Source organism: Berghia stephanieae, chromosome 1 (assembly GCF_034508935.2).
Source record: "Berghia stephanieae isolate SIO BIC M18660-M18661 chromosome 1, UCSD_Bste_1.3, whole genome shotgun sequence".
Classification (NCBI taxonomy): Eukaryota; Metazoa; Mollusca; class Gastropoda; order Nudibranchia; family Aeolidiidae; genus Berghia; species Berghia stephanieae.
This window is the reverse complement of record NC_088360.1, coordinates 4,113,291-4,185,379: the sequence shown is the minus strand read 5'-3', so window position 1 is coordinate 4,185,379 and position 72,089 is coordinate 4,113,291. Positions and strand designations below refer to the sequence as shown.

The 72,089-nt window shown below is 35.2% G+C and overlaps 3 protein-coding genes across 3 annotated transcripts in view; 1 reads left to right on the top strand and 2 right to left on the bottom strand.

The window, feature by feature from the left end:
- LOC144966330 (uncharacterized) overlaps positions 1-380 on the bottom strand; it is a 165,680-nt gene extending 165,300 nt beyond the window's left edge. Inside the window, exon 1 of the mRNA XM_078902643.1 lies at positions 1-380. This exon is cut by the window's left edge and continues 15 nt beyond it. The gene's annotated coding sequence lies outside the window, so the exon portion shown is untranslated.
- A 14,267-nt stretch (positions 381-14,647) lies between these two features.
- On the bottom strand, positions 14,648-48,185 carry LOC144966326 (dihydroxyacetone phosphate acyltransferase-like). Its single transcript, XM_078902630.1, has 15 exons — positions 47,958-48,185; positions 33,192-33,388; positions 31,051-31,227; positions 28,758-28,887; positions 27,401-27,604; positions 25,991-26,142; positions 23,856-23,986; positions 23,007-23,227; positions 21,620-21,763; positions 20,797-20,910; positions 19,441-19,520; positions 17,910-18,050; positions 17,149-17,360; positions 15,906-15,967; positions 14,648-15,249 (listed from the first exon to the last, which is right to left on the bottom strand). Exons 1-15 carry the CDS (start codon positions 47,992-47,994, stop codon positions 15,167-15,169), a joined length of 2,085 nt encoding a protein of 694 aa, XP_078758756.1. The 5' UTR covers positions 47,995-48,185; the 3' UTR covers positions 14,648-15,166.
- A 5,852-nt stretch (positions 48,186-54,037) lies between these two features.
- On the top strand, positions 54,038-70,516 carry LOC144966325 (large ribosomal subunit protein mL49-like). The gene is made up of 4 exons (XM_078902613.1): positions 54,038-54,358; positions 63,339-63,534; positions 63,990-64,126; positions 65,642-70,516. The coding sequence occupies exons 1-4, from the start codon at positions 54,236-54,238 to the stop codon at positions 65,789-65,791; spliced, it is 606 nt and encodes a 201-aa protein (XP_078758739.1). The 5' UTR covers positions 54,038-54,235; the 3' UTR covers positions 65,792-70,516.
- The last annotated feature ends 1,573 nt before the right edge of the window (positions 70,517-72,089 follow it).

Genomic DNA, 72,089 nt, shown 5'->3' with positions numbered 1-72,089 from the left:
TATCCGTGGCGGAAGCAAAATGATCTATATATAGCATCTCTTTTGAACTGAAAATTCTTGAAATTTGAATGATTATCTTATTAATGTTATTTCCTGTCCTATGTATTGGATTCTATCCTCTCAATATCTCTAGTAATGAATCGAAATATTCTGACCACACAAGATGCCATATTTAATCGACTTTTATTAAATAAACACCACGTAAAACAACAGACAAGAGAATAAGACCACGGTTGTCAAGAGAGTCAATAAATTCACAACCTCATTTAATTCAAACTTAAAACTGGACAGACCCACACGCGCACACACATACACACACACTTGACCCATTGTTCGTATCAAATTATCAAAAGCCCCGCGACGCGTCCTCATAAAGCGACAGCGGGGGCGACACAGAGTTCAACCTATTTTTAGAATCGGTAGTTGCAAGGGGAATTCCCTCAGCAGATCGATGGGTTCGGTTATTGTTGTAATGGACCATATCTTTGCGTTGGTTCGAGATTATTTCCAATACAACAATGAGAACATAACAATTCGGGTTATCAGACCTGCAAATAAGAACACGTTGATCTGAATCTTGGACGGTCAATAATAGATGTAATAAAATTTGTATAAATCTATTAGGCCGACATATTTATTAATATCGTGCCTATGAAAAATAGATAACTATTAGAGAATATTACATTTCACCGCATTCTCTCTTTTTATTACATAATATATATTTATTCAAACATTTAAATGTTTTTAGCCAAGGAAAAGGTACAGCTCTCTCTCTCTCTCTAACACACACACACACACACACACACACATAATATGTTGCTGTGAGTGTGAAAAATACGCTCCTATCATATCCCAATGAAATGAACTGGGAGATATCCAATTATTGTCATTTAAAAATAAACAACATGAAGTGCTGGGCTAGTTTCTTGCCCTACTACTCTATAAATCCTTGTTACAAAGAAATAAAACGACGTTGGGCACGACCAGTGACAAGATAGGTGACAATCAAAGCATAACGCAGTTATGCCATACTCTGAAAAACAAAAAAACAAAACGCGTATTTAAAAATTTTGCCAGAAAACTCGTCCCTCAAACCATCCATTACATCAATCATAAATACATCCATACTGACTGGCGAAGTTCCATCGTGCTTTAAAAGTGCCCTCGTCAAACCACTTCTAAAGAAACCATCACTGGACCACAATATATTAAACAATTATCGTCCTGTATCAAATTTACCTTTTTTGTCAAAACTTTTGGAGAAGGTAGTTCTTACACAATTAACATCTCATCTTAAGAACAACAGTTTGGAACAACCCTTTCAGTCAGCCTACAAACATCAACACAGTACTGAAACGGCGCTTCTTAAAATCTTTAATGACTTGTTATGTAATGCTGATGCTAACAATATCAATGCATTATGCCTTTTAGATCTTTCAGCTGCCTTTGACACCATTGACCATGACATTTTGTTAAGAAGACTAGAAAATACGTTCGGCATAAAAGGAATTGCCCTTAAATGGTTTACATCATATTTACAGGATCGATGGCAGACTGTCGTGGTGAATGGTGTTCAGTCAGAACAAGTTTTACTAAATTTTGGAGTGCCACAAGGCTCTGTTCTTGGCCCTGTCCTTTTTACTGTATATATGCAGCCCCTTTCTAGTGTGATATCCAGATTCAATCTGAGTTATCATTTTTATGCAGATGATACGCAAATATATGATTCAGCACCCCTTAGTAATTTACAGTTCTTAATACAACGAATTACGAGCTGTTTTAATGAGATTAAATCTTGGATGTACCACAATAAGTTAAAATTAAATGATAGTAAAACTGAGATTTTAATGTGTGGAAGACCGAGTATCCTTAAACAGGCAAATAAATCACTAATTACTCTCGGAAATAGCACAATAGAATTTTCAAATAAAGCAAAAAACCTTGGCGTCATCATTGATAAAGATCTTTCCATGACAAGCCACGTGAATAACACCATACAATCTATGTACATAGAAATGAAAAAAATAAGCAAAATTCGTAATTTAATACCGAAGCATATAACAGAACTTTTAATTAATTCCTTGGTTTTATCTAAATTGGACTATTGTAACTCCCTTTGGGCAAATTTAACTAAAGACAAAATTAGCAAACTTCAGGTTGCTCAAAATAACGCAGCCAGGCTCATTGTACGCAATAACAAAAAATACCCGTCAGCAACTCTTCTTCTCCGTGAGTTACATTGGCTTCCTGTTGAAAAAAGAGTTGCCTATAAGATTTGTACTGTTGTCTACAAATCCCTAAGCACGAACAGTCCCTCCTATATTAAAGACCTTCTAAACATATATGTCCCCAATAGAAACTTGAGGTCAAGCAATGACCAATCAATCCTTGTCAAACCTAAGCCATTGCGTAAAATAGGTGAACAGTCTTTTCAATTTTCGGCCCCCCATTTTTGGAACTCTCTCCCGTCACACGTGAGATGCTCGGATTCGTTGACAACGTTCAAATCTCGCTTAAAGTTTTATCTTTTTACGTCATAATGTTGCAATATTATTTTCATATTTTGTTGTTGTTAAATTGAATTCGTATCACGTTTCCTTCACACTTGTCTCACTGTAATATGTTTTGTTTTATATCACTGTAAAGCGCTTGGAGCCTGTGACAACGGGGTAAAGCGCTATATAAATGCCATTTATTATTATTATTATTATTCAAATAACAATGATTAAAAAGAAGTCCCAGGTTTGAGATACAATGTCAAGATGTGGATCATTTTAATCAATATTTGAAGGACGACTTTTCTGGCCAACATTTTAAAAACGTGTTGTTTTTTCTCTCCAGAATGAGGCAGTATTGCCTCAGCGCCACAGTCTGACCCCGCGGTTTTTTGCAAAAAATATTTCAAAATTTTGCAAAGAAAATGAAAAATTTTGCAGAAGAAAATTAGTAAATTTGCAAAAATTTTGCAGGTTTCTAAATAGAGTATCACACCTAACTAACTACATGCAACTCATGTAATAAAATATCCCCGAGGAATTACGCACTTTCAAACTCAAAATTATGGGACAAAAATGACAAATTTTGCCAGAAAATTTCAAAATAGATAGGCACAAAGTTGGGAAAACAAAATTACAGTAAAAAATTGCTGCCAATGAAATTGTTATAATATAGAAAAATCAAAGCTTTCAGGGTTGGCTGGCTCAAACTTCTCTTTCGATCAATTAAAATCATATTGTAAAAAGACAAACTCATTTCAACATCAGCAGAGAAGAATTTGTCAAAAATTTGCAAAACGTGCAGATTTTGCGGTTGCAATGCAAATCAGAAAAGTTTCCCTAATTTGCGACAGCAAGCAGTGCAAAAAAAAAAAAAAAAACCGCGGGGCCAGCGCTTTAGATCCTCTTTTGAGTTTTTATCACACGATAATTTAATAAACCAATTTTCCCATGTCAACATAATAAAATATTTTGTTAGCTTTGTTAAAAACTGTGTTCGTTTTGTACGAATTGCTACTTTACTTCAACAGACATGGGGGTCCCGATAGTTCAGTTGGTAGAGCACTGGCTTCACACGCAAAGGGACAAAGATCAATCCCGGATGCAGTCGAGATTATTTTAAAATACACCCCCCCCCCCTACCTGTCCATCCAGCAGTGAATGAATGGGTAGCTGAGTCTGTTAGATTTGGCGGAAAGTACTTTGCGATAGACTAGCGTCTATCCAAAGGATGGCAAGCAATTGCTATTGTCTGTTTGACGCTATAGAAACCTGGATAAACTCTGGCTCCACGGGCCTATTGGCTCTGAAGAACTACCTTCAACACAGTCAGCGAATCAATTAATTTGTTACCCGTCGAGTCAGTCTGGTGTTATGTCGGGAGGAATTAAATGAGGAAAATTATGTTAGAGGCCAAGATGATCAGAATTTGTAAAAATGAAATTTCTTGAGCTAAAGAATTTTTATTTTAATTGAGCATTTATAAAGAGAAACATCCATTAAACGTGCTCAAAGATATTTACAAGGGGGTCCGTAGCCAACAATATCCACTCAAGGCGCTTTAAATAAAAAATTAAAATTCCCTTTATTCATCCCAAAGGGGGAATTTGTCTCTAGGGTCTAATCCAATGGAAGACTGAAATAACCCAGGGGTCGGCCGCAGTACAGCGCTGCAAAAGAGGTCTCTCGCCTAAAGCAAGACTTAACATGTTGGACGAGACATGACATCTGTTTGGCGATATAACATTTCTTTTCTGAGACAGAGACAAAGCTGATACTCATTTTTTACCCTTAATTCAGGTGAGATAATGTGAGTAAAGAGCCTTTTGCAAGCACTCAACTATGCCCAGCTCAGAGTGGGACTAGAGCCCTGGACATTCCGGTCTGAAGGCCAGTGTCATACCACAAGACCACATAACCGTACTCACTCTCCTCAAACGAGGACCTTAATTTTGACTAATATCCCTGGGGTGAGGCGAAGTGGCCGAGTGCTAAAGACATTGCACTGTGACCCGGAAGGTCCCGGGTTCGAGCCCGCTTCAGGCACTTTCGTATTTTTCCCCTTGTGCAAGATTACTAACCCACAATTTGCTTACTTGGACAACATGAGTGATGATTTATCTATAGTCCTTCGTGGAATGCCTAGGCGACGGTACCTTATGATGTCGTGGTGGAAGGACATCATTTTATATCTTGTTTAAAAAATGCCATAGCATAAGCTTAAAATTCAATTCAAGCATAAAATCTTCTCCCATTTTATACTGTTTTGTGACAATTGGTCACATTCCGGGGGAGAGGAAAAAAAAAAGGGGCGGGGGGGGGGGTGGTGTTGTAGTTTCCCATCACCGTAAAATTTACTGTCAGAGAAAAGTTATGAACCGACACTCGAGTTGGGTCTAGGCGTAGGGCGTTTTTTTTTTATTAATGCCAATTTGTACAAGCAGACGTTGTTAGTTGGATGGTGTCAAGAGTTGAAGGGATGAGGAATTTGGAGAGTATTTGAGTATAGAATGATATCTTTCGCAGTCTGAAAAAAAAACAACATGTATTTTAAAATTTTGGCCAGGCAACTCATCCTTCAAATATACAAAGATTAAAATGACCCTCATCTTGTCAAAAACTCTCAAACCTGAGACTTCCGCGAAGTCTCAGGTTTGAGAGCGTTTGCCAAGATTAGGGTCATTTTATTCGATCGAAATTTGAAGGACGAGTTTTCTGGCCAAATTTTTTTAAAAAGGTGTATTTTCAGAGTAGATAAAATGCGGGTGGTTTTTAGCACCTTCTGTGAGTTGAAGGCTGAGACAGTAAATGTCTTTGATATACCAGGAGTGGAATGAGGAGTTGGTCCATTTCATGGCAATCTACAAAGCTCTCAATCGCAACTCTCAAACTGATACTCTGTCGCACATTGACAAAACGCTTTTTCAAAAATTCAATTCGGCCAAAATAAAACAAAACAAAAAAACAAGAAGATTAACAAGCAAAAAACAAAACAAAAAAGCAACAAAAAACCCACCAAAAAAACAAAAAATAACCAAACAACAGCACGAACAATTAACAAGTCCCAATATAAGCAAAAGAAAATATGGAAAAACAAAAACAATACCAAAGACAACAATACCAAAGAGAAAATAAGAAAAGAAAGAAACAAACAACAACAAAAACGCTCATATTTCTTGCAAGACTTGTCTTTTTAAAATATGGATTTGATGGCGATTGCGACACCTGTAGATCATTTCAGCGCCAATAAAACGGAGATAATAGAGGAAAGCCGACGTGCACTTATTTACAGGCCTGATAACTCAATTCCTTATGGGCTCATTGTTGTAATGGAAATCTAAAAAAAAAAAATGACGCAAATTATTGTCTATTACAACAATGTTAAACTAGACCCATAACCCGGATGTCAGACCTGCATATAAGTATACACGTCGAGGAAAGATGGAGGACTGAAGTTAAAAGCACCAAAGACAAAACAAAAAAAAACAAAAAAAAAACAAGACACATGGAACGTGTAGAAATGAGGACCACACGATACGACAAGAGATCCGCCAATGGCACAAGTACCTCAGGTACTCATCCAGGCACACGCACAAGCACAGCCTTATCCAGGCACAAGCAAAGAATCAGGAATTGTATCTTTAAAGAGAGAGTGTGAGAGAGAGAGAGAGAGAGAGAGAGAGAGAGAGAGAGAGAGAGAGAGAGAGAGAGAGAGAGAGAGAGAGAGAGAGAGAGAGAGAGAGAGAGAGAGAGAGAGAGAGAGAGAAGTAACAGAACAGTCAAAAGATTTTGATCAAGTTAATATTAACGATGGCAATAATCATCATCATCATCATCGCCATCATCATCAATACTTTAATTATTATCATCATCATTCTCCTCCTCCTTCTTCTTCTTCTTTTCATATGATATCATAATCATGAATGGCTACATGGGTTAAAAGACCTTTAAATACCCTGTTGTTTTTGCAAATATTATAATTAAAAACAAACAAAAGAAAAGATCAAATTGGTCTTCATTTTTTCTTCTTCTTAATGAATAGGCGGGGGAAAGGGGGGGGGGGGGTCACACATTTAACACAGAGGCATTATCATTAAAAGAATTTATTAAAAAGAGAAAAAAAACAGATGAAAATGGAAATACATATAGCTAAAACAAGAACATGTGTGTGTGTGTGTGTGTGTGTGTGTGTGTGTGTGTATGTGTGGAGTATTACAATGTCATGGGTCTATGATCGTGGTTAAAACAAGAAAATCTTTGTTTTGTTTTTAAGGGTTTTACGGCCCTTGCAACACATTATTGTTGTTTGTTGTTTGTTGCTTTAGGTCTCTTCCAACACAATTGAGGTTATATGAGAGACCGCTGAAACAAAAAAACAAGCAATCTAACAAAAATAGTACAAATGTCAATCAAAAGCATAACCTAAAGATATCATAAGCTAAATTATAAATAACCAAGAACAAACAGGCAGAAGATTTACAGAAAAAAAAATATCCCCTGTCAAAAATACAATCACAAACCAAAGAAGCAGGATAGGCTAGTAAAGAGAAGAAGAAACGACATCACTATTGCAACACATTAAGGTTATATCAGCGCAAGTAAAAAGGAAGAAAATGGGATAGTAAAAAGTTCTAGAATTACAATTAAAGCACCCAAGAAAATGTAAGACAAAGGGGAATTTGTTCAAATAGGAAACAGATGTGGATTCCAAGAGCACACTATCAAAGTACTTAGCTTGAGATCACCTAAAAGTCTCATCCAGACACAAGCACAGGCCCCAACTAAGAGAGATACACTCAAATGTTTACAAATAATAAATAACAATACAGTGCATAACAGAGAGATGATTTACAAGGAAAAAGTATCATCTCCCAAAACTCACTAAACATTTGACTGTTTCCACCCAGCCAGGATATCCGGCCAGGGCCAGGACAAACCAAGTAATCTCATTCCAAGACAAAGACAGAAAGCACGTTGGAAAACGGATATAGGGGGATAGAAGACACAGTAAGTGCCTCCCTGCCCACTATGGGAGGTCAGGAACCCCACCCAGAAGAAAATCTTTACGTCAATAAATCAAATCAATCAACGTAATAATAAATTAAAATCGAAGTAATAAGATTCTCAAATAAAACAACTTTAAAATCTATTTTTGTTTGTTTGTTGCTTTAGGTCTCTTCCAACACAATTGAGGTTATATGAGAGACCGCTGAAACAAAAAACAAGCAACCTAACAAAAATAGTACAAATGTCAATCAAAATCATAACCTAAAGATATCATAAGCTAAATTATAAATGACCAAGAACAAACAGGCAGAGGATTTACAGAAAAAAAATATCCCCTGTCAAAAATACAATCACAAACCAAAGAAGCAGGACAGGCTAGTAAAGAGAAGAAGAAACGACATCACTATCGGATCGTATACCCATGCGAACATCATAGGTATATGATTCAAGGGTGATGCTCCCATCCAACCACCCGCTTAAAATCTATCACAATAAGGTGAAACATTAAATTAGAGATAAGAAGATTGAACACAGAGACAGACAAATGTTATGTGAACCTTAGCAATGTTGCAGATTATGACTTGAATAAAAATAGAAGTGAGGGTACAATCTGGACACAACTAACTCTGCTCAATGAAAACTTTGTTTAAACCGAATCAACACTTGACTAATATCGAAAACACTCAAAGATTATCAATGATTATTCGATAAAAGCTCAAATTCAACATTTCTGCTAGTCAGTCAAAGAGTTTTCGTTGTATCCAGGGTTGCACTGAATTATATTGGAAATAAACATTGAAAAAAAACCCTTGAGGCATTAGTTGGTAATTCCGTTTACAAGATTTTTACTATGTAATGATAGCTTTACAATTCCATATTGAAATGGAAGACAAGTTGAATAAAGATAAAGAAATAAAGACAGAAAGATGGGACAGACGAAGAAACATTTATACAGATAAGGAGATAAACGGGTAGAACAGACATTAAGGCAGACAAGCAAACGAATCATTTTTAAAACTCAACATTTAAAAATCTTTAAATTGTCATATTATGAATGAGAAAAAAAAATGAATTTAGTGTTTTTTAACAAACAAAAACAAACAGGTATAATAGAATGCGATGATATGTATTCCTTCTTCTGTATAATGTCCACCTCACGGCACCGAAAATCGTGCTGAAACTGAACATTTAGCAAAAAGCCCAGGTTTCTGTGATCTAGCCTGAACGAGGGTACCACTTATTGCTGATTACAAGAGATAAAGCTGTCACTGGGTAATTAATTACCGCTGAAGAATTTAGTAAGGGGAGATCACTGAGTAGGAAAATTTTTCATAAAACAAGCATTTTAAAATTTTTCTGTGACTAAATTTTCAAATTATGATTATGAGTCAGGTTTTGTTCAGTTTATTTAAAGATCCATCTTTCTTCTTTAAAACTGTTTGTAAATGAAGCAATTTCAACCAGAAATAAATTATTATGGTATGAAATAAAAAGGCACCAAAAATTTATTTTTTTTACCAAAAGTACATTGAATAAAATATTAATTGTATTAAAATGTCACCGTACAGATTTTATAGTTTTAATTTTTTTTACGTTGTTATGTGATAGTTAACATGTTCTATTTTATCATTGTTTTTTTTTGTTTTGTTTTTAAGGGTTTTATGGCGCTTGCAACACATTTAGGTTATATCAGCGCCAATAAAAAGGAAGAAAATGGTATAGTAAAAAGTTCTAGAATTACAATTAAAGCACCCAAGAAAAAGTAAGACAAAGGGGAGCTGAGAACAAATAGGGATCAGATGTAGATTCCAAGAGCATACCACCAATGTACTTAGTTTGAAATCACCTACAAGTCTCATCCAGACACAAGCACAAAATCCAACAAAGAGGAACACACTCAAATGCTTACATTATACATTCAAAATAAAAATAATAATACATAACAGAGAGATGATTTACACGGAAAAAAATATCATCTCCCAAAACAATAACTATGCATTTGACTGTTTCCCTCCCAGCTAGGATCCCGCCAGTGCCAGGACAAAACCAAGTAATCTCATTCCAAGACAAAGACAGAAAGCATGTCGGAAGACAGATATAACGGGATAGAAGACAGTGTGTACCTCCCTGCCCACTATGGGAGGTCAGGATCCCCACCCAGAAAACAGAATTGCAATGGTTATTGAGTTATGGTCATTTGAAGTGAAATCGGCTAAAATCCTTGAAAGCGAAAGAAATGTTATGTTACTGAGTTACTGACAAAGTTAATAATTCTAATTATGTCTTTATATTGTTATGTGTAATCCGTATCAATCTTTTATAACCATAAATATCCTTAAGCCAATATTTATCACAGGTTCTCTATTATTTAAAGGACACTAACAATTGCTTCTTAATCTTTAGATAGGACTGTAGTATATATCCCAAGTAATACCTGATCAAACAATACCAGCTATCAAATCCTGCTCTTTGGATAAAAGAATTTTTAAAAAACCAACTTTACTGCATCTGCGACAAATATCGGTATTTATATTTGTAAGCTTAGTGCTCTGTCTTCATCCAAGTTAATAATAGTCTAATCCCACATCGATAGTTCCACTCTTTGTCCTGTTGACATTTTTCTGAACTATATGCATTACCGGTGATGTGGAGATTATTTCTGGCCCAAACCCTCAAACCCTGCACCACCGATAAGACTAGTGTCCGATCTAGAGGGTAGCGAGTGATTTCTATCGCAATTCTACAGAAACAAGGATTAACTCCGCCTCATGGACCTAGTGGCTCTTAATGACTACTATTTGTCAATGTTAATCAAAAAGAAACTCGAATCTCTCGGGTGCTAAAGTAATATATGGAAAGAATGTCAAATGTAAAACGCTTTTCAAAGACAAGCATTGTATCATAATGACCGACACTAACACGAGGGATGATTTTTAAAAGAAAGTAAAAGATTATATATAACAGCAATCTTTATTATGCTTGGTGGATTATGCGATAGACTCTAGAAACCGTGCATCAGTAAATGGTTTATTTATAATTAAATAAACATTGAATGTTCACTACAGCCAAAACTGCAATATCTGATGACATTGCTGATTGAAAGCATTATGAAGTCAGTCATGCCACTATACTTTGCACTGTGTTAAGAGTATTAAAAAGCAACTCTCTTAACAAACTATTTTGGATTCAATGATCATTTACTACTGATATGAGATAACACTACACTCCGCTATACTTAGCCTACTTGCAATGATAGGTTCGTGAAGTATGGGTATTACTCAACTTTACAAGCATGTAACTTGGCTTTAGTGACTTAACTGTTCAAGAAATTAATTGCACTATAATCTGCATTCTCTTGTCTTTCTTTTAAGCCAAAAATATATTTACTGTACGGTGACATTATTTAAATACTTCACTTAACAAAACCCAAATTTTTATGGTCTTTTTACAATTTTTATGTCAAAAAATTGTCTATGGTTTAACGGTCAATGACGCAAATGATGGTTATGAGTTTGGTAACATAATAAAACTTGATTTTATCTCAGTTTTGTTCACATCTAAAAAAGTTCTTTAACAAAACACAATCTCAAAGTGTGCGTGATTAAAGACATCAATAAAATTGGCACATCGCTGAAAAAAATGGACAGTCAAAAGTGCTCGTACAGGTAGCACAATGAGGTCAATCAGGGGTCAGATAGTCCTCGAGGGTGGAGATTTAATGACTTTTGGATTTTCAGCTAAATGTTCGTTCGTTCGGTGCCGTGACCTTCATTCAAGAAGATCATGGGCAAGTATACAAGACATTGTGAGTAAATATTTGCGATAAAATAAATACCTAATAAAATAAATGCTTTCAATATGTAATGTCATCATTCTTCCATGTAAAACAAAAATATGTTGAATATGTCGCAGCAAAAGACACTGACATGGAAACCATCAAAGGAAATAATAAAGAATAATTTATATGTAAAGAATAATTTATATGGGGCAATAAGGTAACGACAGGGCACAAACCTTAACCCTGCATCATTCGTCTGCTGAATTTAAAAAAGACCAACCCCCCTCCCAAAAAAAAAATAAAATCAACAACAAACAAATGAGAACACATTTCTTCTTTACACAAAAAAAAACAAAAAAAACAAACGCAAAAACAAATTCATTAAGCCTTTTCCAAAAAAGAAAACACCCCCCCCCCTTCCCCCCTCCTTCCAATTTTGTGCAGACTTCAGAGGGACCAGGACCTAAATAAAAAAACACAAGCGGAGTTAGTGCCATATTCCATTTGAAAGCAAAGCAACACAGTGTAGTTAATTATGATGAGGGATAGCATAGTATCATTGCCAATTCCCTTTTTCTCTATTTTTATTATTTCTCTCACTCTTCCTGTCACAATCAATTTTTTTTCCTTTCAATAATCTCAACAAGAATTTGAATCCACGGCATTTTGATCCGAAGACCGATAACTTACTTTTATGTAATTGGCACGCAAAAATAAAAATATAACAACAGTTGTTTGTTGTTTGTTGCTTTAGGTCTCTTCCAACACAATTGAGGTTATATGAGAGACCGCTGAAACAATAAAAAAACAAGCAATCTAACAAAAATAGTACAAATGTAAATCAAAATCATAACCTAAAGATATCATAAGCTAAATTATAAATGACCAAGAACAAACAGGCAGAAGATTTACAGAAAAAAAAAAATCCCCTGTCAAAAATACAATCACAAACCAAAGAAGCAGGATAGGCTAGTAAAGAGAAGAAGAAACGACATCACTATCGGATCGTACACCCATGCGAACATCATAGGTATATGATTGAAGGGTGATGCTCCCATCCAACCACCCGCATATATAACAACAGTAAAATTGTTGGTTGAAGTTATATGGTTTGATATCCAATCTACGGAAAATGAAATGACATTGATAAACAAAACAACAACGAGAAAACTACGAGATGTGACTGAATGACTCAAAAGTTGACAATCATCTATGACATCAAACTTTGATGGTTTGCAGTAAAAGGATCACAAGTTCTGACTGCCAAAACAATCGCAACCAACACACAAAACTGTGTGTAACCATTAATGTATGTAGTCTATTAGAAAATAAATATCTAAAGAGCTGTATACAACAGCGCCAGACAAAGCAGAAAGATAAAATACAAGCCAACAGTCTATACAGGCTGATTTTTCTCTTGATATTACTTTCTGCTTTATTTGGCACTATTTTATACACAATTTTTCAAAATTTCATCTTACATCTTATAGCAAAGCCTGCGTCATAATTTGCCACATCGTTTATTTGAGAGAATTTGGTAAAAACAAATCACATCACTGGCAATCGAAATGCAATGAGTGACGTCCACATGTTTTGTTTTTTTTTTGTTTTGTTTTGGCTTTCGGGGTTTTATGGCACTTGCAACATTTTAAGGTATTTTCATCTCTATAATAAAGGCATCCTCAATCAATCCATTTGTGATATAAGCATGAGGAAAAAAAATAGTCAGTGTGAATATAAGGAATTCCATTCTTATGCAAGAAAATCTTTGTTTGATTTTTTGCTTTCAAGAATTTTTTTGTTTGTTTGTTTGTTTGTTGCTTTAGGTCTCTTCCAACACAATTGAGGTTATATGAGAGACCGCTGAAACAAAAAAAACAAGCAATCTAACAAAAATAGTACAAATGTAAATCAAAATCATAACCTAAAGATATCATAAGCTAAATTATAAATAACCAAGAACAAACAGGCAGAAGATTTAGAGAAAAAAAAATATCCCCTGTCAAAAATACAATCACAAACCAAAGAAGCAGGATAGGCTAGTAAAGAGAAGAAGAAACGACATCACTATCGGATCGTACACCCATGCGAACATCATAGGTATATGATTCAAGGGTGATGCTCCCATCCAACCACCCGCGCTTTAAAGAATGATATGACCATTAAAATGTATATAAATCATAAATGCCACAGCTACCTAGTTAAATGATGTAATTATTAGATTTAAGTAAACAAGAACCCCTGAATCGTTCGCTTTTGTTTTTGAGGGTTTTACGATGCTTGTGGTACTTTCATTTTTGCACCAGTAAAATAGGAGAAAATGGGATGATCAAAAAGTTCCTCATGACAAGTAAAAGCAAGACTAATATAAGGGGATCAGTTGAAATGGGGAAGAGATATTATTAGTTTCTAGTTGTTTTACTTATAACAATTTTAGGTCATTTCAGTCCCAATCAAAAAATAGGCAGATGATATGAGTGGGCAAAATAAATAAATAAACAAATATTATATATATATATATATATATATATATACTTTGCTGCTCTTACAGGCAACTAAAGAAAAGTAAGATATATATATATAATAGAGAGATGGTTTTTATGAGTCTGGGAGGTCGGAAGACCCAACCCTAGCAAAAGGCAATTGCAATGATACTGGCTTGTAAAATCAATTCAAAACTCAAAAGAAAAGAAAACAACATGCTAAGCATACAAACATCAATAAATAAAAATTGTTATCAACATAAATGAATTCTAGAAATGGAATGCAAAGAGCTAATGAAAAAAGGAACAGATAATTTCACAGCAGTATTTCCTCACACAAACAAGTGTCAAGTATGTAAAAAAGTTTTAATAAAAAACATCACAGCTTTAATAACGACCCAATATAAAAACATATAACAAACATTCATTGATTTCCAAAAAAAATCTTTAAAATCACATCAGTTCATAAAATTTCGTCTACCTTTACCCCCTCAGCTCACTTTCAAAAGTAGAAAAGAGAGAAAACAAATTCCAACAATTTTAATATTGTCCATAATAGCTTATATTGATTAATAAGGGTGAAATCTTCGTTTTCCATTGTAATTGCTACAAACCGCTTTTAAAAATAAAAAATACACCTCATGAGAGAAAAAAGACAAGTAGCTCTGAGCTAACTTTCAAAAGAAGAAAAGAGAAAAAGAAAATTCCAAACAATTTTAATATTGTCAATCATAGTTCATCCTTGATTTTTAAAATGTTGCTGTTGTAATTAATCGAATCAATCAAAGTCAATTTGCCATTCATTCATCCATTGGAAGTATAAAATAAATACATTTATAATGCTTCAGTGGTAATAAATGCAATGCATTCTATTGTAAAATTGGAACTCTTGCTGAATAATTATATAAATAAATATAAACTACAAGCTGAAAAAGAAAATTCTACAAAACTTACAAATCTATATTAATCATGACTATTTTTTTTTAAAATGAAAACGATCACATAACTTCATTAACCCTGTTTCAGCTAACCCTGTTCAAATGAATACCAAAGTCTATATATATAAAATTTAAAAAAATTCTTTGATAATGAAAATATTTGCTGCGTAGCTACACTGCAAGGAAGAATGATACAGAATTTTATTGATGAAAATGATGCAAATCATTATTCCACTGACCCGGACATTTAATTAAGGTGATGGATTCAGATGTATTGCAATGTAAGGTGATGGATTCAGATGTATTGCAATGTAAGGTGATGGATTCAGATGTATTGCAATGTAAGGTGATGGATTCAGATGTATTACAATGTAAGGTGATGGATTCAGATGTATTACAATGTAAGGTGATGGATTCAGATGTATTACAATGTAAGGTGATAGATTTATGAACAAATGGATGAGTTTACAGCTTGGCATTGACCGTGACTGTCTTGGAATGGACATTGATGCTGATGGACGGAAGGGTGGGCACATCGATGAGTTTGGCTGGTTGTTGGAGATGGAAATTTGGTTTTTAATTAATCAAAATATAAAATAATGTAAATTATGCGGCTCGAAGCTCGAAGAAATAAATAACAATGTGAAATTGAATGTAAGTTCAATTTAATTACGAAAACAGATAGAATGAATGTTTCGGGTTTCCCCTTTATCAACAAACAAGATGAATGAAACACAACAGATGAATTAGATGATGTGGTAGTGATTCATCGTAACAATGCCACTACCACATCATCTAATTCATCTGTAGTGTTTCATTCATCCTGTTTGTTGATAAAGGGGAAATCTGAAACGTTCATTCTATCTCTTTTCGCAATTAAAATGAAGCTCACATTCAATTTCACATTGTTATTTACAAAATATAAAAGAAACGATGACCATATATGAATTAAAAGAAATTGAAATTATGTCACATTTTCTGGATATAAAAAATACACATCATTCTCTTCAACCACAATTTACAATACTGAAAATAAAAAAAACCAAAAAGGTCACGTTAAAAATAGATTCTGAAAGCATTTCATCTTTATCATACACAATGTATTGATCAATGTATCAATGTATTGATTTAGGCACGTACAGACTAGATGAAGGCATATACCAATACGTTGAAACAAAGAGACACCCAAAAACAACAAACTCACCTAAAGTATCTGTGATATTAGACAACTGTCTTGTATTGGCGAACATGTAAGTCACGCCCTCTCTGAAACATTTAAGAGAACCGGTAACAATTTTAAAACTTAAAAATCATAGATTTTAAAAAAATATCTTAAAAGATTGAAATCCTCTCCAATAACAAGATTTTACAAGATAAATCAATCACAACACGACCAAAGATCACTGGTGATTGACCCTTATTTGAACCCTAGCAAATATAAATTGTGCGGCTATGTGGTCTAGTGGTATGAATAAGGCTCTACTCACATTATCTCACCGTACTCAGGTGAAAATGAGTACCTAGCCATTAACAGCGTTGTCTCTGTCCGAAAAAAAAAACAAACTAATATCTCCTAACAGGCGCCATGTCCCGTCCTACATGTTAAATGTTGCTGTTGGCCAGGGACCCCTTGTAAGGCGCTTTGAGCACATTTAGTGGATATTGCGCTATATAAAAGCTCAATATTAAAATTAAACGTGTACAATGGAGAGCTGAAATGAGTAAGATTTTTTTAACTGCGTAAAAATCCTGAAAGAATAACGAGCACTACTCTGATGATAGCCAATTAGACCATACTAGTATTCTAATTAATAATTAAATTAATAAATAAACTTACTCTTTATAGACCATATAAATAGTATAGACTTCCAGCATACATGTATAAATTTGATGTGACCCAGCTTGATAGTACTTTATTGAACTCCCAACATGAACTTTCAGGTCATGAAACAAATGAAAGTGTTTAAGAACACTAAAAGAGAGTACGATTTTTTGCGTACAGTCCTCAGGAAAAATGTGAATAGACTTAAAATGGAATATGTATTTACAATGAAAAAAATATAATCTCCAAAAACTTTAACTATACATTCGACTCATTCGGGAACCCTACCCAGCAAAAAAAAAGTAGAATAGTTAAAAAATAAGAAATACAATATGAAGTCAAAGAGTAAATAATAAGCCTCTAACATACCTTTTACGTAACATCCATAAGAGGGTGAGGTGGTTCAGTTATTAAGGTATTGTACTGTGACCTGGAAGGTCCCTGGCGCAAGCCCCGCTTCAGGCATTTTAATTTTTTCCTTGGGCAGGATAATCAACTCACAAATTGTTCACATTGGACAACATGGGTGATTCCTGTTAACATCAGACGTTTATCTAATCTATACTCCTTCACGGAATACCTTGGCGACACATTGCGAGATGTGTAAATTTCATTTTTAACATACCTCCTTTCCTTTGTCAGGCCTCCCATTTGGTAGAGAGCGTGCAAACCGTTGTTCATCAAATCAAGAGAGAGCATCTCATAGTGCCGGACCAACCCATCCTCCAACAAACGGGCAGTCAACATCTGGGCCTCTTTCACTAAAATCTTCTGTGTCTTTGCTTGTGGCTTACCACCGACCTTGGGCTGGTTAGACAGGATGTACTGGCACAGGATCTGCGGAGATAGATAAATTTATTGCACATTTTATTCTGCCCAATGGTCAATTCATAATAAAATACACAAGAAAGTACAGTCCGACTTGTCAGCTCTCGGTGTGCATAGAACAGTTTTGAAGACAGAGATGAAAAAAGAAGAAGAAGAAGAAGAAGAAGAAGAAGAAGAAGAAGAAGAAGAAGAAGAAGAAGAAGAAGAGAAAAGAAAGAAAAGAAGAAGAGAGAAAGAAAGATGAAGAAGAAGAAGAAGAAGAGAGGGGAGGAGAAGAAGAAGAAGAAGAAGAAGAAGAAGAAGAAGAAGAAGAAGAAGAAGAGAAGAAGAGAGAAGAGAAGAAGAGAAGAAGAAGAAGAAGAGAGAAGAGGAGAGGAGAGGAGGAGGAAGAGGAGGAGGAGGAGGAGGAGGAGGAGGAGGAGGAGGAGGAGGAGGAGGAGGAGGGGAGAATGAAATAGATGCAAACACATTTTCTATGTCCCAAATGATATTTCCAATATCGTCACTGTACACATAAAATCAAAAAAGGGGAATCACAAGCCTTTGTTTTGAACCTACCCAGTATCCTAACAAGAAAGGTTCAAACATGTGCGTGTAGAAGGTTGTGTGTTTATTGACCGACTTGCTGATGACAATGTGGTCGTTTTCCATCACAACACCACATGCGTGTGTCACTAACAGGAGAGCTACCTCAAAGTCCTGGAAAAGAATAAAATCACGTTTTATATTGAAATATTTCTGAATACACAGTCAAAGCCAATAATTGGAATGTTGCTTAATCAGAACAGAACCTAATAGGAGCTATCTGTCAGTGAGAGGTTGTTATCAAAATAACATCTATGGAGTAATCACTGAACGGGCTCTTTTGATTTCCCATAGAGGGTGGAGAGGTCACTATTGCTACTTCCATCCGCTCCCATCTGTTTTCCTTTCCACCGAGCTTCCATCCTAGTTTCCCAGTTGAAATGACTTAAAAGTGTTGCAAATGCTGTAAAACCCCTAAAAACAAACAAATGGGTTAATCAGTCCAGATAATTGGTTTGACATAATTTAAGACTTGCATCAAAAACTTTTGTATGAATTTTAATTTTTAAAATAAGCCTGAATCAAAATTGATGAGGTATTCCTATTCTGAAGCCCATCGTTGAATTTGTTATTGGAATTCCTCTTAATTGGATGATTTTTAAGTAACAGAACTGTTGTGAATCATTAAAATATTAAGCATTGTTATGTCATTGAATCATCTTTTAAGGTAAAAGCATATAAGAATTTTTAATAAAATAAGTCTTTCAGAGCCATTTAAGCCCACAGAGCCGTTTATCCTGGTTTCTATAGCGTAAAACAGACACTAGCAATTGCTTGCTACCCTTTGGAACGACACTAGTTGATTGGCGCTGATATAACCTAAATGTGTTGCAAGTGCCGTAAGACCTTTAAAAACAAAACAAAAACAAACTAGTTGATGGCAAAGAACTCTCCACCAATCTAAAAGACCCAGCTATCCAATCACTGTTGAGTGAACGGGGGTGGTTCAGAAAAAATCTCAACATTATCCGGATCAATCTCAGTCCCTTTGCTTGTGAAACGAGTGCTCTATCAACTGAGCTATCGGGACCCCGTACATGCACTTACTGCTTTTTAAAAAACAAAAACATTGCACCTCTCTTGTCTATATCTCAGATGTCGACTGCATAACTAGTCAGTCCGTACTCAGTTGTTGTCCTGTATACATGTGCTTGTTTCTTATAATTGTTAAATAAAGTGTTCAAGTAAATACAATTCCGTTGTTAGTTCATGAATTTAAAAGCGATTCAATTCTTCAAAAAGACAACCAGTACTATCTAAGTTTGGCAGATTCTGATGATAATTCGTTATAAATCTAATTTAGAATAAACATCTGAAATTAAAACAACAGGACTATATCTAAATTGTTGAACAATTTCTTATATTATCGTTGCCATCATAATACTTATTTTTATAATTAACATCATTATAATTATAATTATTTTCCAACGATTTACAACATGGAGCAAGGATGGTACAATAATGGTAACATCCACATAAAGAAAAAAAAGAGGATAATTCTCACTGCTTTGGTATTTCCTGGAAGGAAGACAAAGTCTTTACTCAAAAGTTTCTCCAAGAACGTGTATTGCGTAAAGAGGTCATCTGTAGGATAAAAACAAAATGGATAACCAATATTTTCTTTGCAAAGATTCAGCATTGAAAAGAGAAGATTTCATTTTTTTGCTATTAAATGAGAAAAACAGATGAAAAAAAAATCCAAGTTTCTGAACATCTTTTTTTAAAAAGCAAATTTTTTTTTAAATGAAAGAAAGAAAAAAAAAGAAAAGAGATTTTTAAATAAATACAAAATAATAGGCCAGATTATGAAGAAAGAATAAACCCCTCCCCTCGTCAAAAATTCTTAAGACATTTTAAAGCGAAAGATAAATATGAAATTATGACAAATGTTATAAACAAATTTCTTCCATCAAATAAGGGTATTAAAATTTCCCATCTTTTCATCAAGACATGTAGCATATGTCGCTTGCTTTGAAAAAAAAAAGCAATTTTTTCTGGTTTATTCCCCTTTTACCAAGCATCCTTCTTGATGGTATTTGCAGGTTAAACCCTAAGTCTCATTGTCAGGTCATTATAAATTTCCCGACAGGTGATATTGTTTACATCAATCAAAATTAGAAAGAGTACAAGAGCTTCAATTCCAAACAAATCATTCCACCAAAGAAAATGCTAATGTCGTATTCAACTCTAAGCTACAACAAATTTGATTATCACTGACAGAAAAAAATATCCATTTTTGTTAAACTGAAATTTGATTTCGAGATTTATATCCGGAACGGAAGCTATTCTGATCAATTTCTGTTCATTTAATCAGTGCTTGTGTAGCGATTTAGGAGGAAACAAAATGTAATGAATTTTTATGCAAACACATTGACTGACCCTTTCTGAGCACTGAACTCCAGTAAAAAGACATGATGTACATTCTTTTTCTCCCAGTCGAGCAGGTGATTGGAAAATATACTGAGGATCTATAATATACTGAAGTTTATCGATATATGGAAAATTGGAAAAGTTTTGTCAGTGGCCCTACTTCATACAACAAGGCATTATCTATCACCATGTACAAAACTGAACAATTAAAAAAAATTATGCCTTTCCGCCACAACATATCGTCACCTTTGCAATCCACGTAGGAATATAGATAATGCATAAAACAAGATGTCTGATGTCAACAAGAATTACCCAAGTTATCCAAAGTGAGCAAATTGGGGGTTAATAATCTTGCCCAAGGAAGATTTTTTTAAAAACCAGGCCTCGAACCTGGGACCTTCCGGGTCACAGTGCAATGCCTTAATCATTCGGCCACTTCACACCCCAAAACATACAAAACTTTGGGAGATTAAACTGAAACTGCACTCACCAACAGACAATGTTTCCTGGTTACATGAATTGATACAGGTGGCAATCATGGCAGGCCTGACAAAGACATGGAGGATGTGATTTCTGTACAACGCCAACATCAAGTGCTGGCCAGCTGACAATTTAAAAAAGGTAAACAACTTAAATCACATTCAATAAACAATCAAATGAGCCAATCAAAGCTTAGATTATTGACTGATTGCAATGATTCAGTTTTACAAATGAAAATTATAATTATGTGTCGGGAGGACAACGTACATGCAAAATCCAAGCAAAAAAAACAAGCAAACAAACCAAAGAATTTAAAAAAAAAGCCCAACAAATAATACTAAATCGGAAAGTCTTAAACTTTCACTGATAAATTATTTTTATGTTTGACTTGAAATCGACCTTGAGCTTTTTTTAATAGAGCGCAATATCCACTAAACATGCTCAAAGCGCTTTACAAGGGGGTTCCTAACCAACAGCAACATTGAACATGTCAGATGAAATATAACGCCTGTTAAGCGATATTACAATTCTTGTTTGACGGCGACAATACTGTTAACAGCCAGGTAATCATTTGACACCCGAGTATGGTGAGTGTATTTGAGTAAAGAGCCTTTTCCAAGAACTCAACTATGCACCACTCAGAGCAGGATTCGAGCCCTGGACCTTCTGGTCTGAAGGTGAGTGTGATACAAGACCTCAAAAACATACATTGAAATAATAACTTTTGAAGATTCAGTCACTCTCGCAAGGCCAGTCAGTCTTTTGCATTGAGTTGCTGACAAATTTTTGATTAGCAAATAGGGGAAGGGTTGAAGAAGGTTGCCGACACCTACCAGCAATCATGAGGGCATCAGTGGCTTTAGCATGTGAAGGAGGCTCCACCCGAATCATTTCTACAATATCATCTTGGGTGATGTGTACAATGTTCTTGTGGAGCTCAGCATTTTCTCTCAGGATGGCTTCAGCCGATTCATTGCCTTGAAGAAAATTAAGAATGAAATTTGACAACAAAAAATGTACAACTTTTTTCTTTTTCTTTTTTTTAAACGGGAATATCTTTTAGGTATACCATATCATATCTGAAATTAGACATTGAACTTTTATCAAAAATAGGAATATTCATAGTATTTTTGTGACATTTACTTTATCAATTCATCAATCAAACTGAGGCTTTTATTATAAGGTAAAGAGTCACAAAATGCCACTTTTTGATTAACAATTTTACAACTACCCTCCGTGTAATAAAAAAAAAAAAAGAAGTAATTAAAAAATACATAAAGTAATATATAAATTAATAAACAAATAAATGAATAGTTAAATGAGTAAGAGAAAAATAAACAACAAAGAAATAAATGAGAAAACATAAAATAAAATATTGAAATGAATTCGAAAGAAATACAGTGACAGTTTAATCATGTTTTAATAAAAGAATAATAAAAATATTCTTTAAAAAGACCAAAAAAAACAACAACAACAACAACAACAAAAAAAACATTATAAAAAAATAAATGGAGAGATAATAATAATAATAATATGTGACTGGACTAGAGCCTTCAACCACATTTTATTTTGTATTCTTTGTGAGTTTGCTAACCATTTTGCTCATTTTTACTCTTGACACTTCTAAAAAAAAGAATTTCTCTCTCCTAAACTCGTTCCTTTCCTAAATGGGAATCCATCAGGCATACTCCTTCAAAGAAAACTTGGAACAAAATAATTCATTTTGGGCATTATTTGAACTCTGAACGTTTAAGTTTCCCGATCAATCGTTTGACCGGCTATTTAATTATCTAAGATGTGAATGCTCTTAAATTCCATTTTAGCTGTAAACCTTTAAAAGGTAGTAAATGTTCACTTGTGAATGTCTTAGGATAATAAATCAGCGAATACTTCAGAATAAGGTTCTAATAAAAGTTGACATGACAATTATGACTAACACAATAACTGGCGTACTCTGAAAAACAAACATGTATCTAAAATTTTGGTCAGAAAACTTGTCCTTCAAATATCGATCAACTAAAACAACCCTCATCTTGGTTAAAAACTCTCAAACCTGGGCCTTCACGACGTTCTGGGTTTGAAGAGTTTTTGCCAGGATGAGTGATTTTATTCAATTAATATTTGAAGGATGAGTTTTATGACCAAAATTTAAATACATGTTTTTTTGGGGTTTTTTTTTTCAGAGGACGGCAGGGTATCAGTGAGAGTGTCACTCCTCACCTGGCCAGTCGATATAAGCCCCAGCATTAGAAGCTTGTCTTTTCAACCATTCTACTTCCCTAGCAAGTTGCCTGACAGACACGCCAACATGTGTCTGAATCAATATGGTGGCCATTAAAGACCAAGGGGAGACAACCATGTTCTTCTGATGACACAACACTAAATGGTGACCAAGCTTCTTGATCAAATCTTGCTCTTGGTCTGTTAAACTAGCTATATATCTAAAAAAATGTTTAAAAGATATTGAACAGATAAATGATTGAATAATAAAGGGAAACGGGGATCAAAGTAGATTTATTCTTCAGCGACTGCTCTCATAAGTTCATAACTACAACCCAAAATTTGATTTGATTGGTCAATAGGACAGAATCAACATGTAAAAAATTACTTTCCAACAAATGACATCTTGATACAGAACTGCTATGACCCTGTCAAAAAATTTCCATACTTCAAAGAAAAATCTGAATCAACATTGAATTCAAAATGGTTATAAATAATATATGTACTAAAAATGGCTTATTATTTACATAAGAAAATTGGTTAACATAACAAAATATTTTTGATTTCTTTCAGACAATGAATTAATGAAAAGATTTTATTGTAAATGACCTGAGTTTAGCCAAAATATGAATAATTATTTTTTTTCAGTTAAGAAGTCTCGCTTGTTTGCATATAAAACAATAAATAAAATCACCCAAAATATCATGAGAATCAAAAATATGAGAAGCAAAGGCATTTTGATTAAATATAGGACAGACACTAAACATCTCATCTTAAAAAATTAACAATCAAAAAAAGAAATACGATTGTTTGTTCATACATGTAACATTTTACACCAATCTCACTCACCTTGGGGCTAAATTGTGCAAGCTGCGGTCAACTAACCCATCAGAATATTTCCTTATGGAGATGGGCTCACCAAAATAAATATGAACATTGCCAAAATCTTCTTCAAGAATTTTGCGAGCTTTCAAAAGGCCCTGCAATTGAATAAAGCATGATATATCATGGTTGTAATAACAACATACCAGATCAATTTTTTAACTGCATAAAACGAAGTCTTTTGTGTACAAAAAATCAAATAGATTTATTAATTATGGTCAGGGAATGTGTTGCTTTTAGCATTATTTCACTGCAACTAACTTCATCATGATAACAGCTTTATGGAATAAATAAAACTCAGCTATCTTTAAAGTTTTAAAATTAATTTTACTAAGAATATTGAGAAATATAAATCTAATAGATAAACTGACATTGAGCAGACTGAATTTGACTAAATTTGATCGTTTCTATCTCAATTTTTTCTTCAGACATTTTGTTTGACCCAATAACAAATAGAGTCATACCATCCCCTACCGTCTGCTAACGCCTTACGAGAACAAGGGAAATAATCTGCCCAAAACAAGAACCATAAATAGGACTGTTTTCAAAGAGCAATGTCGCACAATCTTAAGACATCATGATAGGTTTGGGTTGTCAACTAAATTTTCCCCGGCAATAAATATTATCCATGTTCTAGTGGTGTTAAATATGTGATATATTTTTCCCCTACCGACCACATTCTTTTCCATCTTTCCCCTACCGCCCAAAGCCCGATCCCCTTATACCGCCCAAAGCCCGATCCCCTTATACTGCCCAAAGCCCGATCCCCTTATACCGCCCAAAGCCTGATCCCCTTATACCGCCCAAAGCCCGATCCCCTACCAACCACCTGATCTTACCACTGACAGAACATTATTATGATGCACTACAATTTGATATAAAGCTCAAATGAATAGCAAAAAGACTGTACGGTACTGTAAATATCATGGTAAATATACAGTAAATTAGACTATCATTTATTCATTAAAAAAAAAAAAATCAGCTTAAGATTCTCGCTCGAGGCTCTTTACAATGTCTACCTGCCAAGGAAACATTAATACAGTAACAATGATGAGGACAAGGCATGACATGCAGATTTATTTTTTAAAACTAAAATCAAATTGATACAAAAACTCATCAAGCCCCTCCTTGTCAAGGGCTTCAAGGGTATCAAGCTGGCTGCCCGAGCATTGTTTAAAAAAAATGAAACCAGCGCTTGAATGGCCGCAACTAATTCAGCCATTGTACTCTCTATTGCTGAAGCAATCTGATGAACATGATAATCATCGTCCAGAATACCTATGTATGAGTCTCTGACTAGCTTCGCTGAGGACGATTTCTGTCTTTCTCTTCTTTGTCCTTCCCTCTCCCTTTCTGCTTCAGTGCCAATCTGTCTGCATTAATTTTTCCCTCTCCTGACGTTTCCTTTCCTGCTCAGTCTTCTTTGTAGCCTCTTTTTCTGCCTTCCTATTAGCAGCTACTGTTAAATGACAAACTGTTTCGCAACTATTTACACATCTAAAACTAGGAAATAAAAAAAAAACAACATAAAACGTTTTAAGGTGTTCGGTAGGGTTTTTTAAAGACCCATTTAAAGTGTTTGGTCGCTAGGGGAAGGGACATGCGAAAATGACCTTCCCTCACCGACCAACCTGTTTTCAGGGCACAGTGGAGATTCAACACCGATTTGACAATAGTAATGTCTAAATATAGATCCCAGGAGGCAGTTTTAAGCCACTCAATATATTTCTACTGTTAGAAGAGTTACATTCGGCTTATTTGTCAGTCAAGACGGATGACGTGCAACCCGTAAGACAAGAAACATTTTCATCTTACCTGAACAAAAGTTGTCAATTTGAGTGAGTTTTCGCTACAACTTGCTATTTTGACAGTTTGTTGTGGTGGAACAGTCTTCGTAAATGATGTAATCGGATTATTACAACTAAAGTCATTCAATTCAATACGTAACAAAACAAGAACTCTCCATTTGGTCGGTCGGTGAAATGATCGGTAAGGGAAGGGACGACTCTTATGTTTGTAATCATACTTTTTAGTAGATTTGTAAAATCACATAAGGAATTTTAATAGAAATTTTGTCAGGAAGATTTTTTTTTAAAACTCACCGTAGTAGATTCTTTAGGTTTTGGTACCCCAAGGAGTTCGTAAGCATACAAACTCTCCTCAAGAACTCTGTCATAACTCACACTACATGGGACTATCATAATGTCTGGAATCTGGGATTTGAAATAAGGCTCTAAAGCAGCCGATAGCATGCCTGGAAAAAGGAGATGGGTAGATATTTGAAGTCATTTTAAGCATCAAACAATGTGCAAATTATTCGCAAATAAAATAAAAGAGCATGGCAAATCAAGTATATGTCCTTTTGGAATAAAATGCTGGCCAACTAACTTCGCAGTGTTTGTGTGTGTTGAACCCATGACCTCAAGAAGTCAGGTAGAGCGGCTCAAGATAGTCAGAGTTTGAAACCACTTTTTTTTGGAGTGGTGGATAGCTCATATGGAAGAGTTATGCTCTTGGAGTTGTCGTACGAGTGAGGTCATGGGTTTGAGCCCCCATCGCCGCAGCAAAATTTTAATTCTCTATTGTCTTCTGGCACTTTCCTACTCCCTTTATTTCTTGTTAATAATGTTTAGGGCAACTTGGATTTCCAATATTGTGCTAATAAGAAGTCATCTGATTCTACTTGTATCTACATGATGGTGCTTGTTAGTATCTTCAGACATGAAATATTCTGTGCTAAGTAATGAACAAAAATGAATATAAAAGATTTGAAAAATAACAAAATTCCAAACACGAAACATTTAAGGCCAAAGACTTCTGTCGTCTGTCTGGATTTTAAGTGATGTATTAATGTTCTTATTGGGTTTTTTTTTTGGCTGAAGAAGGGTTTTGAGCCCGAAACATTCCATGTTTAGTATTTTGTTATTTTTCTCGCTGCTGTATTCCTTTTTATTCATTATTTTTATCAGTCCAGAGCGTCTTAGTCTCACTCAATATTCTAATCAATGTTGTGTTATGTATTTTTGTCGACTAAGTGCCACTGCTCGAATCTATCACCTCTTTCTTAATAATCTTTTACAAAACATTCCTGATTATTGTAACAATGAATTTTCATGGCGTGCCTCATCTTTTTGTAAAATAAATGGGAGAAAACTTCTGCTCTGTTTTGTTTGTTAAGTTGTTTTTTTGCTGTTGTTTGTTTGGGGTGGGGAGGGGTGTTGGATATATTTCAGATCGTTAAGTGGCTTTTAGTTTACTTTTTTTACTTTTGTCAAATTGTATAGCATTTTGATCATGATTATTGTGTAGAGCCATAAATGTATAACTATTCTGATTTATCTGCATGATAAATTCTCAATTTGTTAATACCAAAGTGCCAGATTGTATATATAAATAAATGGGCTTTATCAATGCATTATAGAACTTGAGTTATTCAATTGATTTAATTTAGTAATTTCGTATCAAATCTAGTTTCTGCAATATAAAGGTAGACAATAATAGTTGTTATTTACCTAGTTTTGGAGGATAAGATTTGGATGTGCGACTCCTTGTGCCTTCAACATAGAACTCGATAGCTGAGTCACCATTGAGCAACTGCGTCTGAACATATTCTGTGAAAACTGCCCAGTACAGCTGATCATCACCAAAATTCCTTCGAATGTAGAAAGCCCCACAATTCCTCAACACCCACCCAAAAAATTTCATTCCCATGAAGTCTGAGGAGACAAACATATCGAACTTAGTCAGGTGTAGGTACATTTTAATTTATGTTCTCTCATCAATAATAAGAAGCACATATGTTGTGCGGCTATGTGGTCTTGTGGTATGACACTAGCTTTCGGTTTGGAAGTTCCTGGGTTAGAGTCTTGCTTGGCGCATAGTTGAGTCCCTGGAAAAGGCTCTTTACTCACATTCTCTCACCGTACTCATGTGTAAAATGAGTACCTGGCTTTTAACAGCGTCATCTCTTTCGAGGAAAATTGCAATATCACCTAACAGGCGTCATGCCACATTCTTCATGTTATGTGTTGCTGTTTGTCAGGGACCCTTTGTAAAGCGCTTTGAGCATGTTTAGTGGATATTGCGCTAGATAAAAGCTCATTTTTTTTTTTTTTTTTTTAAGTCACAAAATAAATTCATTTCAAGAATAAATTTACACGATTGCTGCCTATTGTTTCAAAACGGAAAACCAGATAAAGTAATAAACCAAGTGTTACTTGAATTAAAAACGTTTCTGATTCTTAAGCAATTATATTTATTGTCTTCATAAAAAAAAACCCAAACTTCATATCTTTTACTATAAAATCAGACCAACCTACAGTTGTAAGGCCAACATGACCACCAACGTGATCCAATTTTTATTCAATGACTTATCACCATTTGAAACTATGCCAGATAAATTCAGAAAGTAAAGGCCAAGAGAAAGAAGGAAATTGACGCCACTCAGCTCTTTGTTATTGTTTTTAGTCAGCCATTATTATGAGTAGTTCTCACTAAATACTAAATTGTATTCATCAGACTATGAATTTTTAAACTACTTGCATAGCATCAATATCTATCCATGCCCGTTAATATCTAAAAAAAAAAAGAAAAAAAAAAAGGAAAATTTGACAGTGAAGTTGTTTTTATGAGATCCCTATAGATAGAATGAAGTTGACATCACTCAGGTCTTTATTATTGTTTATTTGCCATCCGCGTTTATGAGTAATTCTCACTAAACTATATTAACCAGACTATAAACGTTTAAGGTTACACATAATTTTGTGTGTTGGTCCGTTATATTTCCGGATGGCAATGTTGTGAGTTTATTTTAGCCAAGTGCACACTATCTACAGCAATATCCAGTTAAAAAGGAAGTCCTATGCCTACCCATGGCGGCAAGAATGCAGGGCAAGGTGATTTCATAGTGGAAGAAGATATAGGACATGAGCAGGAAGTCCATGTAACTTCTGTGTGTTGGCATCAACAGGATGGGGTATTCTGTGGCAAGGTCTCTCACCTGGTCAAGATAAAACAAAACAAAAAAAACAAACAAAGATAATGTATTATAAGGGGTCCAAATCTTAAATTCTCTGTATTCACAAAAGTTAAGGGTAACTGGAGAAAAATTAGGAGTGAAATAATACTCGAGTACTTATTCTATCAACATGGTTGAAAGGTGGAGTGGAGTGGAGGGGAGGGGGGGGGGGGGGGGGGGGGGCTGGGGATGGGAGGAGAAGAGAGAGATATGATTTTTAAATATTTTTTTTTCTCATATCAGAATTCACCAAACAAAAAAATCCTGTCAATAAGGTTACACCCCCCCCCCCCACCCTTTCCCCAATCTAAATTCATCACCCTTTCCCCAATCCAATTTCATCATGTGTAGCAATACAGTTTTAACAATGCAGCAGTCCATTATATAGCATTGTCAAACTGTAGTCAAGATGAAGCAAAATAAATTCAGTTCAAGAATGAATTTATACGAATGCTGCCTATTGTTTCAAAACGGAAAACCAGATAAAGTGATAAACCAAGTGTTACTTGAATTAAAAACTTTTCTGATTCTTAAGCAATTATATTTATTGTCTTCATAAAAAAACCCAAACTTCATATCTTTTACTATAAATTCACACCAACCTACAGTCGTAAGACAGATTGATTACCAACGTGATCCAATTTTTATTCAATGACGAATCACCATCTGAAACTATGCCAGAAAAATTCGGAAAGTAAAGGCCAAGAGATAGAAGGAAATTGACACCACTCAGCTCTTTGTTATTGTTTTTAGTCAGCCATTATCATGAGTAGTTCTCACTAAATTGTATTCATCAGACTTTTTAAGTTATGAATTTTTAAACTAAATGCATAGCATCAATATCTGTCCATGCCCATTAAAATCTAAAAAAAAACAAAACAAAAAAACCCAAAAAAATTTTTAATGGAAAATTTGACAGTGAATCATAATCTAGAATCTGTGCTGATTTTAAAAAATAAAGAATTGTTATTATTTCCACCTTGGTTTATTTTAATAAAGATATTTAATAAAAATGAGACATTTAAAATTCAATGAACCCTCTTTATCCCTGAGTATCAAATTTCTTTATCAATTAGTTATCACCTTTCATAATGAACAGGAATTTCAATTTTCTTTGTCAATTAGATCTTAACTTACATAGTTAAAGTCATTTTATCTCCACACTTGAACTTGTTAATCATGTCATGCAACAAGGTCAATGGACACTTCAGAATGTACACGCTTGATATTATCAGTGATCAGTGACATGTGCGCTGACCTCTCTTCTCTCTCAGCCAAACAGTGGATAGGTGTTATATCAATTGGATAACAGATCTGGCTTCCAAAAAAGCTGTGATATTTTCATTCTCGTTTTTCATATTCTCCATAGCCTTTATTTCCCATCAATATTGATATGTCTCGCTCCACACTTTTTCTGAATTTATCAGTAAAATGCTTTGTAAAAATGCCACAAATATGAAAACGTCTCACCTCAACCCAACCGAATTGCAAAGTAAATGCAGCGATATGAAAACACCATTCCCTCTATTTTATTGAAAAATAAAAATAAAAATGAAAGATTTCTCTCTATCATTCCTTGTTTCAGGCCATATATTCTCAAAAAGTTTGTTTTATTTTGCATTACAACTTTGTTTTTCTCTATTCCAGATGTTTTTGATATTTAAGTTTCACATCAAAATCTCCTTTTAATTTTGTAAATGACTTGCGATTAAGATTTCAAAGGTAATGGAAACAAACAAGAGGAAGAATCAATTTATGTGTCAGTTCATGGAAGTATCCAGGTTTTTTTGTCGCATTAAACTGAATTAGCAATTGCTTACAATACTCTGGGAAGGATGCTTGTTTATCGCAATGTACTTTCTGCCAGATCATCCAGACCCAGCTACCATATTACTACTGCATGGACAAAGGGGCCAGAGGGGAAAAAATACACCAAAAAAAAAACCCCACAAAACAAAACAATTTTGACTGATACTCAGGACTGATGTTGGCTGAGTTGAGTGCTTTACCATTTCACCTAATTATTACAGCAATCAAAGCACGAAAAAATACCAAACAATTCTATTTCTTTACATTTCATAAATAATTCTTTTCTTCAACAAATAAACTAATTAGGAGCAAAATAATTTCACGCGATATCTCTACCTTTTGTATACCCTCAGCATTAACATAGATCCTCCTATAGAGAGCCTTCAGGGATTTGACCAGGGCAACAGCGAGCATACGGATGGCCTCCATTCTCTTGGTATGAGCCATGACTTCCAAGATCTGGGCTGCTTCCTCCTCCACTTCATTTCTGGGAAGTTTGGTGTCCTGGCATGTCTGTGGTCATTGAGAGATTAGATGAGCGGCTGTTTGTTGGTTTTTAAGGGTTCTATGGCGCTTGCAACACATTTAGGTTATATCAGCGCCAGTAAAAAGGAAGAAAATGGGATAGCAAATAGTTCTAGAATTACAATTAAAGCACCCAAGAATAAGCATGACAAAGGGGATTTGGTTCATATAGAGAACAGGAGTAGATTCCAAGACACACGATCAGTGTACTTAGTTTGAGATCACTAAATGTCTCATCCAGACACAAGCACAGGTGTCCGCCAAGAGGAACACACTCAATTGTTTACAACTCATATGTAAAAGGAAAATAATACAGTGCATAACCGAGAGATGATTTACAAGGAAAAAAAATATCATCTCCCAAAACTAACTATACATTTGACTTCTTCCCACCCCAGCCAGGGTATCAGGCCAGGGTCATGAAAAAACCAAGTAATCTCATTCCAAGACAAAGACAGAAAGCATATTGGAAAACAGATATAAGAGGATAGAAGACAGTATGTACCTCCCTGCCCACTATGGGAGGTCAGGAAGATTAGATGAGAGGTTACTTCATTTATAATATAATCATTCTTTGGGTTGCATAAGAAATTTAGTTGATATTTCATTAGAATCTTTATTCTTTCAAAGGACTAAGTGAGTCTTTCTAAATTACTGCTATATTTTTATTTGAAATTATCATGGATTTTTAAAAGAAGTAGTCCTTCACAGCCATAAGGCCCATAGAGCCAGAATTTACTGCGCTTTCTATAGTTTAAATGGACAATAGCAATTGCTTGCTATCGTTGGATAGGATGTTAGTCTATCACAAAATACTTTCCACCAGATCTAACAGAGTTAGCTACCCAATCACTGCTGAATGGACAAGGGGACAGAGAAAATAATCTCGGATCAATCTTGGTTCCCTTGCATATGAAGCGAGTGTTTTACCAACTGAGCTTTCAGGACCCCCTTCTTCTTAAATGGGGAGCATGTTTTCTTTCTTTGTTTTTTAATGCTATAAGCGCCTAGAGCCTATTAAAACCGGGGTAAGATGCTATACAAATGTTATTTATTGTCACTTTACCTATCTTTTCATTATCAAAATAAATCATTGATCTGAACACACCTCCAGAAGAAAAAGGGAAATCCATTGCCATTTCCAAAACACAATGATTAAGGATTATATCATGGATACGGAAGAGCACAACAATAATAAAATAGGGAAGGAATATGACACAGATGGGATTGTAGAGGCAACTTCACTTGCAAGAAAATTAAGAAAACCTGTAAAAATTAGGCCATTCAATTTTCTTTGTGATTTCATACATCTGTCCTCTTTATCTTTTTCTTAAATTAAAAAATGGATATGTGTGATGATGACTGGAAAAAAAACATGCCGCGTAGTAAAAGGATTCGAAACTCTGAATTAAAGCAAGAGTGCAGACAAATCCTTCGTGGGTAAAAAAAACTAATCCTTCAAAGCCATGAGTTTATCTGGTTCATATATCGAGAGATAGACAATATAGCAATTGCTTGATACCCTTTGGATAGGACGCTAGTCTATTGCAAAGTACTTTTCACCAGATTTAACAGACTCATCTACCCAATCACTGCTGGGTGGGGACAAGGGGTCAGAAAAATATCTTGACCTCACCTGGGATCGATCTCAGTCCTTTTTGCATGTGAAGTCAATGCTCTACCAACTCAGAAATTTTCCTGAGTAAAACACAGTTAAATATCCAAAATATGTTGATGAGGGACAAAGTTACAGGTATTTCAGTAGACCAAAACCCTTATTATTTTACAGGTATTAGTGCACATATCAAATGTCATTGCGACATCAGAAACCTTTTGTCAGACCCTCACAAATATAGTTGTCTACAGAAATAGTACTTTTTTGTGCTGCTGATTATAACTGAAGAAAAGTTTTTAAATCCAAGAGAATGTGAGAGGATGTGTAATGTCTGTACCTGTTCAATGGCATATTGGACCCTGTCGCTCTCAAGAACGTGTCTCTTAATTGCCGAAGCTGATCGAGGGTTGTGCCGTCTGAATTTGGGAATGTCCAACTTTTTCAAGCAGTAAAGTATGTCACTGCTTTTCCGTCTGTCATCAAGAATGTCCTCAAAGACGTCTTTCTGTTTTCCAGATACCAATTTGGAGTCATCTGAAATATCGAAATGCCATGAAGAATTCAACCATGCGGCTATTTGGTCTAGTGGTATGACACTCACTTTCGGATCTGAAGGCCCTGGGTTCAAGCCTCGTGCTCAGCGCATAGTTGAGTCCTTGGAAAAGGCTCTTTACTCATATTCTCTCACCGTACTCAGGTGTAAAATGAGTACTTGGTCGTTAACAGCGTTGTCTTGGTAGCGAAAAAATTGTAATGTCGCCTAACAGGCGTCATGTCCCGTCGACATGTTAAATGTTGCTGTTGACCAGGGACCCCTTGTAAAGGGCTTTGAGCACATTTAGTGGATATTGCACTATATAAAAGCTCATTTTTATTTATTTTTTTAACCATGAAGTCCAATTTTTAAAATAAAAGCAGTCCTTCATAGCCTTAAGACCCATGTAGCATGAAATAGACAATATCAATTGTTCGCTACACTTTGGATAGGATGCTAGTCTATATCGCAAAGTACTTTCCGCCAGATCTAATTTTTCTGTTGGGTGGAACGGGGGCGAGGAAAAAAATCTTGACTGCACCCGGGATCGATCTTAATCCTTTTGCACGTAAAGCAAGTGCTCTGCCAACTGAGCTATCAGAAACCCCCATCCCAATTTTTATAATAGCTGTCTTATAATAATAATAATAAAAATAATAATAATAATAATAATAATAATAATAATAATAATAATAATAATAATAATAATAATAAAATAATAATAACAATGATAATAACAATAATAATGCTTAATTTCTATAGCGCCCCTTTCCATCGAAAGGGCTCAAAAACCCTTATACAAAGACCAAATTTTTTTAAAAATATAATAAATAGCCTGCACAAGCGATAATGTATATCAATCAACAGAATGACTCACAGAAAAACTGAGAGGAAGTACTCTTTCATAGAGAGAGAGAGATGACAAGTCTTTTACAGTTTTTTTTTTTTTCAAGGATATGAAAAACCCCAATTAGTTTCTGTACCAACTTACCTGGACCTACGAATAATAGCGGTAGATTCTATACATATGTTTGTTGAATTTTAACTGAACTATCTGGTTTATCAGTTGCTAAAATGCTTAATAAAAGTACTGATTGTAGTCAGTTTCACATTATACCAGTTAAAGCAAAATTAGGGGATAATAACAATGTTTTGCATCTAAAAATATTTTTTTTAAATAAAAAAATCTATTGATATGATAAAAAGTCAGGACTCAACAAAAGTTACCGTTACAAACTAATTTAATTCAATAGTTTCCAATATATATATATTATTCCAGGGAAACAACATAAGATGGCTTCAGAAAATATAAAAAATAACATTGAACAATTTTAAAAAGACTTTATTTTCATTCATTTCCTCTAGAAAGTTGGTTTCGAGCAAATTGAAGTGGAAAAAACGAAAAGGTAAAATTGTATCAATTTAATTGGCTGTATAGATCAGAAGTAAAAACTGCTTGCTACTTAACATAAACATAATATAACGGCTATCAATTATCACAAAAAATGAATGACCAAATCAAAACAAAGCCAAACCACTAAGGTGAATGTGACGATTGTCAGTTCAATGACAGACAAGTGCTCTTATCTTTTCAGTCGATAAAACGATTGTCATCATGTACCAGTTTCCCTATTCAGCATAAATTTCAAAGAGAAACCAAATCAGCTCTCACGTAACAGAACCCCATTGATCATTATAGAAAGTTAAGTAAGTATAAAATCTCAATTTGTTAAAACCATAACAATGGACTCATTTTTTATTCCTGTCTTCATAATGCTGCCTTCAGCTGTACATTGAGAGAAGACATTTCTGATCATCCGCTATTAAAACACATTGAGTTCTTTTATTTAAAAAAACAAACAAAACAACAACAACAAAATATGAGGGCATTTATTTAGAGCAATATCCACTTAACGTGCTCAAAGCCTTTGCAAGGCCTCTAACCAACAGCAAAATATAGGATAAGACATGATACCTGCTAGGCGATATTATAATTTTTTCAGACAGAGATAAACTGTTAATGGCCAGGTACTCATTTTACACCTGAGTATAGTGAGAGAATGTGAGTAAAGAGCCTTTTCCAATGACTAAACTATGCGCCGCTCAGAGTAGGACTTGAACCTTGGACCTTCCAATGCAAAGATGAGTGCCAAGACCAAATTGCTGCACAATAACAGTATCTATTTTTCAATCTAGAGTACAATGACTTATATATCAGTACTTATAACTTATCATGAAAGTTAAATGTTTTATTCTTGGAACCTGCTCACTGTATAATAATACAACACAATGCATAATTTTTAATTTTTTATTTAAATTTAAAAAAAAGATGTATGAATGAAGGGCAGTGCAAAACCACGTATGGGTGAATAGAATGGTATATGTAGACCAAAAAATAATTAATTAAAAAAAAACAACAACAAACCCTAATACTTAATAAAGTGCACTTTGGAAATGCCCAGGCATATTTTCAATTATTTTGATAGTCAGAATTGCCGATATTATTGTCAAAACATTTAACTACCAAAATTGCTTTTTATGTCACTTGCATCAGAAATGATGGTATCAGTTTTTTTGTTGTTTTGTTATTTTTTGTTTTTTTTTTGTCTTTAAAGAAAAACAAAACAAAAATTCAATCCCAAAGCTCTTTAAAACCGAAATAAATATTTTTTACAAGGTTGATTTTTGACTTAAAATATACAGATTGTATAGATTCTATAATAAAGGACAGCCATAGATATAATCTTATTGACACTTCAAAAATTCAGTCATGAATAGGGTGGGTTAGGAACGGTACAGAGTAATATTTTCTTACAAAGTCAAGCAATGCCAATCATGAGTGATCAGATGAGTGACACAACTTTTGCTTCCTTGTGAAAAGCACTTTACACAAATTACTCCACTCAACTCAATTGTGAATTAATACCAAACTATTAAAAAAAAAAGGCCTAACAAGAAAAAACAAAACAAAAACAAAAACAAAAAATAAGAATAGTTAGCTTTTATTGTTTGAAATGGAAATTGGGCTCCACATGTGGCCTATTGTGGGAATAAATTATCAAGTAGATTTTGCAATGACAGTCGACGGTAATGAGCCGGCTAAACGTTTATGTTTAGCTTTTCCATTTCTATATGTGATAGAATTTCTGCAGAAAAAAATATAACATAATCAATACATACACTTGTGTGTGCAAGCACACACACACACACACAAGCACACAGATACACACACACACACAGACACACACACACAGACACACACACACACACAACATGCACGCTCACATGCCCACTCACAAGAAAATATTATAATCTCAATGTGAAAGACAATTAAAGAAAAAGAAACAAATAAAAAAGATGAGAAATAAATGAATGACAAATAAACCAATCCCCCAAAACAATAGAGGACTGCAAAAAAAACATTAAAAAGAAAAAAAAAAAGGAAGAAAAAAAAAGAAGGAAAAAGAAAAAGAAAAAAAAAGAAGGATAAAAAAAGATGGAAAAAAAAGGGGAAAAAAGAAGAAAAGAAGGGAAAAAAAAGAAAGAAAAGAAGAAAAAAAAAAGTCATAATATTGTGTTTTAAAAGGCATTATAATGCTGAGTGAAATGAAAAATCATCATTATAGAAGAAAAAAAGATTTCATCATTTTTGTGTTTACGAACAAGTTCAAGTTTGTAGAAGGGTGGACATGTTTAACAAATTCAACCACTCAGATTTATTTGTTTGTTTGTTTGTTTGTAATAGAAGCAAATTCCTAGAATGATATAAATTGTAATTAAATTATCATTTCTCTTTTTCAAATGAAATCTTTTGATGGCAAATATTTTCTTTTTTATTTCTCTTATTTTCAAACCACGTTAAATGCAGCAACGATTGTCCTGAAGATATCAATGAACATTGCTGTATAAAGATAAAATTTCCGATCACAACTTTAGAAAAAAAAAAAATAAAAAACCATTCAGACCATTACAATTGCCTACACATGTCTTATTATGAGAAAAATTTCAGGGAGATTATATCATTTGCATTATTTGGTGCATTTAAATGTACATCATAATGCGGTCCTCCCCCATCAGAACCACAGACGGCCCGAGTAGATATAATAGTTTGTCTTGGCGTCTCAACCTCTAATCAGATAGTCACAACTGCCTTCAACCATAGGATAAGATATTAGATTATCGCAAAATAATGTTTACCAAAGCAAATATACCCAGCACATATAAATTATTAATTATTATTCTTTAGATGATAATCTTTTCTTTTTTTGCGACAGAGACAGTACCTTTCTATTCGTGATCATAGAAAAACAAAACTCAACCCTGAAAATGAAACCTAATTTGAATAATCAAACAATGCTACGGTCAGCGACTTGTAATCAAGAATTTGCATGTGTTTGTAATTATATAATCATTATAAGATATTATACATAAAAGGATGTTCCATAGATATTATGATATGCTGATGGCAAGCACCAGTGAGCAATTTGATTGGAGCTAGGCTCTATTGTAAACGAAGCTTTATTAAAGTGTGAGTGTGTGTTTATGTATGTGTGATTTTGCACTTTTTGTTCCATGCATGTCTGTTTGCATATATTACGAGATCTATGTTGTAACTAAATGAAAAATTGCCTTTATGGACAATAAAGATATTATTATTATTATTATTATTATTATTATTATTATTATTATTATTATTATATTATCAATATTTTTATTGTTATTGTTATTATTATTATTATTATTATTACATTATTATTATTATTATTATTATTATTATTATATAAAATTATATTATATTATTATCATTATTAATATAATATAAAATTATATTATATTATTATCATTATTATTATAATATAAAATTATATTATCATTATTATCATAATATAAAATTATATTGTATTATTATCATTATTATTATAATAAAAATTATATTATATCATTATCATTTTTATTATAATATAAAATTATAATATTATCATTATTATTATTATTATTATTATTATTATTATTATTATTATTATTATTATTATATTATTATTATTATTATTATTATAACTTATATTATTATATTATATTATATAAAATTATAGTATTATCATTATATTATATAAAAATTATAGTATTATATTATATTATTATAAATTATATTAATGTTATTATTTATCATTATTCATAATATAAATTAATTGTTATTATTATTATTAATATTATTAATTATGACGATAATGATGATGATGATGATGATGATGATGATGATGATTATTATTATCATTATCTAAAGATGGGCCCTAGGTATACACGATATAACTTTCTTTGAAGGACACCAAATGTAAGACAATACAGGAACTTTGTGAATGTGATGTAATAATAATAAAAGCTATAAAGAATTATTTTGATCCCATAATATTTGAAAGCGATGAATAATGTGTTGAGGAAGATAACATGACATCAGGCAGTGGTATGAAAATTCTTAAAATGTCAAATTAAAAATGATGAACATGCACGTTCAATTCAATAAGATGAGATGGATGGAATAAATATTTTTAATAAAGGTGATGGAAATGTGATGCAAGAGCATCTCTACCTGAATTTTGACCAGCTGTATCGGAATAAAAAAAAAAAAAGGAACAAAATGAAAATAATTTTCCGCTTTCTAGTTTTACACGACTTTGCTTTCTTATAGAGATCTACTATGAACCAACCTTGAGTTCACAGACAACTAAATCAATTACACAATTCAGAAATATAACTCATTAGATCACTCTGCTTTTGCACTGCCTAATTGGATTCAATAGTCTGATGTCACGTCGCCCAGCAGCAGTGGCCATCGTGGTTCTAAACAAAGCAGGGGCGAGAATGACTGGTCACTAAAAAGGAGGAAATTTTTCAGCGCTTAGATCAGAACCATCCATGCAAAAATAACCTATAAATTTTAATTTCATTAAAAGTTATTGTGATGCAATCCAAAATGTGTCTCCCAGCAATTTCTGACATCACTCGGAGGAATTTCAAAAACTGAAAGTGTAATTATAACATGGTGGTTGTAGAAATGGTAGTGGTAGGGATAATGATGTGGTGGTGGTTGTAGTAGTTGTGGTAAGGATGACGATGTGATGATGGTTGTAGTAGTAGTGGTAGTCGCCACATACATCTCCCGTATTCACAGATTCACTAATGCCCACATCCCATTGTTTCAAGTTGACCAAAGATGCCAACTTAAAATTTGGTTCACGTAAATTTCAGAAACAATTCTGAACAATTTCAATGCTTAAACAGGAATTTCTGCAAACAAAATATAATCTATTGAGATCTATAACATCCTAATACCCCTTGTTTCAAATCAAGTAAAGTTCCAAAACCAATTTATGACGTATAAAATATTATAATGAATAGTAGGTATGGTGGTAATAATGATATGATGGTGGCTGTTGTAGTGGTGGCAGTAATGATAATGTATGTGGTTGTGGTGGTTGCAGAAGTGGTGGTGGTGATGTTGTGTTGGAGGAGGTTGTAGTAGTGGTGGTAAGGATGTGATAGTGATTGTTGTTTTAACGGTGATAGTGTTGTGATGATGTCGTAGTGGTGGTGGCAATGATGATGATGATGTGGTGGAAGTGGTTGTAGTAATGGTGGTGCTTCATGAAATGATGGTGTGGCGATGGTGGTGGTTGTAGTAGTAGTGGCAGTGATGATGATGATGATGATGATGATGATGGTGGTGATGATAGTGGTGATGATAAGGTGTATACTTGAACGTGAAAAGAGAGAATGATGGCTGATGTGAAAAGGATATGATCCACTTTATGGATTTAGGTTTGTCTGACAGAAGGAAAGATAGTGTGTGTTTGTATGTGTGTGCGTGTGTTTTGTTTGTTTGTTTTTAAGGGTTTATGGCGCTTGCAACACATTAAGGTCATATCAGCGCCAGTAAAAAGGAAGAAAATGGGATAGTAAAAAGTTCTAGAATTACAATTAAAGCACCCAAGAAAAAGTAAGACACAGGGGAATGGAACAAAAAGGATCAGATGTAGATTCCAAGAGCATACCACCAATGTACTTAGTTTGAGATCACCTATAAGTCTCATCCGGGCACAAAGCGGAATACACTCAAATGCTTACATTATACATTCAAAATAACAAATATAATAATACATAACAGAGAGATGATTTACAAGGAAAAAAATATAATCTCCCAAAACAATAACTGTGCATTTGACTGTTTCCCTTCCAGTTAGGACTCTGGCCAGGGCCAGGAAAAAAACAAGTAATCTCATTCCAAGACAAAGACAGAAAGCATGTTGGAAAACAGATATAAGGGGATAGAAGACATAGTATGTACCCCCTTGCCCACTATGGGAGGTCAGGAACCCCACCCAGGTGTGTGTGTGTGTGAGAGAGAGAGAGAGAGAGAGAGAGAGAGAGAGAGAGAGAGAGAGAGAGGGAGGGAGGGAGGGAGAGAGAGACAGACAACAGACTGCTCAAAGTGAATATAGTAATAGGTACAGAGAGATTAAAGTGAAAAACTAACTGAGGTTAAAAGTACTGAGTGAACTTTATTGTTAGGTGTGCATGTGCTTTATTTGTTAATCGTAAATATTAAGTTAACGTATGTTTCATGTTGGCAATTGCCAGGAAAATAACATTTTAATTGAATCCTCGGTGTGTGTGTGTGTGTGTGTGTGTGTATCATCGTTAAGTACATGAAGATGAAAATTGAAAACTTATTGAGGCTAAAGAACTGGGTGCACTTTCTGATTTGTGTGTGTGTGTGTGTGTGTTTATCATTGTTAAGTACACGACGATGAAAAGTGAAAACTTATCGAGGCTAAAGAACTGGGTGCACTTTACTGATTTGTGTGTGTGTGTGTGTGTGTGAGAGAGAGAGAGAGAGAGAGAGAGAGAGAGAGAGAAGAGAGAGAGAAGAGAGAGTAAAGTAGATGTAAAGTGATGAGTACAGAAAAATTAAAGTGAAAAAATAACGAGACTTAAGAACTGAGGGAACTTTATTGATTTTTGTGTGCACATGTATATGTTTGTAGGTCATTTCAGCAGCACTTGAAATACATGTGGGGCTGTAAAAAAATATATATTTAAGTAAGATCAAAAGAACCGGAGAAAAAGTGACCGGTTCAAATAAGGCTCACAAACGGACGCCAAGATCAAACTATCAATGTAGTTAGTTTGAGGTCACCTAAAACTCTCACCAAGACACAAGCACAGAATCCTTATGAGAGAAATACAAAATTTAGAACAACAAATCTAACGTCACACAAAAGAGAGATGACATACGAGGACAAACATATCATCTCCCAAAAACGACTATACATTTACTTGTTTCCCTCCGTGCCAATGAATCCGGCCAGGAAAATGATCAAGCCAAGACAAAGGCAGAAAAGCAACTCTGATCCATGCAAGTCAAAAGATCCCACCAGGAAGATGATGTGATAGTGGTGCTTGCACTAGAGGTGGTACTGATTACAATGAGGGCAATGATGATGTGGTTGTGGAGATGGTGTTACTGATGATGATGTGATAGTTGCTGTCGTAGTGGTGGTAGTTGTGGTAGAGATGGTGATGATGTCATGATGGTTCAGGGGTGAGAATGACTTTAAAATTTACTGAGATGCAATCAATAAAAATGTGTCTCGCAATAATTTCTGACACCACTTGGATGAATTTCAAAAGTTGAGAGTGTAATTACAACATATTGTAGTAGTAGTAAGAAAAGATGGCGGTAAGGATGATGATGTGATGGTGGTTGTAGTAGGGTCGTGATAGGGATGATGATATGGTGGTTGTAGCTGTAGAGGTGTTGGGAATGATGGTGTGGTGGTGGTTGTAATAGTTGTGGTAGGGATGATGTGGGGTGGTTGTAGTAGTGATAGTTGGGATGATGTGGTGGTGGAGGATGTATTTGTATTGGTAGTAGGAATGATGATGTGGTGGTGGTTGTTGTAGTAGTGGTGGTAGGGATGATGATGTTATGGTAGTTGTAGTAGTAGTGGTTGTAGCTGTAGTGGTGGTGGTGGTAGGGATGATGATGTGGTGGTGGTGGTTGTAGGTAGTAGTAGTGGTGGTAGGGATGACGATGTGATGGTGGTTGTAGCAGTAATGGTGATAGGAAGGATGATGTGATGGTTGTTGTAGTACAGGTGGTGGTTGTAAAAGTAGTGGTGATAGGGATGTTGATGTAATGGTTGTGGTGAGCGGAGATAAACCACCATCTAGGCGGAAATCCGCCTTTAGGCGGAAGATTCTCAGCCCTGCAAAGAAAATCTGTACTTTTTATTCTTCATGCTGGTTAGAACTTTTCATATGTCTTGTGATCAGAATGTGTAAAAGTCAAAACATGATCAGATTAATATTTTTTTTCCTCTGGATACGCTTTTATGCTCGTCTGAGAAATATTTCATACGGGCGTCTGCCATTTCCAATAGTTTAGAGCCAGTTACTAAGTTATCATGCGTCATTACGAGGAAAGTGACGTTACGACTGTTGAAGCGTATTATCATTAATATCTGAGGACTTCCTATTCTTTCATAATTGTTCAATGGCAATGTGATTTACGAAGTTTAAATATCAGGATTCTGGTGTCACCTGTATCATTAATTCTTTTATTTACTTATGGCATAAAATCCAATGGTATACAATCTTTTCCTGTTCCTGTCTTGCACCAATTCTATTTTTTCATCAATAGCAACAATTTTTTTTTTTTAAACCAGTGCAGTCGGTGTTCCTTGTCCACTTATTCCTCATTTTCACAGATTACTCATATTCGTACTATTCATATATATCTGAAAATTTACAAATTTCCTTATTTTCCTTCAAAGTATTCCTCATTTGTGACCATTCGCCTCAAAACGGTATTAAGTCGGAATTTTCAATTTTGAATTTTTTGTACCATATCAAAGCTTATTTTATGCCTTAAAATTTGATGCCAAATTTATAAAATTCTGATTATTCATTGCCGAGATATGGCGGATTGAAGTAGGGAGAGTGTAAAAACCAGGTTTTGAGGAAATCGACTTTGAAGTTGAGGCACCTTCTTCACGCAGTCGAATCAATAGGCTCCTTATGTACAGGCAATGAAAATTTAACGAGAGAAATAAAATTTGGCATAAGCTTAGAACATACATTTAATAATACTAACACAATTTTTTGCAATAATCCAATCGTTACTTTTGTAGTTATTTTTTATTATGTAAGATGCCCTTGAATTATAAAATCACCAATAAATGCCTGCAACGTTATGAAATTATTAACTTGTTGACAGGTTTTTGACATTTAATTAAACAATCAATGAAATAAGAATTGTTAATATGACATTTTTGTTTTACTTAATATAGGAAATACGATTTCAAACTGTCAAAAGTTACAGAATAGTTAATAATTTCAGTACCGTTTGAAACAATGTGAAGCCAGGTGGACAGAAAGAGAAATATAAAGAAAAGGATGAGAGAGCACTGAAAAGAAATTCGCACGCACGCACACACACACACACACATACACACGAGAGAGAGAGAGAGAGAGAGAGAGAGAGAGAGAGAGAGAGAGAGAGAGAGAGAGAGAGAGAGAGAGAGAGAGAGAGAGAGAGAGAGAGAGAGAGAGAGAGAGAGCGTGCGCAATTGAGCTAGATATAAAGAAAGGATAGGAGGGAAGGTGGAGCAAAGAATTGGTAGGGATAGTTATAGAAAAGACCTTTGTTTCATAAGAAGTCAAAGTCAATCAATTGGAAACATATTGACCAATGAGATTGCATTTGCAAGAAATTGGACTGGCCAACTGTTTTATTACACTGTTTCCATTATGAGTCAGCTGAATGCTTGGGGAGGAAAGGGCGGAGCTTATTTTGTAATGACCAGCATGAAATTATGTAATTGAATCTTCTTATTTGAGCTGCATCCCCCCCCCCCCCCAGTTGTTTAGGACATGTCACTAATTCTCATCAAGCCTAGTGGTCAATAGTCAGCTATTTAATTCTCCTCCCCTTTTTCTTAGGGTTCCCATACATTGTGGAATGTTTTAACCCCCCCCCCCCCCCTCCCAACACACAAACCCCTTCCATAATTCGATGAAATGACACATCTCTCACTTTCTCTCCCCCTTCACACTATATTTTTCTTTATCAAAAATATCTCTTTCGCTCTCTGTATCTGACTTTCTCTCTCTCTCTCTCTCTCTCTCTCTCTCTCTCTCATTTTCATAAATCTATCTATCTATGTCTCTCTGTCAGTTTAACTATCCATACATTTATCGCTTTCATTTTTTGTTAGTATTTTCATCGGCAGTTCATTAATTTTGGAAGGCTTTGTTTACTTTTCTGCTTTTTATCTTAAAGATGTTTATCATAGGCAATCTCTGTAAGTCGAAGAAACTGTTGTTCCTAACAAAGTAATTTAAATAACGTTAAGACTTAGCTCGTGCTAAAATTTCATTAATAAAGAAAAATAGGTACTTCGCCTCATTATACAATGCAGTTAGACAAAGAAATATGAATATGTGGTGTGTATCAAAATGCGAAAACACACACACACACATACATACACACACACACACTAAGCATGCACGCGTTGACACACCAAGCCGACCTTTGCCCGGGCACCTCAATGGCCAATAGGCGCATGTGATCAGTTTCGACCAATCAGAATCTCTTATTTGTAAGGTTGTTAGGGAAAATGCTAGTCTTGGTTACAGTTTTTAAAGTTCATTATTGGCTGAACCATGTAACTGCCGATTTAGCCATGCATTCTCTGAGATAGATAAAGACACGCCCTTTAGTGTGATATCTTACACGCTATTGGTCGGAGGAAAAGATTCACAGTATAATTAGGCTTTGAAATGGTGGCTATCTGAGAGAAAGGCAACTCTCATTTTAAAAGCGTAACTGATAGCTGTATTTTAAAACTTGAAATTACACAACTTATCGCAAAAATGTATGTTGAATTATTATATTTTTATGTAGAAAAATGATTGTAGTTTCTGAAACAACCAAAAACTGAAATTTGATAATTTTGACCATTTTGACTTAAAAACCGATTTTCTTCGTTTTCCAAATCCCGACTTAATACCGCCTTGAGGTGTAGGGTCACATTTCTCTTGTCTTAAATATTTTGTCCAAGCAAGGACGAGGTAAATGTGTTGAATTGTATAACATCCCAAATCCTGATAACCCAACAACTCTCAACCCATGATCAAGCAACTCTGATATTTAATATAAATAAACGTTCCACTATCAATTCTGTCTGTATACATTAAAACAAAAAGGATAAACAGATCTAAATAAACAGTCTTGGATAATTTTAAAAAGCACAATTTCCCCAATCCACCCCCGTATATTTTCCTCATTATGTACAGAGGGAAAAAGGATAATATCGATCAGGTTGATCATATAAACCTGAAAAAGTGTGCATTCATCTTTTCAGTTTTGACAACTTAAATTTAAGTATGAAAATAAGTTATAAATACTCAACGGACATCAACAATTTCATAGATAATCTTCATTTTATTACAATTTTTCAGTCAACTATCGAATGTCGAGAAATACATACACAGTGGATTAAAATAGTCTTACTTTTCTTGCATACATTAATAAAAATATTGACTGTCCACAATTGAAATAAAGAGGGTGATGATTTAATTGAAAATAATATCTATAAATAAATATGTAAAGCTGGACCCTGGGACTAAAACAAATAAGGAATCAAGAAGAGAAGGATGGGAGGAGCATGACATCTTACAAATCACTATTAAAAATCAAATTAGATGTTAACAGGGCTGACATCCTCATTACAAGAAAAACTGCAGTATAGCTCAAAAAGAGTAAGATCTGGAGAAAAAAAGGGTACAATTTAAAAATGCAACTTTTCAGACATCTCAGTCCTTGTTATTGGGTAATTTTGGAAATAACTAATTTTTTTAGCAAACGTATGCGGGTGATAGATTACATAAACTTAAGGAAAACTTGATTTTTAAAAATCATTATAATTAAGCAATGCAAACAAACCTTAAACTTAGCAAAAATGACTCTTAAAATATGTTGTAGCAAGCATGGAGACTGCCAAGAACATATGTAAAAAGAATAAAAACTTTTAAACATTTATTTGCATCAAAATGTTAAGTCAAGAATTTATTCTCATGAAAAACACATATAATTTGAGAGAAAAAGTATATCATCTGAGAAAGGTGAGAAATAAAAGTAAATACTTATACTTATATATGCTTTTTTTATTTTATTTTATTTGGTGTGCAGTTGGCAGCCCTGTGCTAGACATCTTTTATCCATCCTATATACCACTATATCGTGAGTTTTCACCTTGATGCAATACAGAAGGGTATTTATAAAATCGCTGTGATTATTCCCAGACACCTGTCTGGGGATAATGAAAATTCGTTATTCCCAGACACATATTTGAAACTCCGCTCTTTTAAACAATTATCGACATTCCAGAATATGGAACGTTTCCAAATGCACATAGAAATATAAAATATCTATAAAAACATAAAATTAACCAACATCAAATCAGTTGTTACTACATATACACAACATGCGTCGACTTCAAAGTGGGTGTCATGGCCGAATGGTTTAGTCGTCTGCCCTGGAAGTTTTACCAGAATCGACGTTGTGGGTTCAAATCCTGGTTCCGCCACTTTTTTTTTTTTTTTTTAAATTCCGTCTTCATTTTACAGAGCGTTGCAAGGGAAAAATGTCCCATCCATCCTCCCCCCAACTCTTTTTTCTTTTGTTTTTTGAGCGAGTCTATTCTTTTCTCCTTTTTGTTTGGCCTTCTGTTCCGTTTATGAGCATGAATTTCTTAAAATTGTTTTTATTTTAAAAAAATTATTGTTAGTTTTTTTCTCCTCTATCTGGCCAATAGGTCGCTCTCTGAACATTTCTGTTTGTTTGCTTTTTAATTATTCTTTTTAGAAACTTTTTGAGATCGGAGTGGGGACGAATATGACAATTTGCTAGAAACTAGAAAAACAAGAGAAAAGAGAGAGAGAGGAGAGGAGAGAGAGGAGAGAGAGAAGAGAGAGAGAGAGAGAGAGAGAGAGAGAAAGCAAAAGAGAGAAAGCAAAAGAGAGAAAGAAAGAGAGAGAGAGAGAGAGAGAAAGTTAACTGAGCAGTCTACAGATAGCGCACAGTCCAAGAATAAGAATGAAGAGAGAAGAGAAGCTAAATTTGCTTTTCATCATTAGCCTACATTGGCCTGTAACTTGATACTTGAATTGTACACTGTGTACCGTGTTAACCGGCCTTCAGTTATCATCTTCTGAGAGTCAAATCTTCCATCAAAAAAAAAAAAAACATCCAAAAAACAGTCTTCCATCAACTTAATCTAGAGTTCAAAGGCAATATAATATAATCATAGTCATAGAGGTCAGATCGTCATTTTCATCAGAGAGGATGAATTGGTGGTGTCACTACACTGGATCCTCACTCGTCATCAGATTATCAGTATCTTCACAATAGAAATGGACAAGACTTGGTGGACAAAATAAGCATGTCAATTATCAATTGAAATTGTAAACTGAAACGGTGGCTATTTGTTATGAATTATGAGTTACCTTTCACAATCCAGGAGTTCCTTGATTGATCCGACATATCGAAAAAAATATTGATGATTCGTTATCTTTTAAATCTAAAATTTCAATTTTCAATACATCAATCACATTTTCCCTTGTAAGCAAAATTTGCTTTTTCAACATTAGCCTAGGTTGGCCTGTTACTTGACATTTGAACTGTGTACTGTGTAACCGGCCTTGACCATAACACACCGTTCGTTCACAACACACAATAAACTTTCATTGGCTGTCTTATATCGTACGTGATAATCTTCTGTGCTCGAAATATCATTTCCGTACCCTAACACTTTCGCTTTTGATTTCATCCGGAAAATGACGAGCTTCACAATCTCGATGAATTTATACCATTCGCAAACGGTTATGTGGTGGTAGGGACTCGGTGATTAATTAATAGCGCTGGTGGTTGGGACTCATTATGTTATAGCGCTGGTGGTTGCAGGCCTGTAAATCTTCCGTCTATTGTCGGATTTCCGACAGTACGATTTTGCTCTATTAATGCCAATATTAAAAAAATAATAAAAACAAATAGAGCAGTAAAGTTAGGTGCCCCAAACGTAAACAATAACAAGTTGCTTGTGATTTCCGTTAGGGACCGGAATAATTTACGCACAATATAGGTCTCCCAATTTTGTAGTTTGAGTTGTAGGCAATACACTTTCAGTATTGAAAATATGTTTACATAAAATCTAACAGTTGCAGAAATAATAATATAAGGCTAAATTATTATGAAAATCAGGCTCCGAATAATTCTCGTTTTGTTCACACCAGCGCAATAATTTGCTCTGGTCTAAAAATAGATAGACTGTAACTTTTGATAAATTTTAGAAAATTTTACCTTTTGTTCCATAAAATATCCATATCTAGACATTATTTGATGCATGATCGAGTATTTATGAATATGTGTTTCTTTTGCCACCTAACAGCCAAATTTTAAAGGTTATTTTTTTCTATTATTTACATTGGAACGTGAGCTGTCAAGACAGGAACATGTGGTTTGCCACGTGCTTCTCGACCTTTGTTTACGTTTGGGGCACCTAACTTTACTGCTCTATAGTAAAAATAAAATTCGTAACGTCAAAGAACAGAACCAATAAAAAAATAAAATAAAAGACTTTTATTTCGTTCCTCGGAAAAAAAAATGTTATTCCGTTTCAAGTGCCGACTTAAAAAACAAAAAAACAGAACAAAAAGAAACTTTTTATTTGTCGCATCAAAGACAAAACAAAACTTGCCGTCTATCAGTTAGCTATAATATTATCATGCCACCCTCTGCTAGACGTGAATGTATTCACTGCTTGGCTACTGTGCCACAGCCAGCGAGAAAGGGTGCGAAGTTCGCGCGAGTCGTCTTCACACACACACACACACACACACACACACACACACACACACACACCTAGTCAGTAAATAACGCACGCACAGAAATGTGTCGAACCGGACCGGAAGGTTTCTCTCTATTTTGCTACCGACACACATGCATATCTCCGGTTCTCCTTTTTCTCTATATTTTATTGGTTCCGTCCGGATGTGAAACGGAAAAAAAAATAATGCGAAATAATTATTTTTCTTCGAAATATATATTCTTCTTCGAAAGCTCTAACATGACAGCACCACCACCTCCTCCTCTTCTTCTTCTTCTTCTTCTTCTTCTTCTTCTTCTTCTTCTTCTTCTTCTTCTTCTTCTTCTTCTTCTTCTTCTTCTTCTTCTTCTTCTTCATAAGAATTAATCCAAATAAACGAAATAATCAGCGTAAACATTTCACACAAACAGGAGCGAAGATACACAACTTCCCGTGTCAAGCACGAGATACACATCCTTCAAAAGGGTAGGAATTGTTCTCTTCCTTTCATTTTACAACTAACTCAGACCTGGGCCCTCAAATAATTGGGATTTTTTTTGGTACCATAAAATAAGGACCTCGTTATAAATAAGCAGGGGAGAGTGACATGATTTGACTAGTCAATTGACGTGTGATATCTGTGTTGTGTCCATATTTTTGTCCTGTTGTGTCTATTTTCGCGTGTTCAAAAAGTTCCGACATTTTTTTCACCAACCATTTACAGGCCTGTGGTTGGGACTCAGTCATTGCAATCTAGAGAGCATTGGACTCAGTGTATGATAGCGATAGTGATAGTGCTGGCGGTTGGGACTCAGTGTATGATAGCGCGGATGGAAGGGACTCAGTATGTAGAAATTTGGAAATTTGACGAGAATAGTAAAATTTGCAGAGACATCAATTTTCAATTTGACTCATAGGAATTTCAGGCACCACTCGGAGGAATTTCAATGCCGAAAGAAGAATTTCCGCAAATACAAAAAAAAAAAAAAAAAGGGAATTTGGATGATATTTGATATCGTGTTTAAATATTGTATAGATCTAAATAGATAACTGATTAGAACTATATTATGATATATAAACACATTGCCAAATACAGCCCCCCAATTTCCTTGTTTCAAATGAAGTAAAGCTCCAAATCCTAATGGTAGTGATTGTAGTAATGGTGGTAGTGAGGATGATGTTGTGTTGGTGATTGTAGTAGTAGTAGTAGAAGTAGTAGTAGTAGTAGTAGTAGTAGTAGTAGTAGTAGTAGTAGTAGTAGTAGTAGTAGTAGTAGTAGTAGTAGTAGTAGTAGTAGTAGTAGTAGTGGTGGTGGTAGTAGTGATAGTGATAATGATGAGGTGGTGGTGGTGGTTATAGTTGTAGTAGTGGCTGTGGTTATAGTTGTAGTGATGATGTGGTGTGGGTGGTTGTAGTAATAGTAGTAATGATGTAGTGGTGCTGGTTGTAGCAGTAATGATGATGTGGTGGTGGTGGTTGTAGTAGTAGTGGTAATGATAATGATGCGGTGGTGGTGGTGGTTGTAGTAGTTGTGGTAATGATAATGATGTAGTGGTGGTGGTTGAAGTAGTAGTGGTAGTGATGATGTGGTGGCGGTGGTGGTGGTTGTAGTGTGTGTGTGTGTGTGTGTGTGTGTGTGTGAGAGAGAGAGAGAGAGAGAGAGAGAGAGAGAGGGAGAGAGAGAGAGAGTGCTAAAAGTGCATCTAGTGATAAGGAGAGCAACATGAACTTGAAAAACTATCGAGGCTAAAGTTTGAGGTTAAATTATTATTTGTCATTAGCTATTATTGGCAAGTACAGGAAGGAGAACATGGAAATTAATCCAGTCAGCGCAATTTATTGATTTGTGTACGTGAGTATGTGTGTGTTTGTGTGAAGAGGGGAGAGAGAGAGAGAGAGAGAGAGAGAGAGAGAGAGAGAGAGAGAGAGAGAGAGAGAGAGAGAGAGAGAGAGAGAGAGAGATTTGAGCTAAATTTGTTTGAAGGGTTTTTGCGGCGCTTGCAACACTGGTTGCAGTAGTATTGGTGGTGGTAGGGGTGGCGTTGTGGTGGTTGTTATAGTAGTTGCAGGAATTGTGATGTGATGGTGGTAGTAGTGATGATGATGTAATGGTGGTGGTAGTAGTAGTGGTCGTGATGAAAATGCGGTGGTGGTGGTTGTAGTGTGCGTGTGTGTGTGTGTGTATGTGTGTCTGTGTGTGTGTGTGAGAGAGAGAGAGAGAGAGTGCTAAAAGTGCATCTTGTGATAAGGAGAGCAACATGAACTTGAAAAACTAACGAGGCTAAAGTTTGAAGTTAAAGTATTTGTCATTAGCTATTATTGGCAAGTACAGAATGGAGAACATGAAAATTAATCCATGAGCGCAAGTTATTGGGGGGCGTGTGTGTGTGTGTGTGTGTGTGTGTGTGTGTGTGTGTGTGAGAGAGAGAGAGAGAGAGAGAGAGAGAGAGAGTGCTAAAAGTGCATCTAGTGATAAGGAGAGCAACATGAACTTGAAAAACTAACGAGGCTAAAGTTTGAGGTTAAAGTGTTTGTGATTAGCTATTAAATAATCCAAACGATTACGAAAAATAATCTAGATTAGAAAAAAAAAAATCATAATGTCCTGAGAACACGAATATCTAAAGAAACAGAGAAATGGAATCCTCATCCTCTTTCTCCTCCTGTTTTGGGTCTCCACCAAAATCTGAATCTGATGCTTTGGATGTGGTTTGTTTTTTGTGTACTGGCGTACACAGTTTTGGACAATTGTTGGATCATACTTTTTGTCAGAACAATATATTCGCAACTTTTGTTGGATATAATTATATCACTGCGGCATCTCAGAAGGGTCTCCCGTGAACTCAATTGCATTGGGTTCCTTGGTTTTGGTTTAATATATTGGTAAGCAAAGGAAACGTCATTTGTGACCCAAAGTCTCAAAACGGTATTATGTCAGGATGAACCAGATGATAAAAAGTCAAATTAACGTTACACTGAACAAAAATAGGAATGATTGGTATTTAGCATTCTAAAATATGGTATTCATTCTCCTCTATAAAGAGTATAAACTCAACGCACGTCTGATATTTCTGGCCACAAATTCAATTTCCAGCAATTTAATCATCCCGACTTAATACCATTTTGAGACGAGGGGTAACATTTGAACTAATACAGGATCGCCAACATGTGTGGTCAAGCACGTCCCTCGGTGCTTACTTTTGCCAAATCACAAAATGACTCGTTTTGCCTCACTTCTACTCAAAATTTTTCTGTTACCAACGAAAGTCCCTGTCTTTAAAAAGCTGAATGTTCTGCCGGCCCAATGCAAGAAACTCCCAATTTCCTGTCCTTTTCTTCAATCTTTGACATTGACTATATCAGAATGACACGAAAAAAAAAGGCGTTGACCTTTTTGCCTGATTCAACATGGCGGCAGGGTTAACCCTCTCCTGACCAACTATAGGAAAATCATCACATTCGTTACGATACAACCAACATTTTTCTTACTCAAATTTCTCTTGTACATCAATAAAATTTAAAGAAAATGAACAGTGTGTTGTAGAGAATGTTTTGCTAAAGAAACCATTAATCGCAAGAACTTAGTGTTTGAGTGATAAGAAATATATTTTTGTGTTAGTTGGGAGCGAAGTTTTCGGGAAAATCCTGAAATGGCTGGTAAGGCGAGAGTTAAGTTTTGCAAGATTTTGAAATTTTGAAATGTAGCCTCTGGATGCTGGCATCCGAAGCTCTAACTGAGAAGTCCTTCTTCTAACACATCTTTATTGCATCTTCTTTTGAGCTGGTCAACACCACGGAAGATTTCCTGATTTCCTGAATGGTAGGAATATGTATGCTTGAACTTCATGAGCAAATTTGAGCCCAATGTCTACGTCTTCTAGAATTCTATGTCAATCTTCAGCAAACATAAATAAAATTACATGTACACATGAAACTGCAAAATTGTAGACCTTGATACTAAAGTTTACCACGGTCATTTCTCAAAACAAAACCTAAGACTCAAGCAAGTCTCGGTTTCAGCTTCATAGGCTGGCGCCAAAACTTCACAGGTCAGCAAATGAACGTTTCGATTTCCTTTTAGCAGCCTAAGACGTTTAAAGTACATAGACAATTCAGTTCAATTAGAATAACATCCATAGGGACTATAAAATGAACTTGGGCTTTTTATGTAGCACAATAGCCACTAAAAGTGCTCAAAGCGCTTTACAAGGGCCTCTAACCAACAGCAACACGTAACATGTAGAACGAGATATGACGCCTGTTAGGCAATATTACAATTTTTTTTCCCGACAGAGTTGTTAACGCTGTTAACGACCAGATACTCATTTTATACCTGAGTACGGTGAGAGAATGTAAGTAAAAAGCCTTTTCCAAGGACTCAACTATGCGCCGAGTGAGGCTCGAACCCAGGACCTTCCGATCCGAAAGCGAGTGTCATACCACAAGACCACATAGCCGCAAATTAGTTAAAAATATTTTTATCTAAAAATATATAATTTTGAAAATTTCATACAGGCGATATAATTCAAAAATAATCCAAAACTCCAAACTTAAAATGACAATCCATAGGTCGTTTGGAATGAGCCTACGAAAGCTTTTTTTGTGAGGGACCTAATTAATTAGAAGGAGGGTAATATCTGGCTTGTCGACTATTATCCCTAGACTTGCTAAATTCACACGATACCTCCAGCAAAACATAAACTGCTGAACTGTCTACTGACTACTTTCGGTTTCAACAAAGTTGTTTTGTGGTGACATTGGGAGTGGAAGACTAAGAAAATTAGTGATTTAGTGTTCATAACATATAATAATCAGACACCACTTCTTTCTTTGTCTTAGTTATTAATATTATTCTTACAGATTGATTATCACTTGCACTTGATTATTATTTGCGATATTATCGGCTTGCATATCACGAGAATGCCATCACTAAGAAAACTGTCCAGGGTTTTTTGCCTCTGTAGAAAAATATCAGAGGTGGGAGTGTATGGGAAATCACATTCCTCCGTCTACCGAGGGCCAACTCCTCTGTTGGGTTACCGGGTAGGTAAATTATTTTTATTTGACTGTATCTTGGGTATTTTGAGTTCCTAGAAAGAACAAATCACTGTGAAAAGATTTAGGCTACCACAACGTGTTGTAGGTGAGTTTAGAAATTCGAACGCTGTGACTGTGATTATCCCCAGACATATATTTGAAACTCCGCTCCTTTAAACAATTATCCACATTCCAGAATATGGAATATTTCCAAATGCACATAGAAATAAGGAAAGTTAATAAAATATCTAAAAAAACATAAAAAATTAACCAACATTAAATTTAAATCAGTTACACAATATACGTCGACTTTGAAGTGGGTGTCATGGCCGAATGGTTTAGTCGTCTGCCCTGGAAGTTTTACCAGAATCGACGTTGCAGGTTCAAATCCTGGTTCCGCCACTATTTTTTTTTTTTTACATTCCATCTTCTTTTTACAGAACGGTGCAAGGGATAAGTGTCCCATCCATCCTCCCCCCACCTCTTTTTTTTTTAACTCTCTCTCTCTCTCTCTCTCTCTCTCTCTCTCTCTCTCTCTCTCTCTCTAGTTCCTTTCTAGTTTTTAGCAAATTGTCATATTTGTCCCAACTCCGATCTCAAAAAGTGACTAAAAAGGATAAATTATTAAAAAGCAAACAAACAGAAATATTCAGAGAGCGACCAAATGGTCAGTAGAGGAGAAAAAAACAAACAATATTTAAAAAATAAATAAAAACAATTTTAAGAATTTCATGCTCAGAAACGGAACAAAAGGTCAAACAAAAAGGAGAAAAGAATAGACTCGCACAAAAAAAAAAAGGTGGGGGGGGGGGGGGGGGGAAGGGATGGCACATTTATCCCTTGCAACGTTCTGTAAAAAGAAGAAGGAATTAAAAAAAAAAAATTGGCATAACCAAGATTTGAACCCACAACGTCGATTCTGGTAAAAGTTCCAGGGCAGACGACTAAACCATTCGGCCATGACACCCACTTCGAAGTCGACGCATATTGTGTATATGTAGTAACAACTGATTTAATGTTGGTTAATTTTATGTTTTTATAGATATTTTATTAACTTTCCTTATTTCTATGTGTATTCGGAAACATTCCATATTCTGGAATATGGATAATTGTTTAAAAGAACGGAGTTGCAAATATGTGTCTGGGGATAACGAAATTTGGTTATCCCCAGACAGGTGTCTGGGGATAACTAATTTTCGTTATCCCCAGACACCTGTCAACAATTGCAAATAATTCCCCTCTTTGATTTAATACATAGAGAATAAAAAAGGGTTTGAGAGTATTTAAATGAAAAGATAGAAACATGTTGTCTTCTTCTTTTTCTTCTTCTTCTTCTTCTTCTTTGTCTTGTGGAAACCTCCAATATTGTCGAGGATCACTCCACAGTCTGTAGTGTTTTACATTTTAAACTTGCTAAAACTCTGCACATAATACAAATTTTTTAAAAACAAAAAACACATAGATTAAAAAGTCACGTTGTGAACTCTAGCAATCGCGTGAAGGCATGTTGGCAACCATTTTCAGCCACTTCAGCTGGGAGGCTATTCCATAGTCGGGCAGTGGAAGGGAAAAAACGAATACATGTGGGCGTCCGTTTTTGATGTTGGGATGGTTACTCTTGCTGTGTGTCCCCTCGTATTTCTTGTGCCGATATCTTTGATGTCGTTTGGAAGTTTAAGGCACGAATTTTTGTAGTAGATCTTGTGGAGCAATTTAAGTTTATCTATCTTTCTTCTCTTTTCCAGAGGTTCAAGGCCAATCCGTTGTGATATTTCAGACGCACTTGAGAAAGGATCGAATGTTTTTGTGATGCGTCTTGCTGTTTTTCTTTGGATGTTTTCTAAGGTGTCGATGTTTTTCTTTGTATATGGGTCCCAAATTGATCTGCCATACTCCAAAATTGGTCTAACAATAGTTTTAAAAGCAAGGGTTTGAGTTGTGATTGGGCATCTTTTTAAATTGCGGGTGATGTAAGCGCTTGTTTGATTTGCCTTTGAAGCCAGGTGACATATTATGTGGTCATTCCATTTGAGGTTTTTAGCAAACTCAATGCCAAGGTATTTTGCTGTTTTTACATGTTCCAGGTTTTGACCATGAAGTTGGTATTCAAATGTAATAGGTGCTTTCTTATTTGTGATGGTTAGAACATTGCACTTTGATACGTTAAATTCCATTTGATTTATTGTTTCCCATTCTTGTAATTTAGCTAGATCGTCATTTAGTGTTTTGCAGTCGTCTGTTGTTCTTATCTGATTATATAATGCTGTGTCGTCAGCAAAGAGGCGCACTTTTGACCTTATACCTCGTGGAAGATCATTTATGTACACTAAAAATAGTACGGGCCCAAGGACTGAGCCCTGAGGTACGCCCGATGTCACCATCCCGATAGTGGAAGTCTCGCCGTGGACAAGAACTTGTTGGGTGCGATTGTCCAGAAAAGTTGCAATCCATTGTAAGGTTTTGTTCCTGATACCAACGTCATACAATTTCTGGATTAACCGATGGTGAGGAACCTTGTCGAAGGCCTTGGCAAAGTCCAGTAGTACTAGATCAATTTGACCACCTTTATCAATAGCAGCTGACAGATCATGTGTTAATGATAGAAGTTGAGTTTGACATGAGTGGTGTTTCCTAAATCCGTGCTGTTCATCACAAAAAATACTGTTAGTTTCGAGATATTCAGTTATTGAGGATCTCACTATATGCTCCAACAGTTTGCAGCAAATGCAAGTTAATGAAATTGGACGGTAGTTTTGAGCCCTGCTTCTATCACCTTTCTTGTAGATGGGTTGGACAAGAGCGTGCTTCCAAACAATTGGTATGTCTCCCGTTTCAAGAGAGAGTTTGAACAAATGTGTGAGGGGAGGTGCAAATTCGTTACTCAATATCTTTAAGAGACGGGATGGTATTTTGTCTTGGCCACATGCTTTCTTTGGATCTAGAGTGGCGAGGAGTTTGGAATTCAGAAAAGTGAGTGGAGCAGGCACTTATGTTGGTAACAACAAGATATGAAGTGAGTAGAAAAGTGCCAGAAGACAATAGAGAATAAAAAAATTTTTCGCGGCGGTGGTGGGGTTTGAACCTGCGACCTTATTGGTACGACAACTCCGCCTGGCAGGTGAGAGCGTGGCTCTACCGTGTGAGCTATCCACGAACACAAAAATATTCGTTTCAAACCCAAAGTCATTTCTAGATCCCCCTCTCACCCACTTCTTGAGATCGCCGATTCGTTCACCACCATCGCGAAGTAATTTTGACCAGCAGTTAAGCTTAATAGCCAATATTCTCATCACAAACATATAACATAGAAACGATTGAGACATTGAGTATGCTCCGGTGTATGGGGTGAAATTTTAATTCAGAAAAGTGAGTGGAGCAGGCACTTATGTTGGTAACAACAAGATATGAAGTGAGTAGAAAAGTGCCAGAAGACAATAGAGAATAAAAATTTTTTTGCGGCGGTGGTGGGGTTTGAACCTGCGACCTTATTGGTACGACAACTCCGCCTGGCAGGTGAGAGCGTGGCTCTACCGTGTGAGCTATCCACGAACACAAAAATATTCGTTTCAAACCCAAAGTCATTTCTAGATCCCCTCTCACCCACTTCTTGAGATCGCCGATTCGTTCACCACCATCGCGAAGTAATTTTGACCAGCAGTTAAGCTTAATAGCCAATATTCTCATCACAAACATATAACATAGAAACGATTGAGACATTGAGTATGCTCCGGTGTATGGGGTGAATTTTTAATTCAGAAAAGTGAGTGGAGCAGGCACTTATGTTGGTAACAACAAGATATGAAGTGAGTAGAAAAGTGCCAGAAGAAGATCAATAGAGAATAAAAATCATTCAATACACTCTTTGGTTCGTAACCAATAAGAGTGGGGCAGGTTTCAATCACCACCACCGCTCCGCCGATTCGTAAATAATATTTTAAAATTTTTATTCTCTATTGTCTTCTGGCACTTTTCTACTCACTTCATATCTTGTTGTTACCAACATAGTGCCTGCTCCACTCACTTTTCTGAATTAAAAATTCACCCCATACACCGGAGCATACTCAATGTCTCAATCGTTTCTATGTTATATGTTTGTGATGAGAATATTGGCTATTAAGCTTAACTGCTGGTCAAAATTACTTCGCGATGGTGGTGAACGAATCGGCGATCTCAAGAAGTGGGTGAGAGGGGGATCTAGAAATGACTTTGGGTTTGAAACGAATATTTTTGTGTTCGTGGATAGCTCACACGGTAGAGCCACGCTCTCACCTGCCAGGCGGAGTTGTCGTACCAATAAGGTCGCAGGTTCAAACCCCACCACCGCCGCGAAAAAAATTTTTTATTCTCTATTGTCTTCTGGCACTTTTCTACTCACTTCATATCTTGTTGTTACCAACATAAGTGCCTGCTCCACTCACTTTTCTGAATTAAAAATTCACCCCATACACCGGAGCATACTCAATGTCTCAATCGTTTCTATGTTATATGTTTGTGATGAGAATATTGGCTATTAAGCTTAACTGCTGGTCAAAATTACTTCGCGATGGTGGTGAACGAATCGGCGATCTCAAGAAGTGGGTGAGAGGGGGATCTAGAAATGACTTTGGGTTTGAAACGAATATTTTTGTGTTCGTGGATAGCTCACACGGTAGAGCCACGCTCTCACCTGCCAGGCGGAGTTGTCGTACCAATAAGGTCGCAGGTTCAAACCCCACCACCGCCGCTAAAAAATTTTTATTCTCTATTGTCTTCTGGCACTTTTCTACTCACTTCTATATCTTGTTGTTACCAACATAAGTGCCTGCTCCACTCACTTTTCTGAATTAAAAATTCACCCCATACACCGGAGCATACTCAATGTCTCAATCGTTTCTATGTTATATGTTTGTGATGAGAATATTGGCTATTAAGCTTAACTGCTGGTCAAAATTACTTCGCGATGGTGGTGAACGAATCGGCGATCTCAAGAAGTGGGTGAGAGGGGGATCTAGAAATGACTTTGGGTTTGAAACGAATATTTTTGTGTTCGTGGATAGCTCACACGGTAGAGCCACGCTCTCACCTGCCAGGCGGAGTTGTCGTACCAATAAGGTCGCAGGTTCAAACCCCACCACCGCCGCGAAAAAATTTTTTATTCTCTATTGTCTTCTGGCACTTTTCTACTCACTTCATATCTTGTTGTTACCAACATAAGTGCCTGCTCCACTCACTTTTCTGAATTAAAAATTCACCCCATACACCGGAGCATACTCAATGTCTCAATCGTTTCTATGTTATATGTTTGTGATGAGAATATTGGCTATTAAGCTTAACTGCTGGTCAAAATTACTTCGCGATGGTGGTGAACGAATCGGCGATCTCAAGAAGTGGGTGAGAGGGGGATCTAGAAATGACTTTGGGTTTGAAACGAATATTTTTGTGTTCGTGGATAGCTCACACGGTAGAGCCACGCTCTCACCTGCCAGGCGGAGTTGTCGTACCAATAAGGTCGCAGGTTCAAACCCCACCACCGCCGCGAAAAAAAATAATTTTATTCTCTATTGTCTTCTGGCACTTTTCTACTCACTTCATATCTTGTTGTTACCAACATAAGTGCCTGCTCCACTCACTTTTCTGAATTAAAAATTCACCCCATACACCGGAGCATACTCAATGTCTCAATCGTTTCTATGTTATATGTTTGTGATGAGAATATTGGCTATTAAGCTTAACTGCTGGTCAAAATTACTTCGCGATGGTGGTGAACGAATCGGCGATCTCAAGAAGTGGGTGAGAGGGGGATCTAGAAATGACTTTGGGTTTGAAACGAATATTTTTGTGTTCGTGGATAGCTCACACGGTAGAGCCACGCTCTCACCTGCCAGGCGGAGTTGTCGTACCAATAAGGTCGCAGGTTCAAACCCCACCACCGCCGCGAAACATTTTTTTATTCTCTATTGTCTTCTGGCACTTTTCTACTCACTTCATATCTCGAGGAGTTTGGAAACGCCCTCTACTGTCACATTGATTTCGGCCATAGAGTTGGAATCGTTTTCTTCACCTTGTAGTTGTTGAGTGGTAATTTTGGTATGAGATTTTGAAGCAAAAACAGAGCAGAATTGGTTATTAAGTATGTCTGCTTTTTCCTTTGCATCAGAGTATAATACACGATCATGCTCAAGGGGCGCTATACCAACCGAATCGCACCTCCTACTTTTTATAAATTTCCAGAGCTTTTTGTTTGAGTCTTCACTGACAAGTTCCTTAACATGATTATGATAGGCCTTTCTACTCTCTTTTTGTGTTTCTTTTTTCAGTTGGGCGTAATTGTACCAGTCTTTCTTACTGTTGGACTTTCTCGCTCTGCTCCATGCCTTTTGTTTCCGTCTAGATAATCGTTTGACGGTGGTGTTTATCCATGGTTGGTGAAATTTCCTTGAGCTTTTCTTCGTTGGTACATGTTTGGTCATCATTTTGTTTAGGTGGTTGTTGATGGCAGTCCAAACATCCTCAGTGCTTTCTAGATGTTGATTAATTATGTTTTCACTAAAAAGACTTTATATCAAACAAAACATTGACTTTTAAGTTTTCCACTAAAAGAAAAAGTGTAATGACATAATGAGTTAATTTTTACCTCTGGCAATTTAACTGCATATAAATAAAATGGTAGATTGAAAAAGTTCAAATAAATTGAAATAGATTCTCTATTTTAATTAGAAGGAAAGTTCTAGCGGTTAATACTTTAAAAAATTCTGCTGAACCACTTTGGGTTTATTGCTATTATACCATTTGAACTGACAATTAATATAATTTTATTCCCCCCCCCCCTCTTTCTCTCTCAGTAAGTAGGGGTGTCAAAATGTATATAACTAGTAGAACTTCATACCATAATAATTATTAAGGCTAAGGCCTTTAGAATATGGATACAAATAATAATAAACATATCTAAACATATGGGAAGGAAACTTGATGACTTGATGACAAAATATAATAAAATCAAAGCAATTGGTATTTTAAAATATCGATATTATTAATATCGAATTTCACAAAGAGAAGAAATATATTAACTTTTAAAACAAAAACCACAAAATGCCCATTAAAAAAAAGTTGGAAAGTATGTATTCAAAATAAAAATAAAATAAATAATAGTACTGAAAATATTATGGACTAAATTAAAAATAATACAGAAATAACTTTAAAATATCGATATTCAAAATAAAAATAAAATAAATAATAGTACTGAAAATATTATGGACTAAATTAAAAATAATATGAATATCGATATCATCGGGCAGCCATGATGAGAAGATAATGTAAACATAGCATTTCGGCGCAGAGTTAAAAAGTGTCTGCGCATAGATATAGAGCCCTGAAATTTGGCATGAATAAAGTTTAGATGTTATTCTAAAAACAAGCGTTTTTATTTTAAAAACACACGTAAATAAAAAAAATAAATGCATTTGAAAATTGCCAAATTTTAACTTCATATAACTTCTGGAATTTTTAATGGATTTTTCCTTAATTGGCACCATTTAAAAGCAAATTGAAAAAGACGAAAATAATGAAACCAAAATATATACGATATTCCTCTTTATAACGAAGTTATGCATCTTTAATTGAACCCCCCAAAACGCAAACGGCAATTTCCAGTCACAACTATCCTATGGGCGAGTTGGGTCAAAATTTGACTGCCTAAGTTAACAATTTTGACTTTGACATGCGATCCACTTGCTTGAGTTGAACTGAGAAAAATGGGGAGGCCTTCCAAAAGCTCTGATATCCCCAGTATTCTTTTTTAAAAAAATAATGTTCTAGTAGGGGGTTTGAGAGGGGGGAGACTTTAAAAAACAAAAAAAAAAGTTTCCCCCCTCCCAAACCCCCTACAAGAACATTATATAAAAAAAAAAGAAAACTGGGGATGTCAGAGCTTTCGGAAGGCCTCCCATCACCTAGATTTGACTGCCTGTTTACTGATCAAAATGTAGCGGTTCACAACTCCAGAACTTGAAGTAGAAGTCTGTTGCTTTAACTTTAACTTATTTAACTACTCTAACTTTACTTTACTATACTTTTTATAAGTTTATAGGTTTAAATAAGATATCGCTAAATGAAAGTGAAAGCCATATGTCTGCACCACTTTTCCTCATGAGTTATGACGGGTAATGGATTATTGAGGGTTAGTTCATCCTATATTTTCAATCATTGCATTATATTATAAGCCTGCTTATTGTTTCTAAATCTAAGAAGCAAGCATAAATGCCAATGATTTATTCATGTGAGGGAGTAAAATTGATTATATTTATATCCATTATACGAATACACAAGTATAATTGATATGAATGCACGGTTTTATAAGTAATAATAATGATGTTAGAAGAAAAATATAAAATAATATTCATTTTATGATCACTTCTTTGGGTCCACGTTGTTGTATTGACAGCGTGATCTTTAATCTTTCAATGATAACCATCTAAGTTATTTGAATTGCCTTTTTATTTCTGCCTGATAACTATACTCTATACTAGCCAAAATTTTGTCTTAATACTTGTTTAGTCTGTTTAACTTTACATAAACTAGGATAAACCCCAACTGCATGGGGCTTTTATAGTCTTAAAGACTTTGATTATAATTGCATCTTCTCATGCTCTTTTAAAAAAAACCCCCAGAGTATTTCTGCATTATAGTAGTCTTTCAGTCCCATGGAGCTGGAGTTTATCCCGGTTTCTATAGCGTGAAATGGACAAAAGCAATTACTTGCTATCCTTTGGATAAGACGCCAGTCTATCGCAAAGTACTTTCCACCAAATCTAACAGACTCAGCAACCCATTCACTGCTGGGTGGACAGGGAGTTCAGAAAAATACCTCGACTGCACCGGGATCGATCACGGTCCCTTTGCATGTAAGCGAGTGCTCTACTAACTGTCCTATCGGGACCCCCATGTATTCATTTATTTTTAATAATCTTTTCAAAGAATATTATTATCTATTTTTTTTACTTTCATCCAGCCACAAATGTTGTCACCATTGAGAAGCTACACATTATCGGATGACCTATCTCCAAATTTGACAGATTATCCAGCTGAAGTTGAGGTATCATATGAAGAATTTAAGTTTGTCGAGCAGATTCTTCCAAAAGAGACAGTTCCAGAGATACCACAACATTCATCCTACCCGACGCCTTCAGGATGGAGTCCTCCAAATGGTAAGGAAATCATAAGATAGCATTACTAGATATAATATTTTTACGTCTTCAGTTCCTATTTTGTTTTTAATGCTGAATTCAATTTTTGTTTTTTCAGTTTTGTAAAAGTCAGAAGGCTATTTCCCTTCTCCCTCACCTTTTCTCTCATCATTACGTTTTTTGTCTGCTGCCCAGCAGAATCACCTACAATAAATCACATTTTAAAAAAAGGATTTACCTATTTCAGACTTTAAAAAAAATATAATACAGCTCATTGGTCTCCCGCAATTTTTATCAAAATTTTACATGTATGACAAATAAGTGACTGGCTTATGTTCAGTATCTGTATAATATATTTTTGTTGAGTAATTATATATATTTGTGTCTGTGTAATTTTCCGGAGTGGATTTTGGTAGTAAGTTAAAAATAAAAAAGTAATTGGAGATTAAGAGAGATAAAAAAATTTTGATCCACAGATGAAATCAGATCCCAACAGCCATACTTAGTGCGCCGCACCAAGAACCATGTTTTGCCAGTCTACCCTGGCCAGAGGGAAGTATGGAAAAATATCAAGCACCATGTTGTCATTAAAAACATTGAAGGGGATATTTGGGTAGGTGGAAATTAAGAGGTTCCTGTTTACAAGACCCCCCTTATCTTCCTATTGTTTTTTTCTCTTTAATGATGATGATTATTATTGGAAATGCTCCGATTGCGATCTGGAAGGAATTAGATATTAATCGAATGTACAACAGTCAATGAATGATGGATACTGCAACATCCACTCTTACTTTAAATCACGCTTCGTTCGTATTCTGGTAAGGATTTGTGCTTTATTAATATAAAAAATTTGAATATACCACATGCCTATTTGTGTTACGAAATTCTCTGCCAACGAAAATCTTCTAAAATCTAAAATATTATTTCATCAGTGCAAAATAACATGTATTAAAAGTATCTACATGTATAACTTTTTCAACTGGTTAGAATTTTTCAATGTATTGTAAAATGTCTACTTCTACTACTTCTACAACTGCTACTACTACTACTAAAACTACTACTACTACTACTACTACTACAACTACTACTACTACTACTACTACTACTACTACTACTACTACTACTACTACACTACACTACTACTACTACTACTACTACTATACTACTACTACTACTACTACTACATACTACTACTACTACTACTACTTCTACTACTACTACTACTACTACTACTACTTACTACTACTACTACAACTACTACTACTACTACTACTACTACTACTACTACTACTACTACTACTACTACTACTACTACTACTACAACTACTACTACTACTACTACTACTACTACTACTACGAATGTTACTACTTATGTTACTTCTACTGCTACTACTACTACTATTAGTGTGCTACTACCACAACTGCTACAATTAAAAGTGCATTCAATGGATTGAAATCATACCTTTTTTTTTAGCTCTTATTTGTATAATTTGGACTTTTAACAGATTACAGTATTTTTCAGTTAAAAATATAGAAAGTATTATTAGATCATTGAATATTGGCGTTTTATCTAATAATTTTATGTTTATTTATTTATTATCTTAAACAAAATTTTTTTGTTTTGTTTTTTGAAATGTCTCAGATAATGCTTTAAATTTTAGATCATTGTATCAAAAACAATAATATGATTAAAGAAAAAAAAGTAAGCATCAAAATTATGAATTACTTTTCAAAGTCTCTAAAATTAAAAGAATTATTGCTATCATTGTTGCTTTTGTTGAAAACAGTAGAGGCTGCCTGAAGCCTGTGATCATGAAAATACTAATGAAAGATAGAAAATGGAGAGGCTTCGTATAGCAACGATACAGACAATGGACGTTTCGGGTACAAACCCTTCGTCAGCAGAACAATACACAAATTAACTTTATTTTATTTGTTTTCTACGTTAATTTGTGTATAGTTGTGCTGACTAAGGGTTTGTACCCGAAACATCCATTGTCTGTATCATTTCTATACGAAGCCTCTCGATTTTTACTCTTTTGTTAGTGTTGTTATTGTTGTAACATTTGCTGGTTGTATTGTTATCGGTAATATTGCTGTCATTATAATCAATCATCTACTTTCTCAGAAACTGGAATCCGATTTACGCCAACATCTTCAAGACCTGACACAGACCGATAAGATTTTAACACAAGTACACGAGGTCAGTCGATGCATCAGAGTCAGAGGAGAACACACGGCAGACGTAGCACAGTTTTTACTGGACAAGGGAATGTGACAAATGAGTGTATATTGTACAGCATTGACATACACCTATAAATATTCCATAAATATTTTTTTCTCACTCAAAATGAAGTATGACTTGGTGCATTGATTAATGAGAATTCAGTTCATAAGGAAGATGGGCAGCATTTTTAGTTTTCTTTTTGTTTTTCATTTGAGGGCATTATCATTATCTAAGAGTGGTAAAAATTGAGAGAAGATTGTTAGAGTCCGTCTTTTATTTACTGTAACCATTACATTTCACTTTGAGAGAGTTTTTTTTTTTTTTAATGGTTTTATGGCTCTGCAAAATGAAATTATGGGATGTATTTGTACTGCCATTCCTCCTCGACGTGTACTGAATCGTATAAAAATTAAAATAAAATAAAATTCCCTTTATTCATCCCATAGGGAAAGTTGTCTCTCGGGTCTATTCCAAGGGAAGACTGGAATAACCCAGATGTTAGCCGCAGTGCAGCGCCACAATTTGAGCTAGGGCGAGGTGACTTGCTTAAGTCCACGCAGCGCAGAGGCGGGTGATCAAACTCTGTATCTTTCGGGTACGAAGCAAAGACCGTACCGCTGAGCCACGCTGCCCTTGGGTTGGTCTTCTGACCTCCGAAGACAGATGGAGTGGTCACTAGGTATTCCTAGGTTTTCTATCTCCCTTAATTTTTTTTTTTCAGTTCCACGCCTCTATCTTTATTGTTCAGGATTGAATTTGCTCAGTTTTTTCCTGGTCCTGTCAGGGATCCTTATCTGAGAGGGAGGCATTTGAATGTTTTGTTCCTTTATTTGAGACATGATGTTTTATCATTGTAAATCATCTCTCTATTACATACTATTTTCACTTCTAGTTTTGAATACAATTTGTAAACATTTGATTGAGCATCCCTCATAGTGGGATCCCTTTGCTTGTTGCCTGGTTGGGACTTTTAGGTAATGTCAAAATAGGCACATTGATGGATTGCTCATGGAATCTCCTGTTCCCTATTTGAAACAATCAGTCTCCTTTGCCCTACTATTTGTTTAGTGATCTGACTTCAGATCTAGAACCATTTCCTCACATCTTCAGTTTTACTGGCGCTGAAGTGTCCTAATTTTTTTTGCAAGCGCCATAAAACCCATAAAAACAGACTAATATTTAGAATTTGTTTTATTGTTGTTTAGATCTTGTAGCTTATAACTAGATTATGAAGTCTGAGTGAGAAAAGATTTGATTTATTAAAAAGAATGAGGTACCCATTTTGTGATAAAAATTGCGATTTTTACTTTCAATTCAATATTCAGCACAAATTTCACTGTGACATTTAGAGATGTTGGTTACATTTGATTCAACTTTGTGGTCTCGTGAAATGACTCTTGCCCTCCGACTTGAAGGTCCTGGGTTCGAGCGCTGAATAGTTGAGTCCTTGGAAAATGCTCTTTACTCACATTCTCTCACTGTACTCAGGTGTAAAATGAGTACATAGCTGTTAACAACATTGTCTCTGTCGGAAATAAATTGTAATATTGCCCGTCTCATCCTAGATTGCTAGGAACCCGATCGTGGATAGCTCATACGGTAGAGCCACCCTCTCCTCGGCCAGGCGGAGTTGTCGTACCAGTAAGATCGTGGGTTCGAGCCCCCATTGTCGCTGCAAAATTTTTTTTCTCTATTGTCTCCTGGCACTTTCCTACTCACTTCATTTCTTGTTGTTAAATACAGCTTTGAGCATGTTTAGCTGATAATTCTCTATATAACTGCTCAAGTTTCTTTTTTGGGTGGTTTTCTTTTTTTTTTTTTCTTGATACTTTATGACTGTAGTTTATAGAATTCGTATCCATCTGTATTGTTAGTGAAACAGCGTTAAATCTTTAATAAAAAGTAATCTTCATTTTTTATACAGTGGAACCTCCTGATTACGACACCTCTGAATAGCGACAACCTCCTGATAACGACATTGACCCGTGGTCCCGATTTTTTTTCTATTTAAGATCAGTAAAAAAAAACAAACCTCCAAATAATGACGCACTTTTTGATAAAACCTCAGAATAACGACATCATTTTGGCGATTTTCGGCAGTCTTCGTAGATATCTTATACTAAATATACCGAGTATGAATACTCAAAGTCTATATAAACGATTCCTGCTTGAACCAATGAGAACGCAGTTTTTTTTTTGACGAATCTTGGCTGATATGCATTAATAAAAACCAAGGTATAAATGTAAGTGTAAGCAAGTAAACACAAAATCTTGGAAAATGTGATATTTTGTAGTGATAGAAGTAGTAGTAGTAGTAATAGTAGTAGTAGTAGTAGTAGTCGTAGTAGTAGTAGTAGTGTTTTTGTGGGAGGAGGAGGAAGAGGATGAGGAATTTTATCTAACTCACAGCATCCGAATGGTACCTGTTTTTGTTTGTTTTAAAGGGTTTTACAGCGCTTGTGACACATCTATGTCATATCAGCGCCAGTAAAAAGGAAGAAAATTGGAGAGTAAAAAACATTCTAGATTTACAATTGAAATGACATAAGAAAAAGTAAGACAAAGGGGAATGGTTTAAATAGGGAACAGATGTAGATTCTAGGAGCACACTATTAGTGTATTCAGTTCAGATCACCTAAAAGTCTCATCCAGACACACGCACAAGAACCCTCTAAGAGGAATACACTACAATGTTTTGTTTGTCTTGTCAATGTTAATAAAAACTGGTCCCGCGGGCCTTACCACGGCCACTTTGTCCGCCATCTTGGAAACCTCTTAATAACGACACCTTCGGATAATGACATAAAAACTTGGTCCCGTGGCATGTCGTTATCGGGAGGTTCCACTGTATTAAATTTTCATGAATGATATTGTGACGGGTTGTGTGTTATTTTTGTGGGATCGAGTCCAACCGATAGCTCAATGGTCTGGATTCGAACTAGTAAGCAGCTATGGCTCTCGATACCAGCTGCTCCACTCAACCTATACCACAAACGGCTCAGGTTTAATCTAGGGTGTGATTAAGAATCGCCTTAGGATCCCTTATAACTTAATTGTATTAATAACAAGTGAGTCAAGACAATAGTAACACCCAATACAATAATAACAATTCTATACATAAAGTTTAATTAGATTGTTACAGGAAAAGATAGAAAGAATAAGTATTTATTTAATATCAGGAAGAGTAGTTCTAATTGAGTGGATCTAGTTTATTATTTATTTATCTATTGATTTATTTATTGGTTTATTTATGATTGATTGGTTCATTTAGTTTGTAATCACTTGTGTCTGTGGAAAATACATTTGAAAATGGTATAAGCCCGTTTGGCTTATCTTTATCCAACCGGCTTGCTTGATTGAGGCAAATGTATCAGATAGTTCCAGGGTTGGCTCCTGCTTGCAGGGTTTTCTGGACTTCACACCAGTGTATTGTAGTTATGGACTGACAAGAAGGTTCTGACATCAGGGATTGGGTGTCTCAAGGATTGGGTACAGAGTAAAGATGGTTGATAGCCACATGTGGTGACAGCCAAAGACACGGACCTTCAATTAAGAGTTAAAACAACAAGGTCTTAGAGCCAATTGAGTTTGTCTTTCGCCACCGGATCGTCCTTGAGTGACACATCATAATAGCCTTTATTTGCCGACAAAGGCAAGGAGAAGCAGTAACTCCATGATAATGGTAGTTAATACATTTGCATCAAACATCAACTGACAGCCGAGCTATCTTACATGATGAGAATTTAACAGGGTTGTGTCCCTGGTATTTCTTAATTTATTTTTATTAATTATAATTGAGGTTATGATGTGTGGCCGGCGATTGGCGGTGGGGTACAGACATTCAAGCAATATACATATTGAATATAAATGAAATAATAACATAGATCATAAACAAATGTTAACTATAGTATAAGATACATATAGATATAGTTTTGCACAGGTATTCCAACTTACGAACATCCATGGAATAGCACAATTAAAATATATACACAAACTATAATAGTAATGCTAGATTAAGCATTGAATTCACAGTAATATCTCGTTCCACTTTGAATGTTAACCAATAATTCATTTTACCTTCAACCGAGAGAAGTTTTACAAGTTTGAAATTGGAGGGATAGCTCTTCTTTCTTGGGATTCTTAGCGTGTGTGTGATTCAATTCAGAGATGAATTTGATTTTGTGAAATAAAGTGATGCGTGGAATTATGAGGATAGCCAATCAGAAGAATGTTCCTGTTTAAAATAGCCAATGATATTCAGATGCTTTGATTAATACGGAGTAAGGAAGAATTAACGGAGAGCTAGAGCTTAATTGCAATTTTAGCTACTCTTGAACGAGACAAAAACCTCAGGGCATATGCACGTTGGAGTCTTGTTTGGAAAAGATAATTAGCAGGAGGTATGGATACAATGGGCAGACAATTTGAACAGGTAAATAAGCCTTAAGCTAGAGTGAGTGTTCTGTTATACAATGGGAAGGTTTCCTACCTATTGACCAAATTTTCCGTTAGCAAAATTTAGAGCTGTATTGGAGAAAAGACTGTCCGTTTTTTGAGTATTTTAACTCGGGGTGTTAATCTGCCTTGGCAAATATATGTCTCGTCCACTAGGTTTGAAGTGGTTTTGAATGAGACTCTGACGAATGATAAAGAAATCACGCAGTGACAGAAAATCGTTCGTCACAGATATTAATGATGTTTTGAATATTGATGTGATCAGATACAATTATCGATTTATCTGTTCTTTAAAATAAAATAAATGGAATTGGTATCATTTTTCTATTGTTTTCTACTTATTCCATTTGTTACCATTGGTCGATTAGGGATATGGTAGCAAATTTATGTTTTGTACAGTACAAGTTGCCTCTAATGGGAACTTTTTGTGTAGATATTTTTACAATATACCTTGAATGTCTAATTCCAAGATATTCTTTGACATCCAGAAGAATAAGTTGCTTGGAATATGTTGAGTGTTGAGACTAGAAATCTTTTTCTCACTTGTTATTACCCCATCCAAATATTGAACTGGTTCCTGATTGCTTGATATGATGTTCTTGAGATGGCTCAGTTGGTAGGGTACTTGCTTCACACGCAAAGGGACTGAAAACGATCTAGGGTGAAGTCAATATTTTTTTTTTTTTTGGATGGCCCTGTCCACCCAGCAGGGGTTGGGTAGCTGGGTCTGTTAGATCTGGTGGAAGGTACTTTGTGATAGACTAGGGTCCTATCCAAGGGGTAGCAAGCAATTGGTATTACCAGTTTCACGCTATAGAGACTGGGATAAAATCCGGTTCCATGGGCCGAATTGCTCTTTTCATGCAGAGCCTGACCCTTTGTCCACTCAGCAGTGATTGAGTAGCTTGGTCTGTTAGAACTAGTGGAAGGTACTTTGTGATAGACTAGGGTCCTATCCAAAGGGTAGCAAACAATTGCCATTGCCCGTTTCACGCTATAGAAAGTGGGATATACGCCAGTTCCGTGGCCTGTATTGCTCTTTTCATGGAGAGTCTGACAAAGTAAGAGTTTTAAATGGTATCACTCTAGCTAGCTGCATGGATATAAGTGGCAGTGCATGACAAGGAAGGTGAACAATTTTTTTGCATTTTCTGTAAGAATATGTTCACCAGAGCATTTTAATCGTTATTTGAGGTAAACCGGGTGATTTTTTAAAATGAAGTTATGGTCAGATGTATGGGAAAGGTATCCAGTAACTTTTCTCAAATTTCATACTTTTTCAACTTGACTAGCTGTAAAAAATATTTAGAAGTGAAATTAATCTTTGATATTTCTCGAAGATTGACAAAAAGTGTTGATTTAATCATTTATGACAAGAACTCAGTTTTGATAAAAATTGACCTTCTAACTAAACTTGGCAGTATCTTAAATACAGCTCTTGGATCTACCTATAGTCTAATCTCTCTTGAATTGGTTTCTGTTATCTTACTTTAATTTTTATTAGACACTTGTTAGCTTGATCTAAATCAATTGACAATTCTATCTCTTCCCTTATACTGGCTGTGAAATGACCTAAAATTTTGCAAATCCATAAAAGCACATCAGAAATGATGAACTTCTGGACAGGGTAAAATTAAAATCATTTTTAGAATTATTTTTTTTTTTTCATGATTAATTTATCTGTTGTCTCCCTTGCGTTGAACTTACGACCAATGTTTTGTGTAAGATGTAGCCTATTTCTTTTTTGCACATACACCTTCTTCATATACTTTTAAAAATACGTTTGAGAAATAATGATGGCATTAATAATAACAAACGATGCTGATGCGATTATGATAATAATCATAATTACAAAAATATTAAAAGTGATGATGATGTTAATAATAATTTATTA

What these genes read in the sequence shown, in the direction of transcription:
- LOC144966326 (XM_078902630.1), bottom strand. Translation starts at nt 47,994, where the DNA reads ATGTCGGATCAATCAAGGAACTCCTGGATTGTGAAAG. An exon ending in ATGCTGAGGGTATACAAAAG is followed by an intron (nt 28,888 to 31,050) that starts GTAGAGATATCG and finishes TATCTTGACCAG; the next exon opens with GTGAGAGACCTTGCCACAGA. An exon ending in CTTTCTTGTTAGGATACTGG is followed by an intron (nt 17,361 to 17,909) that starts GTAGGTTCAAAA and finishes CTATCTCCGCAG; the next exon opens with ATCCTGTGCCAGTACATCCT.
- LOC144966325 (XM_078902613.1), top strand. Translation starts at nt 54,236, where the DNA reads ATGCCATCACTAAGAAAACTGTCCAGGGTTTTTTGCCTCTGTAGAAAA. An exon ending in AGGATGGAGTCCTCCAAATG is followed by an intron (nt 63,535 to 63,989) that starts GTAAGGAAATCA and finishes TTTGATCCACAG; the next exon opens with ATGAAATCAGATCCCAACAG. An exon ending in ACATTGAAGGGGATATTTGG is followed by an intron (nt 64,127 to 65,641) that starts GTAGGTGGAAAT and finishes CTACTTTCTCAG; the next exon opens with AAACTGGAATCCGATTTACG.